Raw genomic sequence first — 72,089 nt, 5'->3', positions numbered from 1 at the left:
TCGACCTGACGGCAGGTTATTGGCAGATCGGCCTCACCCCCCGAGCACAAGAACGTTCTGCCTTCTCCACCCCCGATGGCCACTACCATTTTACGGTCATGCCCTTCGGCATGAAGAATGCCCCAGCGACTTTCCAACGGCTCGTCAATCAGGTCCTGGCGGGGCTCGAAGGGTTCAGCGCCGCCTACCTCGACGACATCGCTGTGTACAGCCACCATTGGACCGAGCACCTTCACCACCTCCGAGCAGTGCTGCGAGCCCTTCAGCGAGCTGGCCTCACGATCAAGGCCAGCAAGTGTCAAATTGGACAAGGGTCTGTGACCTACCTCGGACACCAGGTGGGAAGCGGCCTAGTGGCCCCTCTACAGCTGAAAATTGCCGCCATCCAGAACTGGCAGCCCCCTATCACCCAAACCGAGGTACGAGCCTTCCTGGGCCTCACGGGCTATTACCGAAGGTTCGTGAAAGACTATGGTACCATAGTGGGGCCTCTCACAGAACTCACGTCAAAGAATCAGCCTAAGAAAGTGAACTGGACCTCAGAGTGTCAAACGGCATTCGAACAGTTGAAGGCCGCCATGTGTTCCGCCCCTGTGCTCCAGGCCCCCGACTACAGCCGGGAGTTCATCGTCCAGACGGACGCCTCCGACCAGGGCATTGGGGCGGTCCTGTCTCAAGTGAACACCGAAGGCCTCGATCAACCGGTGGCCTTCATCAGCCGGAGACTCCTACCACGGGAGCAACGCTGGAGCACCATAGAGAGGGAAGCCTTCGCGGTGGTATGGGCCCTCAAGAAGCTCCGGCCCTACCTTTTTGGCACCCACTTTCGGGTGCAGACCGACCACCGACCCCTGCAGTGGCTGATGACACTCCGACGAGGAGGGCCATGGGCAGTGTGGAGGCAGACACTCCAGTGAGGAGGGCCATGGGCAGTGTGGAGGCAGACACTCCGGCGAGGAGGGCCATAGGCAGTGTGGAGGTAGACACTCCAGTGAGGAGGGCCATGGGCAGTGTGGAGGTAGACACTCTGACGAAGAGGGCCATGGGCAGTGTGGAGGTAGACACTCTGGTGAGGAGGGCTGTGGGCAGTGTGGAGGTAGACACTCCAGTGAGGAGGGCCATGGGCAGTGTGGAGGTAGACACTCCGGTGAGGAGGGCCATGGGCAGTGTGGAGGTAGACACTCCAGTGAGGAGGGCCATGGGCAGTGTGGAGGTAGACACTCTGACGAGGAGGGCCATGGGCAGTGTGGAGGTAGACACTCTGGCGAGGAGGGCCGTGGGCAGTGTAGAGCTAGACACTCTTACGAGGAGGGCCATGGGCAGTGTGGAGGTAGACACTCCAGTGAGGAGGGCTATGGGCAGTGTGGAGGTAGACACTCTGACGAAGAGGGCCGTGGGCAGTGTGGAGGTCGACACTCTGACGAGGAGGGCTATAGGAAGTGTGGAGGCAGACACTCTGGCGAGGAGGGCCATGGGCAGTGTGGAGGTCGACACTCCGGTGAGGAGGGCCATGGGCAGTGTGGAGGCAGACACTCCGGTGAGGAGGGCCATGGGCAGTGTGGAGGCAGACACTCCGGTGAGGAGGGCCATGGGCAGTGTGGAGGTAGACACTCTGGCGAGGAGGGCCGTGGGCAGTGTGGAGGTAGACACTCTTACGAGGAGGGCCATGGGCAGTGTGGAGGTAGACACTCCAGTGAGGAGGGCTATGGGCAGTGTGGAGGTAGACACTCTGACGAAGAGGGCTGTGGGCAGTGTGGAAGTCGACACTCTGACGAGGAGGGCTATAGGAAGTGTGGAGGCAGACACTCTGGTGAGGAGGGCCATGGGCAGTGTGGAGGTCGACACTCCGGTGAGGAGGGCCATGGGCAGTGTGGAGGCAGACACTCCGGTGAGGAGGGCCATGGGCAGTGTGGAGGCAGACACTCCGGTGAGGAGGGCCATGGGCAGTGTGGAGGTAGACACTCTGGTGAGGAGGGCCGTGGGCAGTGTGGAGGTAGACACTCCGACGAGGAGGGCCATGGGCAGTGTGGAGGCAGACACTCCAGTGAGGAGGGCCATGGGCAGTGTGGAGGCAGACACTCCGGCGAGGAGGGCCATGGGCAGTGTGGAGGTAGACACTCCGACGAGGAGGGCCGTGGGCAGTGTGGAGGTCGACACTCTGGTGAGGAGGGCCGTGGGAGGTGTGGAGGTAGACACTCTGGTGAGGAGTGCCATGAGCAGTGTGGAGGTAGACACTCCGACGAGGAGGGACGTGGGCAGTGTGGAGGTAGACACTCCGATGAGGAGGGCTATGGGCAGTGTGGAGGTAGACACTCCGGTGAGGAGGGCCATGGGCAGTGTGGAGGGAGACACTCTGACGAGGAGGGCCATGGCAGTGTGGAGGTAGACACTCTGGTGATTAGGGCCATGGGCAGTGTGGAGGCAGACACTCTGGTGAGGAAGGCCATGGGCAGTGTGGAGGTAGACACTCTGGCGAGGAGGGCCATGGGCAGTGTGGAGGTAGACACTCCGATGAGGAGGGCTATGGGCAGTGTGGAGGTAGACACTCCTGTGAGGAGGGCCATGGGCAGTGTGGAGGTAGACACTCCGGCAAGGAGGGCCATGGGCAGTGTGGAGGTAGACACTCCTGTGAGGAGGGCCATGGGCAGTGTGGAGGTAGACACTCCTGTGAGGAGGGCCATGGGCAGTGTGGAGGTAGACACTCCTGTGAGGAGGGCCATGGGCAGTGTGGAGGCAGACACTCTGACGAGGAGGGCCATGGGCAGTGTGGCGGTAGACACTCCGACAAGGAGGGCCATGGCAGTGTGGAGGTAGACACTCTGACGAGGAGGGCCATGGGCAGTGTGGAGGTAGACACTCCGACGAGGAGGGCCATGGGCAGTGTGGAGGTAGACACTCTGACGAGGAGGGCCATGGGCAGTGTGGAGGTAGACACTCTGACGAGGAGGGCCATGGCAGTGTGGAGGTAGACACTCCTGTGCCTGTCTCTAGTTTCGTTTTCGCTGCCATTTTGTTGTTGTTGTGCCTGGGAGCCCGTCCTCTACATCCCGCCCCGCCTCCCAGCTGATCCTCCCTCCCACTGACTGCATAGCCTGCTCCCGTACTCGTAAGCGCTGTGACCGTCCTGACGCTATCAGAAGCGGTCGCTCCCCACGCTCCCAGCTCTAATTTGGTATCGTTGTGCTGCGCTCCTTGCTAAGATCTGCTGCTTAGCAAATCTGCTGGCTCCTGTCTATCATAGCGCTATAGCGCGATTAGCATTGGCGAAGATTAGAAATATTTTTAGCGCTTTAAGCCAATTTTAGCACTGTGCTTTCATTCGCGCTGTCCCAGTTGTAGCGCTATTTGTGTTGCTTTTATGAATATTGCATTGCTTGATTTGTGAATCGTTCATTGTTGCGCTTTCAGCACACATTGTCTCAGTCTTTCATTAGTCTTTGTGCCTGTCTCTAGTTTCGTTTTCGCTACCATTTTGTTGTTGTTGTGCCTGGGAGCCCGTCCTCTACAGCCCGCCCCGCCTCCCAGCTGATCCTCCCTCACCCCTCCCCCCTCCACCATTCACATATGACAGATGCCTTTGCGCGCAGCGGTTGCGCCCAATGCGCGCCGAAGGTGCGCCAAAGGTAAGCCCGTCTACGCCTGTCTGCGCCTGGACCGCGCCCAGAGCCAGACCCCCTGTCCCCCGCAAAATCCATTCCACCCGCATAACGTATACTGCCGCTACTCTCCTTGCCCTCAACCCCGGACGCAACCCACAATGCTGCGTAGCTACCCCAGGACACACCCACGGTCCTTTCTCCTCCCACTCCTGCAAGTTTGCTTGCATCAAGACACACACCAAATTCTCCTCCTCCAAACACAGCTCCGATTCTAACCACCTGAAATGCATCCTGCTGAACACCCGCTCAGTCCACAAACACGCCACTGAACTCTGGGACCTACTCGACACTACATCACCGGACGTCGCTTTCCTTACAGAAACCTGGATGAACACCTCATCAGCGCCCGACATCTCCATAGCCATCCCGGATGCCTACAAGATCATCCGAAAAGATCGCACAAACCAAACAGGAGGAGGCATCGCCATCGCCCATAAGAACACCATCCGAATCACGACCAGCTCTGACGATAACCTCGCGACCGCCGAACACCTTCACTTCCAGATCCACACCGACCCCAGAACAACACTTAGAGGCACCCTCATCTACAGACCACCAGGATCCCGCACACAATTCAACGAAGACATCACTGACTTCATCAGCCCACATGCCCTCACCTCCGAGAATTACATTCTACTGGGAGACCTCAACTTCCACCTGGAAAACAAAAATGACAGCAATACCACCACCCTTCTGGACAACCTGGCCAATCTCTGACTCAATCAACTTGTTGACACCCCCACCCACTTAGCTGGACACACTCTCGACCACATTTTCACCTCCAGCAAACACATCTCCTTCGATCACACCACAGCCCTCCACTGGACGGACAACAGCTGCGTCCACTTCAGCTACAAAAAGACCACGACCCACATCCCACCAGAACCTATCCCTCGAAGAAACTGGAACAAAATCACCACCGACCAACTCTTCACATTGCTTAACCAAAACCCCCCCGCCATATCATTGGACCCAAACCAAGCTGCCACTAATCTCACACAATGGATCACCCACAGCGCTGACGAATTAGCACCCTTTAAAAACCACCAGATCAAACAAGGAAACAAAAAGGCCCCTTGGTTCAACGATGACCTTAAGAAATCCAAGAAGTTATGTCGTACCCTCGTGAAAACATGGAGAAAAAACCCAACCACTGACAACCTGATCGCCTTCAAGGACGCCACCCGCAAACACCACCAATTGATCCGATCCACCAAGAAATCATCTTTCAAGGATCAACTCGACAACAATGCCCACAACAGCAAGGAACTATTCAACATCGTCAAAGAATTTACCAACCCCACCACCGGCACCAACGACATCACTCCCTCCCAGGACCTCTGCGACTCTCTATCCTCTTTCTTCCACAACAAAATAGCCGACATTCATAACAGCTTTGTAAACCTGTCCGAAGAACAACCCACCCCACCCAACTCCGAACCAAAACAGCACTCTCACAACCTTTGCGCCTGGAACTCAATCACGACTGAAGACACCATCCGCCTGATGAACTCCATCCACTCTGGATCGCCAACTGACCCTTGTCCCCACCACATTTTCAACAAAGCAGACTCCATCATCGCACCCCATCTCTGCGATGTCATCAACTGCTCCTTCACCTCTGCTACCTTTCCAGAAAGCTGGAAACATGCCGAACTTAGCGCCCTTCTGAAGAAACCCACAGCGGACCCCTCTGAACTTAAGAACTACCGCCCCATCTCACTCCTCCCCTTCCCGGCCAAAGTCATCGAGAAAGCCGTCAATAGTCAGCTCGCCGCCTTCCTTGAATCCAACAACTCACTTGACCCCTCACAGTCCGGCTTCCGAACCAAACACAGCACCGAAACCGCCCTCATCGCTGCTACAGACGACATCCGAACGCTACTGGACAACGGAGAAACAGTTGCCCTCATCCTACTTGACCTCTCCGCCGCATTCGACACAGTCTGCCATAACACACTCATACAACGCCTCAACAACGTCGGAGTACAAGGAAAAGCGTTGGACTGGATCATCTCGTTCCTCGCCGGAAGAACCCAGAGAGTCCGCCTCCCCCCATTCAAATCAGAGGCCACCGAAGTCATCTGCGGCGTACCACAAGGATCATCACTCAGTCCCACCCTCTTCAACGTCTACATGAGTCCCCTCGCATCCATCGCGCGACAACACAACCTCAACATCATCTCCTACGCTGATGACACCCAGCTGATCCTCTCCCTCACCAAAGACCCTAACACCGCCAAAACCAATCTACACGAAGGAATGAAAGAAGTAGCGGAATGGATGAAAAACAGCTGTTTAAAACTAAACTCGGACAAAACGGAAGTCCTCATCTTAGGTTCATCCCCCGCTGCCTGGGACGACTCATGGTGGCCACCGGCCCTGGGAACCGCACCCATACCTACGGACCACGCACGTAACCTTGGTTTCATCCTTGACTCCTCCCTATCGATGACCAGACAAGCCAACGCCGTCTCATCATCGTGCTTCAACAATCTGCGCATGCTCAAAAAACTCCAACGTATCCAAAACGCCTCAGCCAGACTCATACTGGACATCCCCCGTCAAGATCACATTTCCGATCACCTGAAAGATCTCCACTGGCTTCCTGTCAACAAGAGAATAAAGTTTCGTCTCCACACCCACGTACAAAAGTCCCTCTACGAACTAGGACCCGAATGCCTCAACAAACGACTATCCTTCTACACACCCACCCGCCAACTACGTTCATCCAATCAAGCCCTCGCCGCAATTCCACGCATTAATAGATCCACCATGGGAGGAAGATCCTTTTCCTACTTAGCGGCCAAGACCTGGAACTCTCTCCCCACTCACCTCCGCCTCAGACAGAACCACCTCTCTTTCAGAAAGCAGCTAAAAACCTGGCTATTCGATAAGTAACGCATCCACCCTCCCTCAAGCGCCTTGAGACCCTCTGGGTGAGTAGTGCGCTATACAAATTACTGAACTTGAACTTGAACTTGAGGATGGCCATGGGCAGTGTGGCGGTAGACACTCCCACGAGGAGGGCCATGGGCTGTGTGCACTCCCCTGGAAGTCTGTGTGCACTCCCCTGGGAGGCTGTGTGCACTGTCCTAGGAGGCTGTGTGCACTGCCCTGGGAGGCTGTGTGCACTGCCCTGGGAGGCTGTGTGCACTGCCCTGGGAGGCTGTGTGCACTGCCCGGAAGGCTGTGTGCACTGCCCTGGGAGCCTGTGTGCACTGCCCTGGGAGCCTGTGTGCACTGCCCTGGGAGCCTGTGTGCACTGCCCCTGGGAGGCTGTGTGCACTGCCCTGGGAGGCTGTGTGCACTGCTCCGTGAGGCTGGGTGCACTGCCCTGGGAGGCTGTGTGCACTGCCCAGGGAGGCTGGGTGCACTGCCCCGGGAGTCTGGGTGCACTGCCCCGGGAGGCTGTGTGCACTGCCCTGGAAGGCAGTGTGCACTGCCCTGGGAGGCTGCGTGCACTGCCCTGGGAGGCTGTGTGCACTGCCCCGTGAGGCTGGGTGCACTGCCCTGGGAGGCTGTGTGCACTGCCCTGGGAGGCTGTGTGCACTGCCCTGGGAGGCTGTGTGCACTGCCCCGGGAGGCTGGGTGCACTGCCCTGGTAGGCTGTGTGCACTGCCCTGGGAGGCTGTGTGCACTGCCCTCGGAGGTTGTGTGCACTGCCCCGGGAGGCTGTGTGCACTGCCCCGGGAGGCTGTGTGCACTGCCCTAGGAGGCTGTGGGCACTGCCCCGGGAGGCTGTGTGCACTGCCCCGTGAGGCTGTGTGCACTGCCCTGGGAGGCTGTGTGCAATGCCCCAGGAGGACCCTCCAGATGAGGGTCACCCAAGGGTGTGTGCACTGCCCTGGGAGGCTGTGTGCACTGCCCTGGAAGGCTGTGTACACTGTCCTAGGAGGCTGTGTGCACTGCCCTAGGAAGGCTGTGTGCACTGCCCCGGGAGGCTGTGTGCACTGCCCTGGGAGGCTGTGTGCACTGCCCCGGGAGGCTGTGTGAACTGCCCCAGGAGGCTGTGTGCACTGCCCTGGGAGGCTGTGTGCCCTGCCCTAGGAGACTGTGTGCACTGCCCTAGGAGACTGTGTGCACTGCCCCGGGAGGCTGTGTGCACCGCCCCGGGAGGCTGTGTGCACTGCCTCGGGAGGCTGTGTGCCCTGCCCTAGGAGGCTGTGTGCACTGCCCCGGGAGGCTGTGTGCACTACCCCAGGAGGCTGTGTGCACTGCCCTGGGAGGCTGTGTGCCCTGCCCTAGGAGGCTGGGTGCACTGCCCCGGGAGGCTGTGTGCACTGCCCCGGTAGGCTGTGTGCACTGCCCTGGGAGGCTGTGTGCACTGCCCTGGGAGGCTGTGTGCCCTGCCCTAGGAGACTGTGTGCACTGCCCTAGGAGACTGTGTGCACTGCCCTAGGAGACTGTGTGCACTGCCCCGGGAGGCTGTGTGCACTACCCCAGGAGGCTGTGTGCACTGCCCTGGGAGGCTGTGTGCCCTGCCCTAGGAGGCTGGGTGCACTGCCCCGGGAGGCTGTGTGCACTGCCCCGGTAGGCTGTGTGCACTGCCCTGGGAGGCTGTGTGCACTGCCTCGGGAGGCTCTGTGCACTGCCCTGGGAGGCTGGGTGCACTGCCCCGGAGGCTCTGTGCACTGCCCTGGGAGGCTAGGTGCACTGCCCTAGGAGGACCCTCCAGATGAGGGTCACCCAAGGCTGTGTGCACTGCCCTGGGAGGCTGTGTGCACTGTCCTAGGAGGCTGTGTGCACTGCCCTGGGAGGCTGTGTGCACTGCCCTAGGAAGGCTGTGTGCACTGCCCCGGGAGGCTGTGTGCACTGCCCTGGGAGGCTAGGTGCACTGCCCTAGGAGGACCCTCCAGATGAGGGTCACCCAAGGCTGTGTGCACTGCCCTGGGAGGCTGTGTGCACTGCCCTGGAAGGCTGTGTGCACTGCCCTGGGAGGCTGTGTGCACTGCCCTAGGAGGACCCTCCAGATGAGGGTCACCCAAGGCTGTGTGCACTGCCCTGGGAGGCTGTGTGCACTGCCCTGGGAGGCTGTGTGCACTGCCCTGGGAGGCTGTGTGCACTGCCCTAGGAGGCTGTATGCACTGCCCCGGGAGGCTGTGTGCACTGCCCCAGGAGGCTGTGTGCACTGCCCTAGGAGGCTGTGTGCACTGCCCTGGGAGGCTGTGTGCACTGCCCCGGAGGCTGTGTGCACTGCCCCGGGAGGCTGTGTGCACTGCCCCAGGAGGCTGTGTGCACTGCCCTAGGAGGCTGTGTGCACTGCCCTGGGAGGCTGTGTGCACTGCCCCGGGAGGCTGTGTGCACTGCCCCAGTAGGCTGTGTGCACTGCCCCGGGAGGCTGGGTGCACTGCCCTTGGAGGCTGTGTGCAATTTCCTAGGAGGCTGTGTGCACTGCCCCGGGAGGCTGTGTGCACTGCCCTAGGAGGCTGTGGGCACTGCCCCGGGAGGCTGTGTGCACTGCCCCGTGAGGCTGTGTGCACTGCCCTGGGAGGCTGTGTGCAATGCCCCAGGAGGACCCTCCAGATGAGGGTCACCCAAGGGTGTGTGCACTGCCCTGGGAGGCTGTGTGCACTGCCCTGGAAGGCTGTGTACACTGTCCTAGGAGGCTGTGTGCACTGCCCTAGGAAGGCTGTGTGCACTGCCCCGGGAGGCTGTGTGCACTGCCCTGGGAGGCTGTGTGCACTGCCCCGGGAGGCTGTGTGAACTGCCCCAGGAGGCTGTGTGCACTGCCCTGGGAGGCTGTGTGCCCTGCCCTAGGAGACTGTGTGCACTGCCCTAGGAGACTGTGTGCACTGCCCCGGGAGGCTGTGTGCACCGCCCCGGGAGGCTGTGTGCACTGCCTCGGGAGGCTGTGTGCCCTGCCCTAGGAGGCTGTGTGCACTGCCCCGGGAGGCTGTGTGCACTACCCCAGGAGGCTGTGTGCACTGCCCTGGGAGGCTGTGTGCCCTGCCCTAGGAGGCTGGGTGCACTGCCCCGGGAGGCTGTGTGCACTGCCCCGGTAGGCTGTGTGCACTGCCCTGGGAGGCTGTGTGCACTGCCCTGGGAGGCTGTGTGCCCTGCCCTAGGAGACTGTGTGCACTGCCCTAGGAGACTGTGTGCACTGCCCTAGGAGACTGTGTGCACTGCCCCGGGAGGCTGTGTGCACTACCCCAGGAGGCTGTGTGCACTGCCCTGGGAGGCTGTGTGCCCTGCCCTAGGAGGCTGGGTGCACTGCCCCGGGAGGCTGTGTGCACTGCCCCGGTAGGCTGTGTGCACTGCCCTGGGAGGCTGTGTGCACTGCCTCGGGAGGCTCTGTGCACTGCCCTGGGAGGCTGGGTGCACTGCCCCGGAGGCTCTGTGCACTGCCCTGGGAGGCTAGGTGCACTGCCCTAGGAGGACCCTCCAGATGAGGGTCACCCAAGGCTGTGTGCACTGCCCTGGGAGGCTGTGTGCACTGTCCTAGGAGGCTGTGTGCACTGCCCTGGGAGGCTGTGTGCACTGCCCTAGGAAGGCTGTGTGCACTGCCCCGGGAGGCTGTGTGCACTGCCCTGGGAGGCTAGGTGCACTGCCCTAGGAGGGCCCTCCAGATGAGGGTCACCCAAGGCTGTGTGCACTGCCCTGGGAGGCTGTGTGCACTGCCCTGGAAGGCTGTGTGCACTGCCCTGGGAGGCTGTGTGCACTGCCCTAGGAGGACCCTCCAGATGAGGGTCACCCAAGGCTGTGTGCACTGCCCTGGGAGGCTGTGTGCACTGCCCTGGGAGGCTGTGTGCACTGCCCTAGGAGGCTGTGTGCACTGCCCTAGGAGGCTGTATGCACTGCCCCGGGAGGCTGTGTGCACTGCCCCAGGAGGCTGTGTGCACTGCCCTAGGAGGCTGTGTGCACTGCCCTGGGAGGCTGTGTGCACTGCCCCGGGAGGCTGTGTGCACTGCCCCAGGAGGCTGTGTGCACTGCCCCAGGAGGCTGTGTGCACTGCCCTAGGAGGCTGTGTGCACTGCCCTGGGAGGCTGTGTGCACTGCCCCGGGAGGCTGTGTGCACTGCCCCAGTAGGCTGTGTGCACTGCCCCGGGAGGCTGGGTGCACTGCCCTTGGAGGCTGTGTGCAATTTCCTAGGAGGCTGTGTGCACTGCCCTGGGAGGCTGTGTGCACTGCCCCGGGAGGCTGCGTGCACTGCCCTAGGAGGACCCTCCAGATGAGGTCACCGGGGGCTGTGTGCACTGCCCTGGGAGGCTGGGTGCACTGCCCCGGGAGGCTGTGTGCACTGCCCTTGGAGGCTGTGTGCACTGTCCTAGGAGGCTGTGTGTACTGCCCTTGGAGGCTGTGTGCACTGCCCTAGGAGGCTGTGTGCACTGCCCGGCTGGTGCTGAGGCCTGTCCAGTTGTGCCACTATCGAATGCGCACCTGCCCTGGGGCCTGTCCTGGCCCCCCTCCCCGCACCCACATGAACACACAGAGTTATCTAACCGGCGTCATGTAACACTCATTATAACAGGAACAGGAGTGAGGCAGATGCCGCTGACGTCACCAGAGGGCACCGAGCCCAGGAGCCTGGGAGTGGGAGGGGAGGGGAGGTGAGGGGGGTCGGGGGAAGGCACAACGGGTGCCAGGAAGGAGGCAGGTGCGCGAGTGACGTAAGTGGAGATCTCAGCGCCCCCTCTGGAGCGAGGGGGTGTCGGGCGGGCACGACCAGGGGACCTGACTGACAACCTGCAAAGCATTCCAGGCCACCAGGCCAGAGCAACCTCGCCCTTGAAAGTGCAAACAAAGCCCCTCCCCAACCTCATCCAGCTCCCCCCCCCCCCCCCCCCCCCCCCCCATCCGATGAAGCAACAGCGTAGATCACTCCTCCCATCTGGTGGCAAAGCCCCCCCCCTCCCCCCCCCCCACACACACATACACACTCTCCCACCCCACTTGCACCTCAGGACCGCCCATCGCTCCAGCTATTCAGGAAAGGACTCGAGACCTGTCTGTTCAATGAACAGAGCGCCTCGAGGCAGCCCCAGCGCCCTGAGACCCCCACGCTCTACAAATCCTTGATTGATGGGTTGATTGAGGTCTGCTGTGTGTCCTCAGGCCATGAAGCCTGACCTTCAACACCAGCTGAAGACCTCCGGAGCCCCCACCTGTCGTTTACCCTGCACTGAGGGCCCTAGCAAAGCCCATCAAATCCACCTAAGCTGCCCAGACCTGCAGAGAGGGCTTTGGGCGCTTCCAGCCTTTCCCATGAAGGAAAGACTCCGGCCCAACCCGCCGGCCCTGTGCCCAGCCTCACCCTCTGAAGGTAAAGGGACTCCATGGCCCTCTAGCAGGCCCCTGGCCCCTCAGATGAAGAGACAACCCCAGTGCTGCAGGTGGGACCCCCAGTCAGTCTGCACGACTGGTGCACTCAGGGAACCCGCACATAAGACCCCCAGACACGTCCACTGTAAGATGAGATAAGATCGTGTTTATTTTGCTTGATTAATTAAAAGCTTTTCAAATACATAACAATAAAAATTCCCACTGTACACAGATTACTGCATTTAAAAGCAACATTAAAGAAGGATCATCAATAAAATATTCTCAATTTTATACAATTAGCTGTTTTAAAAGCAGTTCTTATAGGTTCTTATATCTCAGAGAGTACTGAACTGACAATGACTACCATTTCCTGCGCCTACGTCTCAGTATTCCCATAGAGCCCACCTCTTTACTACCTCTGAGGTCCACAGGCGAAGGCAATCACCCAACGCCTCTTCCTTCCGTAGCCACATAATATTCAACGTGGGTGACCCAGGGAATCGGAACGCTGTAATCCGAGGGTCTACTTGCAACCCCACGGTCCTCCCCACCTTGTTATTCTTATTGTTAATTGAGATTTGTGTAGCGCTAAATCACCGACATGTCTCTTGGCGCTCGGGACAGGGTGGGGGAGACGACTTACTGCATGGGTGGTAGAAGAGAGGCTCTGGAGGGAAAATGAATCTGTATTTAATGCTTCTCTAAAGAGGACAGTTTTGAATAATTTCCGAAAGTGAAGCAAATTGGGTCCTTTGCGGAGCTGGTCCGGTAGCTTGTTCCAAAGCTGAGGAACCCGTACTGAAAAGGATCTCCCTCCTTTTGAGGAGAGTTTGTACCGAGTGTGCCTCTGAGGATCGCAATGAGCGTCCCGGCGTGTAAGCCTCCAGGCGTTCTTTTATGTAGACCGGGGCCAGGCCATATATAGCTTCATGAGCTGTGCAGCGGCTCTTGAATTTCACTCTTTGTTTTATAGGGAGCCAGTGCAACTTGCGTAGCAGCGAGGCGGCATGTGCTTTTCTGGGCAATCTAAAGATGAATCTAGCTGCATCATTTAGAACTACTTGTAATCTATGAGCCAGATACTGGGGAAGACCGAGGTAAAGGGCATTGCCGTAGTCTAGCCTCGAGTTTATGATGGCTGAAACAATTGTATGAAGCGTGGAGGTGGAGAGAAGGGGGACCAGTTGACGAAGTTGTCTTATTAGTCCCGTACAGGTGCCAACCACCGATGAAATTTGGTTGGCCATTGAAAGTTCATCATCAATTTTTATGCCAAGGCTTTTTACGGTTGAGCTAGGTCTAGGAGTAGGACCTAGGTCTTGGGGCCAGAACCGGTCACTCCAAGGTGATTCAATTGTGGGGATGACCAAGACCTCTGTTTTGTCAGGATTCATTTTTAGTGAGTTGGCTGTCATCTAACTCACGGTAAAACTGAGGATATTTTGTCCTTGAGTCTGGGCAGATACGGTGTTGTCAATGCTGAGCAGCAGCTGGGTATCATCCGCATAATTGAAAATTTTACAGCCCATATTTGCTAAGGCTGTTACCAGTGGTTGTAGGTAGACATTGAAAAGGAGTGGGGACAGAGTTGAGCCCTGGGGGACTCCGCAGTCAAGTGACCCTAAATCAGATACTGCATCGCCCAATTGAATCCTTTGGGACCTTCCCAATAGGAAGGATTCACGCCATTGGTGCGCCTGGTCTTGAATACCAAGAGTGGCAAGTCTGTCCAGTAATAGGGTATGGCTGACAGCATCAAATGCCGCTGATAGGTCTAATAGTATCAGGGCGCAGGGTCTGTTACTGTCAGCCATAGCTCTAAGCTCATCAAGCATTGAGAGCATCACCAACTCCGTGCTATGATGTGCTCGAAACCCAGCTTGGCGTCCCTGGAGGAGATGGTAGTCTTCCGGGAAGGATGAGAGTGTTTTCAGAACGTGCTGTTCTAAGACTTTAGCCAAGAAGGGTAACTGGGAGATTGGCCTAAAGTTTTTTAAGTTGGTTGCATCGGCCCCTGGATCTTTAATAGCAGTTTGACTCTCGCCTCTTTGGGGCTAGATGGTAAGTATCCGGTCTCTAGGGAGTTGTTTGGTATGGGTATGATTTGTCCATCTAGACCTGGTAGCGCCATTCGAAAAATTATAGGAGGGCACGGATCTGATGGGGAACCTGTTTTTATCCGGTTCGTAATCAGCCTGAGGGAAGCTGTATCCAGTTTTGGGAAACTTGAGAGTATATGATCATGAGGGGGAGTTTGGGGACAGGGTGGTGCAATATAACTGGCAGGGGTGTTGCTAATATCTGAAAGAAGGCTCCTAACTTTTTCAAGAAAGAAAGATTGGAAAGTATTACAGTCAATTATGGCCTCTGCTGGTGTCCTATCTGTTTTTTTGCTGAGTTCTGTCAGAATTCTAAAGTTTCTTTCTGTTTGTTTTCGGCGGTATTGATTCTGGTTTCATAGTATTCAGCTTTGGTTGTTGTGATACATTTTTTATAGGAATTAAGCAATGACTTATATTTCTCTCGCTCTGCTGGATCGTTAGTTTTGCGCCAACGTCTTTCTGAATGGCGAAGCTTTCTTTTAGATTCTCTTAACAAGGAGTTAACCCAGGGGGCACCTTTCACTACATGCTTGATCTTATGCTTTCGCTCAGGTGCTAACTGATCGATGGCCAAGCATAGATTTTTAGTGAGGGCATCACACTCCTGATCTAAATGACCTTGTTTACAGGCAGGGAGGGTGTAAGTGAGAAGAGATCTACCAAGGTTGCGGGATCAATGTTTTTCCATTGACGTACTGTTAGACGGGGACCCCGAGTACAGGGGGAGAGGTCTCCGGTGAGGACCCCTCCGGCGATCGTACAGACAAGTAACTCCCCCCCCACAAATGGACACCACACAAGGATGCGATCTGCACACTTTATATAGGATTCTTGAGGCAAGGTTATCAACGATACAGTGGGGGCAGGACACGAGGATCCTCCCAATTCTAGTCTCTGTAGGGTAAGGGGTAGCGGGCCAGTCTTGGTACCGGTGCGGTACAGGGGCGGCCAGAAGGAGCTCACAATCCTCGAGCTCAGGTGTCTGCAAGGTCGGGCCGCGGCAGCGCCAGCAGGCTAGGATGATAGTTCTCAGCAAGGAGGGCCGCGGCAGCGCCAGCAGGCTGGGATGATAGTTCTCGACAAGGAGGGCCGCGGCAGCGCCAGCAGTCTAGGATGATAGTTCTCAGCAAGGAGGGCCGCGGCAGCGCCAGCAGGCTAGGATGAAAGTTCTCGACAAGGAGGGCCGCGGCAGCGCCAGCAGGCTGGGATGATAGTTCTCGACAAGGAGGGCCGCGGCAGCGCCAGCAGGCTAGGATGACTTCACGTTGCAGAAGGCCGCGGCAGCGCCAGCAGGCAAGAGCGATGGTTCACAAGGATGGGCCGCGGCAGCGCCAGCAGGTCCCGATGAAGATGCACGTTGCAGAGGGCCGCGGCAGCGCCAGCAGGCTTCAGAGATGGTTCACAAGGCAAGGCTGCGGCAGCACCAGCAGTCCGTCAAGGATGAGTTCTTCAAGGTGTCTCTCGACTCCAGGATACAACTGCCTTCCTGCTCTGGAGCTGCCCCAGTTATAGGTCTGGCCTCCTTTGATGTCCGGACCCTCGCGCTTGGAGGTCGGGAGGTCCGGGATGAGGGAGTCCAGACACCCAGCAGGGGGGTGGAGCCAGCGCCCGGGGAGGCCGGGGGCGATCGGCACCTGGCGGGGGAGAGCCATCGACACTCCTTTCTCCCATTGACCTGCCAAGTGGTCTCTTCACCTCCTGGGTGGATGGTGGTGCCTCGATGTCGGGGCCTGGCCAGGCCCAGGGTTGGGGTCGCGCCGAGGCCACGCGGCCTCGTGATGCAGTGTCCAAAGATGGCGGCCGGGCCGGGCAATGGTGCTGGCGGGTACCCGGGTCAGCCGATGCCGGGATGTTTGGGAGCAGGCGTCCCGTTGGGGACGGGTTGCGGGTTGCCTCGGTGGGTTGCCGGGATGGTTCCTTCTGGGGATACAGGGAGAGCCGGCGTTCGGGCCTTATCATGCGGGGAGGGAGCGGGCCGTTCATGAGGCCTGTCCAACATGCGTCCCCCCCACCTGAAGGCAGGGAGAGTCACCCATCCTCTTGGGTACTCTCCTCGTCGAGGCGGAAAAAGCGTGACAGGCCGTCCGCGTTGGCGTGGTCCTGGCCAGGACGATGCTCCACAGTGAAGTCCTTCCCCTGCAAGGAGATGGACCATCGCAACAGTTTTGGGTTCTCCCCCCGCATTTGCATCAGCCATTGCAGGGGTCTGTGGTCTGTCTGTACCCTGAAATGGGTACCGAAGAGGTAGGGCCGGAGTTTCTTGAGGGCCCATACCACTGCGAAGGCCTCCCGCTCGATGGTGCTCCAACGCTGTTCTCGAGCCAGCAGGCGTCGGCTGATGAAGGCCACTGGCTGATCGACTCCCTCGGCGTTGAGTTGAGAGAGGACTGCCCCAACGCCATGATCTGAGGCGTCCGTCTGGACTATGAATTACCGGCTGTAGTTGGGGCCCTGGAGCACGGGGGCGGTGCACATAGCGGTCTTCAACTTCTCGAAGGCCGCTTGACAGTCCGGAGTCCAGTTGACTGTTTTGGGGTTTTTCTTGGATGTGAGTTCTGTGAGGGGCCCCACCATGCTGCCATAGTCCTTCACAAACCGCCGGTAGTATCCGGTGAGCCCCAGGAAGGCTCGGACCTCGGTTTGGGTGACAGGTGGCTGCCAGGACTGGATGGCAGCGATCTTGAGCTGAAGGGGGGCCACCAGACCGCTCCCCACTTGGTGTCCGAGGTAGGTCACGGACCCCTGGCCAATCTGGCATTTGCTGGCTTTGATGGTGAGGCCGGCCTGCTGGAGGGCGTGCAGGACTTCTTGGAGGTGGTGAAGGTGGTCTGCCCAGTGGCGACTGTACACAGCGATATCGTCCAGGTAGGCGGCGCTGAATTCTTCGAGGCCCGCCAGTACCTGGTTCACGAGTCGCTGGAAGGTAGCTGGAGCGTTTTTCATGCTGAATGGCATCACTTTGAAGTGGTAGTGGCCATCCGGGGTCGAGAAGGCAGATCGTTCTTGGGCCCTGGGGGTGAGGCCGATTTGCCAGTAGCCCGCTGTTAGATCGAAGATGCTCAGGTAGCGGGCAGCCCCCATGCGGTCAACCAGCTCATCCGCCCGGGGGATGGGGTGAGCGTCTGTTCTGGTAACGGCGTTCAGGCCCCGATAGTCCACACAGAACCGGAGCTCGGGGGCAACGCCCGGGGCGGCAGCCTTGGGGACTAGTACGACTGGGCTGGCCCAGGGGCTGTCGGAGGGCTCGATTACTCCTAGAGCCAGCATTTTGGTGACTTCGTTCTGGATGCAGGCGCGCACCCGATCTGGCACTCGGTACCCCCTGTGTCGAATGGGTGGACTATCCCCGGTGTCCACGTCGTGAAGGCACCACGGGGTGACCCCGGGGGTGAGGGAGAACAGGTTTGCAAATTTTAGCAGGAGAGCTCGACAGTCTTGGCGTTGCTCCGGGGACAAGGCATCGGAGAGTCTGACCCCTTCCACTGAGCCATCTTTTTCACGGGTCCTCAGTAGGTCAGGGAGGGGCTCGGAGTCTTCTTCCATCCCACTATCTGTCGCCATCAGTAGGCTGAGTTCCGAGCGTACGAGATGGGGTTTGAGTCTATTGGCGTGGAGGACTCGTAGGGGATTCCGGGAGGACTCCATGTCTATTAGGTAGGTGACAGGGCCCTTGCGCTCGATCACCTTGAAAGGTCCTGTCCATTTGTCCTGCAGGGCACAGGGCTCGACTGGAGACATCACCCAGACTTGTTGGCCTGGTTCGAACTCGATGGAGGAGGTATGCTGATCGTACCATTTCTTCATGTCCTCCTGACTGGCCTCCAGGTTGGCTTTGGCGAGTTCCCTGAATCGCCGGGTCTGGTTGCGGAGGGTCAGGAGATACTTATATACATCTGGAGGAGCCTTCTGGGGGGCCATCTCCCAGCCTTCCTTGACTAGGCTGAGGGGGCCCCGGACGGGGTGTCCGTACAGGAGCTCAAAGGGACTGAAGCCGAGGGATTTCTGGGGAACTTCTCGATAGGCGAAGAGGAGGCACAGGAGCAGCACGTCCCATTGGCGACGTAGGGGTTCTTCTAGACCCATGATCATTCCCTTGAGAGTGCGGTTAAACCGCTCGACCAGTCCATTTCCTTGCGGGTGATACGGGGTCGTGAATCTGTAGGTGACCCCGCACTGTTGCCAGAGAGACCTCATGTACTTCGAGATAAAGTTTGTGCCCCTGTCGCTGACGACTTCCCGGGGGAAGCCCACTCGAGAGAAGATCCCCATCAAGGCTCGACCTACCACGGGTGCTGTCACGGTCCGAAGAGGAATGGCCTCGGGATAGCGGGTGGCGTGGTCCACCAGGACTAGAATGAACCGGTGCCCCTGTGCCGTTCGGGGGTCCAGGGGCCCCACAATGTCTATTCCCACCCGTTCGAACGGGGTGGTGACGACGGGAAAGGGTTGCAAGGGTGCTTTGATCTTTCGGCCGCTCTTCCCGCTGGCCTGGCAGGTGGGGCAGGCCCGGCAGTGGTTGGAGACATCATTTCGCATTTTGGGCCAGTAGAAGTGAGTTACTAGGCGGTTGTACGTTTTGTCTTGCCCCAGGTGCCCAGCAAGGGGGACATCGTGTGCCAAGTTCAAAAGGAAGTCTCTGAAGCAGAGGGGCACCACCAGCACCCGACTGGCCCCCAGTTCAGCAATTCTTTGCTCACTGTAGAGCAGGTCATTGTCCCAATAAATCCAGTGGGTCCCGGAGGTGTCACCTGCGCTCTGGGCGAGGGCTTGCTGCCGGAGTCCCTCGAGGGAGGGACAGGTCTTCTGCTCTTGTCGGAACTGTTCCTGGGTGGGACCACCCTCTTGCCGCCACTGGGCCAGTTCGGGAAGGTCCTGGAGTTGAACGGGCCCTTCTTCGTTTTGCTCTGGGGGATTGGCTCTTAGGGCGGCTCCCTCCGTGACGATCGGGGGAGGAGGTTCTGGCCATTCGGGTTCTTCGGGACTGGGGATGGCACGGGCGGCCATGGACCGGGTCGTTATGCAGGCCCATTCAGGGAGGCCCAACATCCCCAGGTGCTCTCTTCTTTCGATGGCTGCCCAGGGGGAACTTTCGAGGTCGTTCCCCAGTAGGCAGTCCACTGGTGCATCATCGTGGACAGTCACCTTCAGCATTCCGGACACTCCTCCCCACTCGAAGGGGACGCAGGCCATCCGACACAGGCTCTCTGAGTTGTCGGCTGATCGGACGGGGCAAAGGATGTTCGGCAAGATCTGATCTGGGGTCACCAGATGACAGCGGACTGCCGTCACACTGGTCCCGGTGTCGCGTAGGGCTTCAGCCCGGCGTCCATTAATGTTGACCCACTGGCTGTATTTTCGCGTATTGGCGGTTAGGGGGGCCCGCGGAATCATGTCTCTTTCTCCTAGGCAGACCAGGGACATGGCGGCCGGTTCCCACTCGGGCTGGTCGGCCTCGTACTCTTCAGGATCTTCTGGGGTTTGCTCTTCCCCCAGGGCGGCGGCAGCGACCTGGCGGGGCATAGGGTTCTGGTTCTTCGGGCAATTAGGGTCGTTGGCGTAGTGGCCGGGTCGCTGGCATCGGTGGCAAATTACGTTGGCTCGGAACCCTGGACGCATTGGGGGGTTTCCCCTGCCGGCCGGGGGCGGGGTGTTGCTGGCGGGAGCCACCGGGATGGCGTCTCTGCCCCGACCCTGGCCTCCTCCTCCCCCTCGGGGGCGATGGGGTCCTTGGTTGGTTCTGTTCTGTTCGCTGGGCCCGTTTCGGGCAACTCGGGTGCTTTCCCATCGGTCAGCTTTGGCGGCGAGTTGCCGGGGTTCAGTCAGTTTACTGTCGAGGAGGTGCTGCCTGAGCTCGACGAAGCAGTTGTTAGAAAGGTGCTCCCACACAATAAGATCAAAGAGTTGCTCGTAAGTGGTCACCTTGCTGCCCTTGATCCACCCCTCGAATGCCCGGCTGAAAAAGTTCACGTACTCTACCCAAGTTGTACCCGGGATCCGTTTGCAGTCGCGGAACCACTGGCGGTACATCTCGGGAGTGAGTCCGTATCGAGTGAGGAGGGCGGCTTTCATGTGGTCATAAGAGGTCATCTGATGGTCCGGGAGTTGCAGCAGGGCGTCTCGTCCTTCGTTGACGAACCTCCCCCATAACCCGGCTCCCCAATCGCTTCGGGGAATTCGGTGGGAGGTCATGGCTACCTCATAGGCCTTGAACCATTGCTGGATATCGTCGTTCCGGTAATATTCTCTGACGACATCCTTGGGGATGTGGACTTTAGGGTCTGTAGTGGCAGGAGTGTTCGGGCGCTCGGGAACCCCGAGATCCTTGTTCTGTTTCCGAAGCTCTATTTCTTTTAGGTTGCGCTCATGTTCGTAGGCTAGCTTTTTCTCTTCTAACTCTCTCTGTCTCTGTTTCTCTTCCCGCTCCTCTCGGAGCCGCAAGTGTTCCAAGGTTATTTTTTGTTCCGCCAATTTCAGTTCTCCATCCAAACGAAGTCGAGCCAGCTCCAATTCATGGAGCCTGCTTTTTTCCCGTTCTCGGATCTCCTCTGGGGAGAGACCCGATCTTCTTTCTTCCATCGGAGTGGTGTTCGTTTCCGGAGCTTCGAGGTTTTGGTTTTGGGGTACGGCCGTACCCGTCTCCGCCCAAGATTCCAGGGCCTTTTTGAAGTCTTCTTTCGTGCTCAGTCCTGTGGTAGCAATGCCTAGTTCTATGCAGAATTGCTTTAGTTCTCTGTGGTTGTACTCTTCTAGTTTCTCCATCTGGAATTTTTCTGTGGTTCCGCTCTCTTTTGTTGTCATTGTGGTTGTGTCGTGGGGTGAGTTGCTCTCTGTACGATTACGCGTTGGTTCGGATCGCGCCGCTGGCCACCAATGTTAGACGGGGACCCGGAGGGTCGGCCGAGTACAGGGGGAGAGGTCTCCGGTGAGGACCCCTCCGGCGATCGTACAGACAAGTAACTCCCCCCCCCCACAAATGGACACCACACAAGGATGCGATCTGCACACTTTATATAGGATTCTTGAGGCAAGGTTATCAACGATACAGTGGGGGCAGGACACGAGTATCCTCCCAATTCTAGTCTCTGTAGGGTAAGGGGTAGTGGGACAGTCTTGGTACCGGTGCGGTACAGGGGCGGCCAGAAGGAGCTCACAATCCTCGAGCTCAGGTGTCTGCAAGGTCGGGCCGCGGCAGCGCCAGCAGGCTTGGATGATAGTTCTCAGCAAGGAGGGCCGCGGCAGCGCCAGCAGGCTAGGATGAAAGTTCTCGGCAAGGAGGGCCGCGGCAGCGCCAGCAGGCTGGGATGATAGTTCTCGACAAGGAGGGCCGCGGCAGCGCCAGCAGGCTAGGATGACTTCACGTTGCAGAAGGCCGCGGCAGCGCCAGCAGGCAAGAGCGATGGTTCACAAGGATGGGCCGCGGCAGCGCCAGCAGGTCCCGATGAAGATGCACGTTGCAGAGGGCCGCGGCAGCGCCAGCAGGCTTCGGGGATGGTTCGCAAGGCAAGGCTGCGGCAGCGCCAGCAGTCCGTCAGGGATGAGTTCTTCAAGGTGTCTCTCGACTCCAGGATACAACTGCCTTCCTGCTCTGGAGCTGCCCCAGTTATAGGTCTGGCCTCCTTTGATGTCCGGACCCTCGCGCTTGGAGGTCGGGAGGTCCGGGATGAGGGAGTCCAGACACCCAGCAGGGGGGTGGAGCCAGCGCCCGGGGAGGCCGGGGGCGATCGGCACCTGGCGGGAGAGAGCCAACGACACTCCTTTCTCCCATTGACCTGCCAAGTGGTCTCTTCACCTCCTGGGTGGATGGTGGTGCCTCGATGTCGGGGCCTGGCCAGGCCCAGGGTTGGGGTCGCGCCGAGGCCACGCGGCCTCGTGATGCAGTGTCCAAAGATGGCGGCCGGGCCGGGCAATGGTGCTGGCGGGGACTCGGGTCAGCCGATGCCAGGATGTTTGGGAGCAGGCGTCCCGTTGGGGACGGGTTGCGGGTTGCCTCGGTGGGTTGCCGGGATGGTTCCTTCTGGGGATACAGGGAGAGCCGGCGTTCGGGCCTTATCATGCGGGGAGGGAGCGGGCCGTTCATGAGGCCTGTCCAACACGTACTATTTTCCATATTTGGGGTGGGTTAATTAGGAGGCCATCTATTGGGATACAGCACCTAATTAGGAAGTGGTCTGAACACATACACGGTACAATGTCTGTAAGGTTGGCCCTTGTTTGGGTGGTCCAGACAAGGTCCAAGTTATGACCTTTAATATGTGTGGGGGCATCCACTAGTTGTTGGAAGCCTAGTGTGGTCATAAGAGTCTCCAGATGTAACACTGCTGAATCTTTGGTTTTTTTATCCCAATGAAGATTGAAATCTCCCACCACTAGTACTCTCTGGTATCGTGTACGAATATCAGAAATTATAGTGGTGAAAAGTTTATTAAATTGCGGTGTTGATTTTGGGGGACGATATACCGTCAGGAGGGCGAGGCAGGACTTCGAGGATTAGCGCCTCCACCAGCTGACCCAGTTGTGCATCCGTCACAGGACTCCTGGGTCATCGTTGGGATTGCGCCACCATGCTATTCGTATTTCCCATGTCCGCCATGCATCACAAGAAAAACACAGAGTGGCCCCCACATACAGAGACCACTTATTTATTGTTTAAAGAAAGCAAATTCCAGCTTGAGGGGATTGTTTTCTCTAAACAAAGCAATTAGCAGTTTGGGCACTTCAACGATGGCTTCTGATCACCAAACCTTTAGTAGAGAGAATGTAGTTTTAGCGGTGGCGGATCCCTTCACAGCCTAGAGATCCCTTTTCGGTAGGCAGCAATCTCCAACTAAGGTGGACGGTCCTACGCCAGGATGGTGACTGCCTTGGCCTCCACCCCTCTGGCTGGCCTGCAGATTCTACAGACTTGGGTTGCTTCAATTACAAGGAATAAACTGAAGAAGGCCCCTCAAGAGTTACTGAAGGGACCGAAACATCGCAGGCGCGTATTTCATGAAGCTCAAATTCATGTGTGCTGCCCTAAGGATGTTTTTACAGATCATTCAATTAGAAGACAGATACTTGGTTTTCAAAACATATCTTTTGGAATGAGTGAACATGTATGAGTGTAAAAACGTTTTGATGATTGTTGTGCATTCCACTAAGATTGGCTCAAAAATGTCAAAAGTCTAATTCCAGAATATGAAATAATAATTTGTGATTACAGATGTGACACCCAAAAACCCATTATGAAAACGTGAAAAAAATTCTGTTTTAAGGATAACAATTTTCAATTACAGCAATAGAAATTGAAAAATATTAATACATAGTTTGTTTTTTGTACAATTGAGGGTGTCACAAGAACTATTTGTTGAAGAATCAGGTGCCAGGTAAATATAAAGATAGGAAAGCCCACCTTGCCTGATGCTCCAGCAGGTCTGTGTAATAAAATAGGAGAGGGAGTCTATTTGTGTGTTAATACCTGCATCCGAGAACCATTTCACCCAGGAGCTCCTTGGAGGAGGGGGGAGAGGGGGCACCCTTGTTTTTAATATATGCAGAGGAGGATGGAAGCTGTAGGAGATGGGGAAAAGTTAGCAAGATTTCTTTGTATCTCACTCCCCCATAAATCGTCTCCTCGTGCACAGTTTATGGGGAAGTTGTGAAATGGGGCAGCAGGGTGACACACATACCCTACAGCAGAAGATGAGTTGGATGCCAAGAACAGGGAGTTTTCTTCCAGTGGGTTCCAAGTGACATCAAGGGCCACTTGACCTTCACTCTTGTTATCTCTGGTGGCACTGGGAAACCCTAAGTGAAAAATACCCCCCTAATTGATAGCTACAGGTGTATACGTGTGTAAATTGTGCAAGGTTACTATTGGAAGTCACCAATATGGACAAGGTGATCGAACCCTGGTGATGCGACACCGGTGAGATGTGACCGGCCAATGAAAAACACGATTTACATTGGTTTGAGGTCAGGACCAGGAAGTAGCCCCTTCCCCTGTCTCTAGAAGCATTGTAATGATGGGCAGTAACGTGCCCCTGTTTTAGGTCTGCGAAGATCTAAAGAAGGTAGTGAACCACACCGCGACGAGAAGGAAGGAAATGGCGTGCACCGGTGGGGGGCCATCATCACTCAATCAATCAGTACTTGTAAAGTGCAGCTCATCACCCCGCAGGGGATCCAGGTGTGGGGTTGCCGGGCGTAGTTGAAGCGTCAGTGCTTCAGTCTCTTCCTGAAGTCCGTCAGCGAGGGTGCGGTTCGGAGGTGCAGGGCGTTCCAGGACTTGACGGCGAGGTTGGAGAAGGAACGGCCTCCACTGTGGCTACAGCGGATGCACGGTGTCTGCGAGGGAGGCAGGCAAAGGTTTCTGGGTGGCTGGTGGATGTTCTGAAGGTGGTTCATGTATGCTGGTCCTTGGTCATGGGGGGCTTTGTAGGCGGGTTTCAGTAGTTTGTGGGTGCATCAGGGCAGGTTGGGGATCAGTCTGGCTGCTGAGTTCTGTATCATCTGGAGCCTTCTCATGAGTTCAGTGGTGGTTCATGTGTGCAGTGCGTTGCCGTAGTCCAGCCGACTGGCGATTAAGGCTTGCCCGACTGTTTTTCTCGTGCTGATGGGGAGTCATTTGAAGATTCTTCCGAGCATGTGCAAAGTGTGCAAGCAAACAGAGGAGACTGCGTTGCTTTGCAGTTTCATGGTGAGCTCGTTGTCCCGGATGATGCCAAGGTTGCAGGAGTGGTCTGTTGGTGTGGGTGAGGCTCCTAGTTCTTGGGGGCCACCAGGTGTCACTCCATGGAGAGGCGTTGTTGCCAAAGATCATCCCTTCGGTCTTGTCAGAGTTGAGCTTCAGACAGTTGGCCTTCATCGAGTCTGCAACATTCTTCATGCAGTGGTGAAAGTTGGTCGTAGTGATGGTGGGGTCTGCAGAGATCCTGTCCTCTGCCTCCCTGGGGTCAGTCAAGACTTATGGGAGACAGTAGATCTCTGTGTGACGTGGCCACCACCGATGGGCATGGCGCTTGTGTTTGCTCCCATTCCCTGTGGCCCAGCATGCTCAGGGCGGGAGGGAGAGGAACACAACAGGAGGAGAGGCTATCGGACACACAAACAAGAAAATTAAACTCTTTGGGGAAGAGGGACGGCTGTTGAGGCCGTTTGCGGGGTGTAGGATGCAGGCTTTCAAGTGTGAGAGAGAAGAAAGGTACAGGAGAGGCATGAGAGGGCAGCAGGTATTTCTTTTACCTTTTGGGTGGGTGTGTGTTCCCTTTCATTGTCGGTGATGCCACCAAGAACCCTCGGTAGAAGCTTCCCCACAGTTGATAGTTGTCACCTATAAGTCTGCATGTTGTTATTCAGAAACTAGCGGGTGGAGCAAACTTATCAACATCATGGAAAAGAACCTCAGGTCCCAGTGCTGTCTTTCATCAATTCAAAGTCAACAGCTGAGCAGATAAACAGCATGGAGAGTTAAAACAGGATGAGACTTCCTTACACACAGGCATATATTGACATATATTTGTAGTATATGCTAACGTTTGCCGGTGGGTGTGGTGTTTTGTTATATTTGGCTGCTTAAGTTTGTTAAAACATGACGGGCAGCAAAGTATCAGTGCATGTTTATTAGTTAAATAAATGTGGATATATGCCGATTTACTACTTCATATATTCTCAACATACAAAATAAATATTCATCAATGCCAATAGGATGGCCAAAAAAGAAACATGGGTAAATGCAGACGGAAATGTTAAAAAAATAAATACCATAAAGCCGGGAGCCCTAATCATAATAGAAAAGAACCTCAGGTCTGAGTGTAAGGATCTTTATTCATCGAGGGTCTCCTGTCCCTCCTCAAGGCTTCCCTTCTGGTCGCTTCAGATGCCTTGACTGAGTGACTCACTTGGTTTCCTTCTGCTTCTGCCCATAACCTGCCCTCGCAGTGACCAGTGAGGGTGGCATATCCTCTTCAAGCAGTGAAGTCCCTGACACAGATGTAGTATAAACGGCATTAGATGGATAATTCTAGATCCGCGGTTCTTAACCTGAGGTCCGCGGACCCCCGAGGGTTCGCAATGCCTGCTCAGGGTGTCCACGACTGTTTAGAAACTTCAATAATGTTAGCAGCTTAATAAAGTATTCATAAAAAGTAAAATGTAAAAGCTTAGAATATGTAAACATGAAGGAATTTGAAATTGGAGGATAAAATTAAGTGGGTATCCTTATGTTCAGGGCCGGACTGGCCGTAGCGGGCACCGGGCGTTTCCCCAGTGGGCCCGATAGGGTGGGGGGCGGATTTAGGTAAAACAAGCCCGAAGCAGTTCTTCTTACAAGCAGCTAAAGCTGGTCGAGCAGCAATCTGCCAGTGCCGGTTGCTGTTCCCAGTCCGGCCCTGCTTATTTTGATTCATGAGAGCTGTACTAATGCAACAAGCAGAAGCTGGTATGGACGATTGTAGGCCTCACCTGCAGCAGTGGTGTGCGCTGACAAAAAGAGCACACGTATGAGGAGCAAAAAGAACAAAGTGATAAGTTAGAGTCGACCGTATTGCTCCATCTTTTAGAACTAAAAGTACTGTTTGAAAAGCTCCAACCTTCTCATAACATTTTTAAGTATAGTTTTTATCGACATTTTCAGGAAACAATACTAACATAGGTTGAGCATGCTATATCACAGCTTCAATTGCATGCAAAGGATTTATTCTTTGTGAATTAACTTAAAAATGTCATGATTTTTCTAGTTGTTTGATGTGTCCTTTTTTCTGCATTTTTTGGGGATGGTTTTGAGGTTCAAATCGGTCTACAGACATAATATCGACAACAAAAATATCGAGGTAGTTAAATATCGAGTTTAAAATATCGAGTAGACAGAATATAGATAAGACAGAATATAGACTTCAAAAATATCGAATAGAAGGACAATAATATTGAATCAAAAATATAGAATGGACATAATATCGAATGGACAGAATATAGACAACAGAAATATCGAGGGACAGAATATAGACAACAAAAATATCGAGGGACAGAATATAGACAACAAAAATATAGATGGATAGAATATAGACAACAAAAATATCGAATTTTAGGTAAGTAACTAAGCCAATTTATGGTATCTAATTTTTTCGTAATATAATTCTGGAGCGGGTTGTGGGTTTATAGGGGAATAGGGTGGGAAGTAATTTAATTATAATTATTTAAATATTTTAATTTATTGGTATTTATGTACAATTAATTGTTAATTATTTATTAATTGGCAATTAATTAACATATAATTGGTAATTCATTTTTATTAATTGATAATTATGTGAATTTTATTTATTTATTTTCTGGAGCGGGTTGTGGGTTTATAGGGGAATAAGGTGGGAAGTAATTTAATTATAATTAATTAAATATTTAAAATTATTGGTATTTATGTACAATTAATTGTTAATTAATTATTGATTGGAAATTAATTAAAATCTAATTAGTAATTAATTTTTATTAATTGATTAATTGATAATTATGTGAAATTTATTTATTTATTTTCTGGAACGGGTTGTGGGTTTATAGGGGAATAGGGTGGGAAAGAATAAAAAATTTTGTATTTATTTACAATTAATTGTTTATTATTTTTTAATTGGCAATAATTAAAATATAATTGGTAATTAATTTTTATTAATTGATAATTATGTTAAATTTATTCATTTATTTTCTGGAGTGGGTTGTAGGTTTATAGGGTAATAGGGTGGGAAGTAATTTAATTATAAATAATTAAATACCTTTTTTTTCATAGTATTTATTTAGATTTAATTGTAATTTAATTTCTAATTAGTAATTATTTAATTTTAATTGGTAATTAATTTTTATTAATTGATTAATTGATAATTATGTTAATTTTACGTTTTTAATTTTTGTAGTGGGTTGTGGGTTTATATGGGAATTGGGTGGGAAGTCATTTAATTGTAATTAATTAAATTTAATAATATATAAATTGGTATTTATTTTGAAATACTTGTTAATTATTTTTAAATGTTTTAATAATGTATTGTTATTTGTAAATATTTTGTATTAATAGGTAATTATTTTTTAGTAATTAAATTAATTTTATTATTTTAAATTCAATAATTATTATAATATCTTAAATTGGGAATTAATTTTAATTAATTTGTAATTTGTATTAATATTTAATTTATTTTCAAATATATATGAAGTATTTAGTTTCCTTGCTGTTGCACTCACTGGAGTGGGAAAAGTAATTTTTCCCCTACACTATCCAACGCTTACCCTACTGTTGCACTAACTGGAGTGGGAATAGTAATTTTTACCCCTACGCTATCCAACGCTTTCCCTACTGTTCCACTCACTGGAGTGGGAATAGTAATTTTTATCCCTACGCTATCCAACGGTTTCCCTACTGTTGCGCTCTCTGGAGTGGGAATAATAATTTTTACCCTCCCACTATCTAACGCTTTTCCTACTGTTGCGCTCTCTGGAGTGGGAATAATAATTTTTACCCTCCCACTATCTAACGCTTTTCCTACTGTTGCACTCTCTGGAGTTGGAATAGTAATTTTTACCCTGTGGTAAATAAAATTACCGGGACTATTTTTCTATACATTAAATGACAATAAGGATAGCTCAATAAAATGAGAGGCAGAGTCCGTGGTATCTGAGTCATACGGGCTTTATTTAAGTGGCTCGAGACACTGGACATCGGGTTCCATCACCACTAAGGTTCAGGAAGGGATATTCAACATTTTATTAACATCACACATTATATATAGTAAAACTGTACAATTGAAATGAATACAGTAGGCGTAACAAGTGAGAAGGAAGAGATAAGAACACATGGGCGTAAAAGAATGCGTGTACAAGGGTGTACATGGAGGTGTGTGCTGGAAACGTCACAGAGGTGTCATAGGTGGGTGGATGCATAGAGAAATTCTGCAGGTTCAGCAGAAACCTTTACCCTGGATGCGTGCGCAACTGAGCATGACGTGTAACTGGGGAGAGCTGGGGGCTTGACTTTAGCACTAGTAAAGGAGTCTGGTGTCTGGGGTGTCAGAGCGACCTGCACCTATAGCATATCTGGTATCTTATGTTTGGAGGACGTGTTGTCTGAAGTAAAAGGTCTCTCGGGCAGAGGCCGTTCAATACTGAATGCTAGTGCGTGCATATGGTTCTTCATGCATGTACGGGAGCCATGGGTCTACCATGGTAACGGGTGCAGTAATTCACTTGCAAGGAGACAGAATAACAGGGCCCTTTGCTCCGCAGCCGGGAATATGCTTACCTATATCACTAGACTGGAATGTGTTTCTGCGTAGGCTGAGCAGATAACTGTAGGCAAAATACTGTCTTGGCAGGCAGGCCAGGCCGAGCCGGGCACCGCTACGCTGGGCAGGAAGTAAGGCAGAGGTCAGGGATGCATACCTAAACTGCAGCTTTCAGAGACAGAAGAGACTCGGAGCCTCAATTAAGGGCCTGGCTCGGCTGAGCCAGGAAAACGTGTAAAACGTGTGCTTTGCGATATTTAATATGCACCATGTAAATGCATTGGAAACGTAGGCCTGAAAGCCAAATTAACGTTGCTATCATGGAGGACTGAATAACTGACATGTTAACGTTAGACGGAAATGCAAATGCGTCTGCATGGCAGGCACGGAAAGGAAATTACATGACATACATGGGGCATGGGTGCATGGATAGGGTGCATGCGGGGGTCACACTGACTACCTAAAAATCTCTATTTCCTCAACCCCTACGCTATCCAACGTTTTCCCTACTGTTGCTCTCACTGGAGTGGTTATATTAAATGTAACCCTCTCGCTATCCTACGGTAAACATGTTGTATATGTTTTGTTAATAATATGTATATAAATATATATATATATGTATTACATTTTGTTTTGTATTTTAAAGTTACATTCATTATTTAATAATTTTACATTTATTTAATTAATTTAAGTATGTTTAAATTAATTATATTTATTATTATATTACTTTTAAATTAATTTTAAGACATTTAAAAAATTAGATATTTTGACAGTCTATATTTTTTACAATTGATATTTTGGAGTCGATATTTTTGTACTTACCTGTTTGTAGATAGGCAGTCGATATTCTGGCTTTCTATATTTTTACCGCGATATTTTGGTAGGGTGAAATTTTGTCTGTCGTTATTATATCAGTGATCCGTTACAAACTGCTGTTCCAGACCATTGTTGAAGCAAGACTGGTGAGTCTCCTTGGCTACCCGCTCTGAAGGGTGTTTGCTGTGTTGTGGTGAGTCACACCGGTTTTCCACGTGGGAAGGGTGTTGGGTGTATTGTGGAGAGTTCCTTTGCTGCCCAGCCGGGAGAGGAGGTTGTTGGGTTGGAGGCAGTCTTCTTGACTACCTGTTTGCTGTGTTGGGGTGAGTCCCCTTGGCTGCACACACAGTAAGGGTGTTTGCTCTGTGGTAGTAAGTCCCATAGGCTCTACATATGGCATAGGTATTTGCGGGGTTTGGAGAGTTTTCGCGGCAGTCCAAGCAGTAAAATGTGTGCTTGGTTTGGAGGAGTCCCCTTGGCTGCTCACTTGGTAATGGGGATTGCTGGCTAGGGTCAGACTCTTTTGTTGACCACTTGGTAAGGTTAGTTATACAGTCGTGGTCAGCAATAGGCAAAGATGGTGTTCTAAGCTTTATCACAAGTACAAATCTGTTAAGGCAGGTAATCTGGCATGGTGCATAAGGTAGGGAAAAACCACCAGATCCCCACGTTTGTGGCTAGCAGACCACTTATGCTATGTATACAAATTCTCTGCACACGTTCAAAAGTAAATACATAAAGTTACATAAAATATCACACGGCCTGGAGATCCGAGGGGTTCTACCTAATACTGCCGGATGGGGCTGCTCTTCTAAAAGAAACTCCCCTACATATGGAAGCATATCTAGCTTTCCGGACACAAGACTAATTGGTTTACCTCTCCAGGAGCAGAACTTATAGGAACCCCTTCCGGGTTGGAATTATCACTGGAATTAAGAGACTACTTGAAACTGACTTGAGCCCTGAAGAAGTCACGGGGTAATCCCCTGTAACAGCGCCGAAACATGTGTTGGCTAAGAAGGCTTAAAGATCTTGAATTAAAGACATCTGAAAATATGAAGACAAGCGTCATTATTTTTTGGCTTTAATAACACTTTATCGTTGGTTATCAGTCGTGATGTATGGTCACTTGTACAAACTGCGATTGAGGTTTTGTTAAATGCTCCAGTTTGTGATCACCAATGAATATTTCTACCGTTGTCCCGTCCCCAGAGGGCAGGGTTTCTCCAGGGTCGGTCGGTCCTTCGTGTACCAGAAGCCGCTGCGGGTGGTGTCACTGGACCTCTCAGGGACACTTGAAACGATCTGTTGGGTGCATTAAATAACATTAAAACGAGCCCACGGGGCCAAGGGTTGGGGGGGAGGGGGAGGACGTTTTACAGTGAGGGGCGGGTGGGGCTGGGCTGCAGTCACAGCCGTCAGGGGGAGGAGCGGTTGTCTCACTTAAGAGCGCATGTTGGTTTGGTCGGCCATCTTGGGCCAAGCACACTTAGCGTGCTCTCCACCCGGCTGAATTGCACAGCCCAGTGGAGAACATGCACAACCTCCCAGTCCCTGTCTGAGCGCTGAACCAAGGTGCGCAGACCAATCACGACACTGCTTTCATGCTGGTGACAAAGCAGAAGACACAAGGAGGATGGACGGAATGAAGAGAAAATCAGACATTCACCCTGCGTTAAATCCATCGTTCTTTTGCACACCATGTCACCCCAGTTTAGACCCAGCCATATTTCTTGACCCTGTGCCTCATAGGAACAGCCCAGCCCGTACTGCCAAGCCAGGGCCTCCCTGGACTGGAAACAAGCATCATGGGTCATGCTGGTGACAGCAGCGTCGTGATTGGCTTTGGGGAGTTTTGGATCTTGCGTCAACAGATGAACAGATGAGGATGAAGGAGAGGTGGCGGCCAGCAGTCAAGTAAATGCCAATTTATGTTTTTTTCTACCCTCACCCCACCAGTACTATTCCGTCTCAGCGGCCACTGAGTCTTATCCATCAAAAATGTCATTTATCATGTATGAAGAATCTTCTTTGTTTTAGAGGAGGGATTGGGGGAAAAGTCATTAAGAGAATGTTCTGGTTGACATGAAAATAAAAAAGGACCTTAGACAAGAACGACGGATACGTACAAATGACGAGTATGTGCTTAGGAAGACCAGTGGGGGACTCAGAGCATGAAAGAGCTGATGGTTGACTCCACAAGCAGAAGGGATTAGAACATAAAACACAACATCACGGGTCAACAGCTGAAGGTCACCGGTGGCCGGTGACCCAAAGCATCTGTGCCAACCCTGGAAGGGCCAAATGAGGGCCCTGCTGAGAGTGTGTCCAAGCTGAAGGAAACTAATTCAACAGACATGAGAAGGATGCTTAACAAAGAGTTCTGAGAGGGCATTCACAGAGACCCAGACATCCTGTGGGCGGCGATAGCTGTCTGGTAGGGCCAGTAGGACTCTACCTGAACCCTGTGCTAACCAGGTGGAAAACAAACAAAGGCACATCCTTCGAAGCTCTGGAAAGTAGACATTATTCTATCTGCTGCAGAACAAGCATGCTATGACACAGACCCTGATGGCCATAAATTAGACTCTCAGGGACCAGGCATGTAAGCAGAACAATCGAGGAATGGCTGCAGTACACAGGTCCACTCTGTGCAGAAGACATAGAGGGCCCGATTCACAGAAATAACTTAAGACAAAATCATAAACGTACTACTTTTGGTATTCACAGAAGGCATTTAGGAGTAGTAAAGTTAAGATTTTGTCTTAAGTTTGACTTAAGACAGACTTAAGACAGACTTAAAATAGACTTAAGACAGACTTAAGTTAGGATTGTGTCTTAAGTATGTCTTAAGTCTGTCTTAAGTTTGTGTTAAGTCAAACTTAAGACAAAATCCTAACTTTACTACTACTAAATGCCTTCTGTGAATACCAAAAGTAGTACGTTTAGGATTTTGTCTTAAGTTAGTTCCAGCCCCAGAAGGTCCTTTTCCACCATATGAATCCGGTCTGGGAACTAGAGTTGGTTGAGCTCCAGGTGGGGCACCAGAATCATGGTGCACCTGGTGACTGTCTCAATCTTAGAGGGATCTCTGGAAACACAGAAGGGCTTAGATTGCCAACCTTGGCCAGTTAAGGGGCAGTGTCTGACCCATAGAGAGAGGATCTGAACCCACCCAAGAAGTAAAAGAGCTCACTTCCAGCCGGGCCTGGATACTGGCGACGTCAACTCTTGAAAAAGAGCGAGAAGTGAGTCACTCAGATCACTAATATGGAGAGTACACGGTGTGCTACTGTAGTCTGCTCATGGACTGCACCCTCCGGCTTGATGGGCCACTGAAAGCCGCATGCCCGAGGTAGTGCACAGCTCTAACCTGAGAGTGCAAGATGGCAGAGCGTATCGGAGTGGGCCCCTCTGCTTCTTCTCAGGACCCTCGGGGCCTTCAGCATGTTCTTGTGGAAGGAGGAGTCTTTGGATATGGTTTTGAAACCTGCAGGGACGTCATGCACCACCTCAAGTAAATTCAGATAAATCAGTTCTGACCAGCATCTAAAGACCAAGCGAGGTGAAGGGATGGCCAACAAAAGGAGGACCTCCTGAGTCTACAAGGACAGCTGCTCTGAGGCTGCATGGAAGGCAGGGGTCCAACTTCCAATCCTATCAAAGATCAATTATGTATTATTGTAAATAACCTATTTTAAGCCTGTTTAGCAGCATCTTAGTAGTAGAAAGGACTGAAAGTATATCATCGGAAAGAAAAAATTCAGCCTGCTAGTCCGTCTTTGAAAACAAACTGAGAAAAAGGTATCCTATCCCTTTAAGATTCTAGGAGGCGCCCTTACTCATGATGCATTGCACTGGCTGTTGCCTCCGAGGCAGTTCTTCCTTTATGGAAAAATGTGTGTCATAAGTGGTTTCCAATGCCCAACCTTACCCAGCCGGGGAGACAGGAGGCTCGTTTATGACTTTAACCCATTGCATGCTCATGACGAGCCATGAGGCACGGTTGAGCTGTACTTATGATGAGCTGAGCTTGTCATGGCTGTTGGAACGTTCGCACGCGGGGATAATTACCCCGCTGTGCTGAACGTTCCAAAACGGGTGTGGTTGTGACGAGCTCAGCTCGTCATGAGGGCAGCTCCACTGTGCCTCATGACGAGCTGGGCTCGTCACCAGCACGGCGGCGCAGCGCTCGGCCCCCCTCCCCCTGCACAGCAGGCGAAAACGCCCCACAGCCAAGGGGTTAATGTAATGTAAAAGGACTTGTAAAGCGCAAACTAATCATCCATGAAGGTATCCAGGCGCTGAGTAGGTCTCTGAGTGGTCAGGAGCATCATTCGAACAGCTAGGTCCTCAGTATCTTGTGGAATGTTGTGTGCGTGGTGGCTGCTCTGAAATCCTGAGGGAGGGGGTTCCAGGTCTTTGCTGCTAGGTAGGAGAACGAGCAGCGTCCTGTCCTGCTTCTGTGAATGTGAGGAGGACGCTGGGGGTGCGACTGATAGCAAAGTTGATCGGAGGTTCTGGGTTGGTTGGTGAAAGTGCAGTTGGCGGTTGAGGTAGGTTGGTCTCTTTAGAAGCAGTGCTTTGTAGGCAAGGGTGAGTGTCTTGAACTGGCAGCGTTTCTGGATGGGGAGCCAGAGGAGTTTCCGGAAGTGAGGCGTGATATGGGTGCGGCGGGAAAGTTTGAGAACCCGTCAGTCAGTCAGTCAAAATTTAACTTTATTTGGTTTTTTACAACCTTAAAGTATACATAAAAGTAACAAATAGTTTAAAAGCAAGATAAAATTACTGGATTGGCTAAGAATGTACAGTTTTTAAAACACAATCGCTTTCCAGATTCAAAATCTGATCTGTCCCGGGTTTTGGTATCAAAGTCTCTACAAGAGTCATAAGTTTTACTCCACGGCATATTAGGACGATCGAAGATGCACCCAACCAACCTGTGACCGCCTGCCTACAGGTGCGAAATCCTAAAGCATTTAGAGTGGATTTCAACAAAATTCTTCTTTCGACTTTTATGGTCTCACAGGTGCACAGTAGATGACATAAACTTTCTGTTCGGTGCCCACAGAGGCGGCATGTCATTTCTTGCTGTTTTACTTTCCAGGTTGGAATTAGTTCCATGGAGCAGAGATCACCCAGTCTATATGCCATGAATTTCTTTTTTAACTGTAGCCTGAAGTGAGCTTCGAAATAAAGTTGTGGTTTTAGTCTTTTATAAGAATTATTTACTGTCCAGGCGTGACGGCAAACCAGTCTTGTTGTGGCGTTTTGGATGGTTTGGAGCCTGCGTGTGAGGTGGGAGGAGACTTTGCAGTAGAGGGCATTGCCGAAGTCTACCCTGCTCATGATCAATGCCTTGGTGGCGGTCTTCTTGGTGACGGTCTTCTTGGTGACGGTCTTCTTGGTGACAGTCTTCTTGGTGACAGTCTTCTTTGTGATGCTGTTCCTTGAGCATGCAGAGGTCGCTGAAGCAGACGGATGTGACGGCGTTGATTTGGGGTCTCATGGAAGGTTCAATGTCCGGGATCATGCCCAGGTTTTGTGCCCCTTCGTTGAATGGTGGGGTGAATTCCAGTTCAGTGGGCCAACATGTGGCATCCTAGGGAGAGTTGTTGGGTCCAAAGATCAGGACGTTCATTTTATCGGCGCTGAGTTTCAGGCCGTTGGTGCGCATCCACGTGGCCACTTCCGTCATGCAACTTTTGAAGTTGTTTTTGGTGTTATTGGGTTCTTCCATGAGGGACAGGATGAGTTGAGTGTTATCCATGTACCAGATGATGCTGAGTCCGTGGGAGTTGGTGATCTTCACTAGGGGAACTAGGTAAATGTGGAAGAGAGTGGGGCTGAGGGATGACCCCTGCAGGAATCGGTGAAAGGTGGCAGCCTGACCCATTGCATTCTTCCGGTCATGAAGATTCCTAAAATGCAGAACTACGGTTACAAATGCGTAAAAAAAAATTCCTGCATTGCAGGATCTTTATCAACACTTGAATAGTGCACGAAGCTTCCTGAAGTTATAGAAAACAGCTGTTGGGCAGCATGAAAGGTAAATTAACATGTGTATTCAAGGGCTACCCTTAGGGATATATCACTTGAATAGGTTTCCTGACCAAACCTCACATAAGCTTAAGTGTCTGAATCTAAGTTATAATATCTATTAAATCTATGCACTGATTTCCAAGTGGCTACCTTACAGATACCAGCATTTGAATGTTCAGGAGCCATGCTGCTGTTGTAGCTGCTTGAGCTCTAGTAGAATGAACTTTAGATTTGCAGGAAGAGTTTTGCCTGAGATTTGATAGCATGTGCAAGCCACAATACATTGACCAACAGGCTGTTTTGAGGCTGCTAAGCCTGCTCCAAGATGGCCGTAATTCACAAAGGCCTGAATAGACTTTCTGAGAGCTTCAGCCTTGTCAAGGTAGAATTGGGCACTCTTCTTACAGCCAGTGAGGGAAGGGACTGCTCTGCTGGCATAGACGGATTAAGGAAGAAAGTGGGTAGTGTAGTAGTTTGATTCACAACCCACTTCTACCATCTGAGAAGAGAAAGCAGGAAATACAAAAATCACACCATAAAAGAAAAAGCTACCTTCTTCTGCAATGGGTTAAATAGAGAAAGAAACTGCCCCAAAGAGTATTTTAACATCATCAAGCAACAAACCTCCAAACAACCAAAGATACTCCCCCAGTCTCAAAGAAACGCTGCGACAACTTCGCCCAATTCTTCAATGACAAAATCATAAAAATCAAACACCCCCACGACTGCCACACGTGGACATCTAATAGCAACTCTTCACCCACTATGGAGTTTAACATAACCGCAGCAGACTCCTCGACCCCCAAAACAAAGTCCTCTCCCCCAGGGACGACCGGACCCAACCAGTGCCCAAGGCCCTGCACAGCGCCCAAGGGTTGGAGGGCTTTCAACCCACTCACAGATGAGGACATCTCCATGATGATTGCAAGATCCAAACCCGCTTAACACTACGCAGACCCAGTACCAGCCTCTCAGGCAAAAAGCCTCAACCACACCTTAATCCCTCTATGGGCCAAGATAACAAACAGCTGCCTCAAACAAGGCCAAATCACCCCCTGCTAAAAACAATATAGACGCAGACCCGGAAGACCTCAACAACTTCAGGCCCATTTCAAACCTTCCCTTCCTGGAACAAATCCTAGTGGAATGTGTTGTCTCCCAACTCAACCAACACATTGAAACCAATAACCTACTCGATACACACCAATCAGGTTTCAAGATGAGGTACAGCACAGAAACAGGTATTCTAGATATAGAAGATGACATACATAAATCCCGAGACACAAACAGACGTTGCCCACTCCTCCTCGTAGACCTATCAGCGGCAGTCAACATAGTCGACCGTAAGCTACTTTTGGACTCCATGTAACAACGAATCAAAACAGACGGCACAGTTCTGAAGTGCTTCATCTCATTTCTGCACAACCGCTCGCAACTAATACAAATACACAACTCGAGGTCCGATATATCGCCCAGCAGCCGAGGTGCACCGTCAGAGGCTCAGTTCTGTCCCAGACACTCTTAAAAATCTACATGGAGCCTCTCACCATGATATTCAAACAAGCAAAGGGTGCCTATCACCTTTATGTGGACGACATCCAGCTTTACCTGGAAATATCCTCTTTGAATGACATTCGCCGGCCTAATGCCCGCTCATAAAAGTTCAAAATAGGCTATCACACAACCACCTCAAACTCAACCAGGAAAAGATAGAAATTCTTGTTTAGTTTAACCACGGCCAATCACTACCGACCCAAGAGTGGATAAATAACCAGGACGCTCTGAACTGCAAGCTGACTCTGGCTGACTCCGTCAATTCTCATGGGAATCACCCTGGACTCAAGTTTGAACATGAGTGCACACATAAGCGCCACAGTGAAGGGTGCTTTCGATAACCTAAAACTCTACAACAAAACCAAACCCTTCCTCCCTCTCCATGACCCAGAATCCAACACGCCAGCACTGGTTTTATCCAGACTAGACTACGGGAGTGCCCCCTACAGGTGTACCGAAAGTATAACTAGCCGCCCTGAGAGCCACTCTACATGCAGCAGCAAGGATGGTTACTGGAGCAAAGAAATACAATCTGATCTCTCCTTCCCTGATGAATCTAAAGTGGCTACCAATCAAAGCAGGCTGCTGCTTCAAAACTGCTTGTCTCACACACAAAGTTCTACACACCGGCAAACCAGACTGCCTAGCATCCAAACGCACAAAAGCAGGGCAAACGAGATATCTAGGGAACTCCAACACACTCCCTCTCATCCTCCCGAAGAAGCAGAAACAAAAAGCTCCTGCTGGTTCTTTTCCGGCAACGCCCCCAAAATCTGGAACTTCCTCCAAGTACATATCAGAACTACTCCCTCCTTTGTGAGCTGCAATAGACAGCAAACATAATTCCTCCTAAACCAGCACCTCAATCCTCCAGGAAATAACTCTTAACACACCCTGGAAACACCACCTTGTGATATACATATCCCTCCCAAGGTCTGTACTATGACTCAACACCCGACACTACAATTCCACGCTATTGTTATGAACTGATAATGACTCGACTCTCAACACTACAACTATACTGTATCCCGATTGACTGTTAATGCCTTAACAATGTTGTAAAGTGCTCTGATACCCCCAGTCTTGCTGGTGCTATATAAAACTCTTTAAATATTTAATTAAAATGAAAGTCAGAAACAATACAAGATTGTGCACTCATTACTGCCCTGTTAGAAATGAAAAGAGTTTGCAAAGCTCCATGAACGACAAAGACTGTACCTTGATCACTCTTCCAGCATATGTAATGGTGATTAAAAAGGACGGCTTCCCAGGAAAGATGCTGCGCCGCGGCCTTGTGAACTGGCGCAAAAGAGAGGGCATTCGTTTTGATGGAACTAGATTCAGTCCACATGGAAGACACAGTCTTCTGATTGGTGGGAAAACATTTCCTAAGTCCTTTTATTGAGGGATCTTTGAAAAAGAGAATCTGATTTGATGATGCACTTTTATGGATGAGAATTGTAGATTAGATTGAGCTAGATATGGGAGGGATGGTATTGTGCCTCCTCTTACAAGCAACATGATAACGTCCATTGTAATGGCACAACAAACAGAAACCTATCCACTTTATTGAATAACAGGTCCATGTGCGAGGATGTTTGCCCTTTTTAAATCTCCATGCATGCCAGAGGAAAGATTTAAACGCCTGTACTCTCTGATCTCAGGAGCCGTGCTGCCAAACTCACTGAAGTAGAGTTCGAGGTTTGAACCTGCCCGGAAGTCTTTTCAATAAATTGGATTTGAATGGCAAACTCTAGCATGATTTTATGGACATTTTTAGAAGGTTTAGATACCAAATTGTCTTGGCCAATCTGGGGCTATTAACATCTTCTGTCCTGGAGACTTTCTCATTTGCAGATGCTATTACTGAGGAAAATCAACAGAATAGGAGCAAAAGGCTTTCAGAATCTGTTAAAGTCATCAAAATGACACTGCCCTTTGAACCCTATTCTAGTGGCCTGGATGCGAATTTTCAGCGTTTTTTGGTTTTGTACCGTTTGCTCTTCAAAGATGTTGTCTTAAACTTCGTCATCCAGGATAGACTTATGGTTCTCCTTGTAATAGAGACTGAGAATGTCCGCTTGTTGATTCATCTCCTCTGGAGTGTAGATCGCTGTTAGTGATACGTTTCGGTCAGAGCCCACTGTCAAATTAACTGAGCTTCTGCGGGTAGTGGTTTTTATCTGGTGCCACCTTGTTTGTTGATGTAATGCATGGTGGTGGTGGTTTCATGTCTTTTTCTGAAGGGATTGAAGGAACGCTTTAATAACCACATAAACTGCTTTCAGGTGGAGGTGGTTCTGTGATTTTCCCTTGAACCAATGGATGATTCAAGTAAGCACGCCGCACTGCAATGGATGAATCTGTGCCTATTGTTTGCAACGGAGCTTCTCTGGAAGGGAGCTCCTTGCAGAAGATTCTGACTGATGTCCTCCCCTTAATGTTAAAGACCTTTTTGATGCAATGGTCATTTTCAACTGTTTTTTTTAATAGTTCATTTGTTCATACCGCTGGTCTTCTAGACACCATTGCAGGGGTTTCATTTGCAGCCATGCATTCAGGGTGCTGTAATTACAAGATGCCAAATGTGGAATTTGACTAAAAAAGCTCCCTTTTCCTCTGGTGTCCCATCATGCACCCTATCCATCCTAACGTCGACCAGGCAAGCAGATTCTCCTATTTTCAAGCACAAACCCCGTTGCACCCCCTCTTGCCTGCTCTCTTTCTCGTAAAGCTGACACATGCCAAGAATAATGTCCAGCTACCATGTACCCTACGGGTTTCCGTCCCGTTCGATATTTTCCCTTAGACAAGAACGGAGTCAGTCGGATGGATGACTCGAAAACCCCCCTTCCCTAAACTCTGTCACCGAACGAGCGGCTCTCGCTCGTCAATGATTTCCTAGTTTGCGAGGACAGCCACTGGTTGGGTTAACAACCAAGGGAAAACCTAATCACACACATGAGACAGCCACGAAGAAGAATAGTTTACTACAGCCCATTCTCCTTCTTCCCCGCTGCACACACATACCATTGTGAAACATCACCACCCTTGTGTACGAAGTAAAGAACGCACAATGCCTTGTCCTCTTTACCTTTCCGACAGAAATGACCCTGTGACAATGCCTCGATTCTCTGTCCTAAGATACCAGCAACTCTGTAACTTGCCACCACAATCGCCCCGATGCAATATGTTTTGTTTATATGCTATTCAGGTTATTCTTCAAACGAGAACAAGTATGCTATGTTTACTGTATGGTTACTTCATGAAATGATTGAATCGAGTCTAAGGGAAACTCCTTCTTTTGATTGTACTCACACTGTATATAATTGCTGTCTTGTTTCAAGCAAAGTAGACTACCTGAACCCGCTTGGTGAAGGAGCTCTCCCTTAACTCGAGTTCTGGAATAAAACCCTTTCAACTCGAAGAGTGTTCCCGCTAACTCCCTCGAGATGAGGAGGAGGCAGACTGCGACTGATCATCCACACGAGGCGGTGAAGAAGATTGCGGAGCGTCCCAACCCAGAGCCTGACCAGTGAGAGTGCCGAGTCCGAGGTCTTTGGAGGCCCGAATTCCTGTGTAAGCGTCAAGAGTCCGATGACCAGGTCTTCAAGTTTTGCTTCTTGGTGAGTACCACTGAGATAGTATAAAGGCGGGTTCCATTTTTGGAAAACGGTAAAGACGTGTTTCATTCGTGAAACCGGTATGGTTGCACTATATTCTAGTGTATAAAGTGTTTGTTTTTGTTGTATATTCCAAGTATTTTTTTTTTAATCGTAATTTGTTGAGTTTAAGAATGCCTCTGTTTTCCAAATTACGTACAATTGGCACCAAAAAGAATCTGTTAGAAAAACCAGTTAAAGTTCCGCCTAGAGATACTCCTGGATATTTTATGTACAACAAACATGGGTTGAGTGCCATATTGTTTTTAGACCTTTGGGTAGATTATACCGAGAAATTAGAGATGGCGTATAGATGGCCTGCCACAGGTACATGGGATGTAGAATGCATTATGAGAGTGGAGGAAGAGTTATGGAAAAGGAAGGCGAGGCCCTCACAGACAGAAGCCATTGAGTTATGGCGTAAGGAAGCGCATAGGAGGGCCCAGAAAGAACTAGGGCAAGTCGAGAAAAGTAAGAGAATGTCAGAACAGGCTAAAGAAAAGCAATTACAGGTAGAAGGTGAAAAAGTCTTAGCTGAACAGGTAGAGAGAGAGAGAAACGCCCTTGTTACTGGTATTTATCCCGTTTTGTCTGAAGAAATTGTAGAAGAACATCCCAAGCCCCCGGTGAAAGTGATTCCCACTGCTCCCGAAAATTTCCTCCCTGCCTATCTGTCCGAACCACCCCCCGCTTATGTAAACATGCCTAGAACACGCCCGCCTGCACGTGCTCCTGAACTAGTAGCCGGTGGTTCTATCTCTGATTTAGGAGTGTCCGGGAATGGGGCTGAGGATAAAGACGATGTCCCGCCTCTTGAGTGTCCTTACGACCCCGAACCCGGTAGTGGCCCAATGGCCACGATATCAGAGAGATTAAGACTAGCCGTGGATCAACTCCAAAAGGTCCCTGATATAACGAAGCATTTGGATAGAGTTTACGAATTCATCCGGACAGGTGAAGGTCCGGATGCCCTGGTCCAGGTCATGAAGAATAGAAAAGTTCCCATCAGAGGACTGCTCCTGCGGTTCATCATAAATTGTCTGATCCGGGAGCTAGACCCGGGTAATGGAAGCGTAGACTCCGAGTTAATAGATCTTAGCGATCAGATACACCGAGAAGCACACGATCTGGGACATCAGATCGACAAAATAACTAAAAGATTGGTTAAGCAAATTGTCACTATTCACTCTGAGAAAGTCACACAGGAGGACGACTCAGAGGAAGATGATAGCCCGACACTAGATAAAATGAATTTCCTGGGTGTAGCGCGACATTGTCCTGGCTCCAAGTGGCGAACCCCACGAATGTTGCACAAAATTAAAAGATTAGATCCTTCTTCAGAAGATCTTTTTCAGTCCACAGAAAGAGCCCTAGATGAATGGATGGACAATGAGCCTCCCCTTACCCAGCAAGAGAAAGAATTGGCCCGATCTGCCACCTGTTGGATATCACAGCACCGAGTATATGGCCCAGATATAGTAGCACAAATGTTTTTGGCTCTTCCCCGAGCAGAACAACGACTAGCGGGTATTTATATGGTCCAACACCTGGCTACCTTGTATGAGAATAACTCCCACCGACCAGACAAGCTATACAAATTGTTACAGGAAGTAGTGACAGATAAATGGAGGTCCCGGGGACCAGAATTGATCAACGCCATTCTGGACCTGCGCCTCAGTTTCCTGCAACTTACCTTAGCCTCATCAGATCATGAACCTTACGGTATAGGCCAATATCCTTTATGTGAAGTCCACCCCATACCCCAGCCAGATGGTACACTGCAACGAGTACATGTTTATACTCCCCTAACCAAGTTAGAAATAATGGAAATGAAAAAGATGGTGCCCTCTCACGAAAAAGACCCCGGAGGATTTCATAGGGAACTGAAAGACATCCTCCAAATGGGTAGTTTTACATATCCAGATATAATATTACTCCTTAAAGTAATTCTACCGACAGGCATATTTGACAAATTGAAGGAAAAGGATTGGGAGGTGGGTGGTAAAAAGATCAGGTGGGCTGCCCTAGAACAAGAAGAGACAGACAGAAAACCAGGTGAAGGTTTAGGTGCACGCGTATGAGAACTGCCCAGTCTCCTCATACAGGTCTTGCCTCTGTTACTGACAACTAAAAAGGAAGATTGGGATGCCATTTCTGCCTGTAAACAAAAGCCAGACGAGGATACGGGTGATTATTACACCAGATTAGAGAAATGTTTTTCTATAAATAGTGGACTCGCACATAGCAGTGAGGCATATCCTCATCTTTTTGTGTCCAAATTGGTGGACAACGCCTTACCTTCCATCAGGAATAGAGTGTTGAAAGTTGAGAGTACCTGGCAAGCAAATAGTCCTTCACAAATGTTGCAGATGTTACAGTAACACCACAACAGAACAAGGGAAGAACAGGAACAGGAAAAGAAAAGAGTAAAAGACACAAAACTGAAGGTACTGGTTGCACAGACGGCACCAGTAAATATGGGCCCCAAAGGTAATGTAGGGACCAATAAAGGTACTTGCAACTACTGCAAGCAGCAGGGCCATTTTGTGAAAGAATGTCCCGTTCTGAAACATAACATAGCGACAGGAAGGACAAAAGAACGCCCACACACTCCTAGACCAGGTAACACTCAGCAGCCTCAGACCACTACGCCGCCACAGGTTCAGAAACCCGCTACTGCTACCGCACAGATGTACCAGTACGCCCAATTAGATTACCCCGAGTTTGAACCGTGTGCATGAGACAGCCTTGAGAGAGAAAGTGACTTGCCCCTCATTCCAGTTCCAGTAGATCAGAAAGGCCCATATGTACAAGCTCACCTACTGGGACAAGACAGAAAATTCCTCATAGACACGGGGGCGAGTAGGACTACCATAAGTCATAAGGAAGTCCCAGAGATTCCTCTCTCTGGCTCACATAATATATCTCTGGGCTTTTCAGGAAAACCGATCATAAACAAAGTATCTGAACAAGTCTCTTTAGGAGTGGGTCCTCTGACACGTACTACTGATTTGGTCCTTACAGAAACGTGCCCAGAGAATTTACTAGGTATCAAGACACTCAAAGAACTAGGGGCAGTGATATGCTGTTCACCAGAAGGAGTAAAATTGTTCCTACGAGACTTCAAAGGACATTACACAGTCAAAGAATTCAACCCCAGACTAAAAGACATTCCACCACATTTATGGGCGAAAAGCTCGACTGATGTCGGTTACATGGACATCACCCCACATCAAGTCACGCTCAAGGAAGGTGTAGTCTTACCCCGTATACGACAATATAAGATTCCACCCGAGGCTGAACAAGCCTTACTGAAAATAATCCAAGAACTCATAGAGCATGGTGTGGTGATCGAGACTGATTCAAATATTTGCAATTCTCCAGTTCTTCCGGTCCTCAAAAGGACTGATCCTCAGGCACCCCCGGTCTACCGACTGGTGGTTGATCTCCGAGAACTGAACAAATGTGTGATCCCACAATATCCGGTGGTCCCAGATATTTGTTCTCTATTGACTGCCATAGATCCCGAAGCTGCATTTTTCACAGTCATCGACTTGAAGAATGCGTTTTTCAGTATTCCAATACATCCCAACAGTCAGTATCTGTTCGGATTCAGTTTAAAAGGACGAAGCTTCAGGTTCACTAGAGCTCCCCAAGGCTTTACAGAAAGTCCAAGCATCTACAGCCAAGCACTAAAAAGACAACTTGACAGTATCAATATGCCTGCCAACACAGCGTTGATACAGTACGTAGACGACATCCTCGTCACTGCAAGAACAGAACCAGAATGTGAAAAAGCATCTCTCACAGTCCTACATTTCCTGACAGACAAAGGTCACAAAGTGTCTCCCTCAAAATTACAGTTCTGCGCACAGCAAGTAGCTTACTTAAGACATTTGCTGTCGAAAGAGGGTAGGCAACTAACACAAGAACGAATCCAACTGATTTCGACAATTTCACAGCCAAAGTCACAGAAAGAAGTTCGCGCATTCATTGGTCTCACTTCATATTGCAGACAATGGATCCCTCAGTATGCCCACATAGTCAAGCCACTTATACAGTTAACCACAGTGGGCAGCCACTCATACAACTCTCCGTTGGACATCAGAACACTCCCAGGCATTTGAAGCTCTGAAACTAACTCTGTGTCAAGCACCAGTTCTGGCCACCCCGAACTATAGCAAGCCTTTTACCCTGTTCGTGACAGAACGTGACGGAACAGCACTATCCGTCCTCACACAAGACCAAGCAGGAAGAAACAGACCCTGTGCTTATTTTTCTAGCACATTGGACCCCGTAGCACAAGCTTTGCCTGCATGCCTGAAATCTGTTGCGGCTACAGCCCTGGCCATAAGACAAAGTGACTCAATAGTGTTAGGACATCCCCTGATAGTACAAGTACCACATGCTGTGGAAGTCCTTCTGAACAGAACACAGACCCAACACCTGACTGTAGCAAGACTGACAGGATACGAACTAACGCTCTTTCAGCCACACATAGAGATCAGACGATGCAACGTATTGAATCCTGCTACCCTTTTGCCCTCAAGCTCAAATGACACGACACAACATGACTGTGTGGAAATGATCGACGTAGTGACAAAACCAAGACAAGACCTAACAGATGTTGCACTCCCAGATCCTGATGTAACCCTCTATGTGGATGGATCGTGCATGAGAACAAGTTCTGGAGAGTTAGTAGCAGCCTATGCAGTAACAACGGACTGTAAAGTTATAGAGACCCAAAGAATTGACATTCTGTCAGCTCAAGCAGCGGAGCTCATCGCTCTGACACAGGCCTGCATATGGGCAAAACAATTGAAAGTGAACATCTATACCGATTCCCAATATGCATTCGGTGTAGTTCACAATTTTGGAGTGTTGTGGCAGGAACGAGGTTTCCTTACCTCACATGGGGCCAAAATCCAACATGGTCCCCTTGTCTCAAGCCCTACTAGATGCCATACACCTACCTGCAGCCATAGCTATTCTGAAATGCAAAGCACATACCAAAGCTACAGACACCATATCCAAAGGAAATGACTTAGGGGGCCGAACTGCTAAACAGACAGCCCAGAGTCCAGTGAACACATCAGACCCTCAGTTACCCACACAGACTGTCACTATGGTAGTGAGGGATCCCTTGAAAGATGTGCTAGACATTCAGACACATGCCACCGCAGATGAGATAAAGAAATGGGCTGAACAAGGAGGGGTCCAGACAGATCAAGGTTGGATGACCAAAGACCGAACAGTGTGGTTTCTCCCTGATTCTATGGTACAAGTCATAATTGATACGGCCCATAGCCCCGCCCACCTAGGCGAGAAAGGTATGCTGGATAGTTTACGGAATATCTGGTTTAAGAAACATCTAAGAGCTGCAGCCAAACAAAAAGTAAAAACTTGCATGATATGTTGCCAATTTAATCCTGGTAAAGGTGTGTCAGTACAACAAGGTGGATTCCAGCCTCCTGATCATCCCTTCGAAGTCCTCCAAATGGATTATATCCAGATGGACAGATGTAGAGGGTACAAATATGTGCTAGTGGTAGTGTGTACACTGACACGATGGACTGAAGCATATCCCGTCCCAGACTATGGTGCCCAGACAACAGCTAAACAATTAGTGAGAGAACTTTTCCCCAGATACGGGTTACCAAGGGTCATTTATTCGGACAATGGACAGCCTTTCTCCTCCAAACTGATGGAGGCTGTTTCTCTTTTATTGGGATATTCCTGGAAATTCCATTGTGTCCGACACCCTCAAGCAGCAGGCCTAGTTGAACGGCACAACCAGACCTTGAAGACAAAACTAGCCAAAGTATGTGCAGAAAAAGGGATAGACTGGGTCTCTGCCCTCCCGGTCGCTCTCTTTTATATGCGAATGGTGGCACATTCCCGGACGGGACTGTCCCCTTTCGAAATAACATTCGGGAGACCTCCTAACATCTGGGGTGTCCCTTCTCCTAGAAAACTGACTGACGTTGATTCTAATATGTTGACAGATTACCTGGCTTCCTTGATGTCTGCACTCCAATCTTGTCGTTCACAGGTCACAGCAGCATTTCCAGACCTCACCACGCCTGGAGAACACGCGATCCGGCCCGGGGACTGGATTTTGACCCGTAATTTCGACCGTACCAGCCCCCTGGAGAAGAGATGGATAGCTCCTAAACTGGTCCTCTTGACAACGAGGACCGCCGTCAAAGTGGAAGGACGCAAAAGGATGGCTCCACGCTAGCCACTGTCGGAAATTTTTTGGACCTACACCCACAGACACTGTGCCTTGTTCAACAGCTTCCAACGCCCCGGATAAAATTTCACCAATTCCAGAACTCACTCCTCAACAGGAATACTGATCGCGGCTGCGATCTCACCAAAAACAGACTAAAGACATTGCACCTGATCATAACGCACCGGTGGCTAATTAAGACCAGGAACAAGCTCTTGGTGAAGCGGCTGCTGGGAGACGTTTTGATCTTGTGTCCAGAGACATCTTGATACTAATTCCATAGACATGATGAGGAGAAATTACGCGGTGCGTCAATGGAAAAAGACTAATTATGTAAAATTACTGCATAGCAGGTTCTCGATTTTTCTGTTCGCAATGTTGCTTGTTTGCTGTGTAGCAGCCTGTCTAGGATGGATCTTATATACAGTATTCCCTCCACATTCTTCCACACTTGTAAAGAATACCACTATACATTCCTATGTTGATCTTCCCCCACACCTCGAGGACAGAAGAATGGAATTTATAAATAATACATTCATTTCCACCCTCCACACACACCAGCTCATAGTCAACAAGACAAACTGTTGGGTTTGTGGCTTGATGCCACATTCCGTGCATAAGGGAATGCCCTTTTTCTCCCTCCCGTTTGGTTATTCAGGATCCGCCTATGTCTTAGCCATGATATTCTCTGCCTCCGTCAGAAACATTCCCCCGACCAAATTGAAAAATGAAAGTAATTGGAACGAGGTAAAGACTAAAATAGTAAAAGCTGTTTCTAAAATGGTGGATCTCACTGTCACCTGGGGGAGGGCCGAAGATCACGAAAATATCAGTTACTCTCAGTTCCATGACATTGCTTCCTTCAGGGAAATGTTTTCCGTCGATCAAAGACGGACAGATCAAGGAGGTTGGGTAGTACCGCAAAACGGACGGTTTTACATAAGGGCGAAGGGAAAAGGAGAAGTAATGGGGAACAGCGAGTGTGACAGGACATACACACTGCCCGCTCCCGATTTTCCGACCATAGTAACTGCCCCAAACACCTATTTCATTTGTGGACCCCATGCACGCACCTGGTTGCCCCAAGGCTGGTCTGGAAAGTGTTACGTCGCATTCCTATTACCACAGACTTACACAGCCCCTGCCAATTACCACCTGATTGACCCTCTGACCCAAGTTAGAAGACAACGAAGGGGGGTCATAGATGCAGAAGATACTACGGGACAAGAAGTAGGAGACTTCTTTAAAGGTTTTCTCCCTTTCTGGGGACCTATGGCAAATAGTCGCCACATCCGGCAACTAACCCGTGTAGTTCAGGCCGCCATAGACGAAACAACTGTCGCCTTAAATAACATTACAGCTGAGGTCGCTGCAGACAGACTCATGACACTGCAGCTCCGTATAGTTTTAGATGTCCTGTTAGCCGACCGTGGTGGTGTGTGTAAGGTAATAGGGTCCAGTTGTTGTGTATTTATTCCCGACAACGCCCCATCAGGTTATTCTGCTATCTCCTGCCTCCATGTTCTATCCGACAAATTGGATATGGACACCGGCACATGGTCCCTGACCGGCTGGTTTTGGGACCTCCTGTCCACCTGGGGGTGGAAGGCACTAACAGTCCTGGGCCTCGTTTTGGCCACTATCTTCACCTGTTGCCTCTGTGTCCAGTGTGGCCCCGCCCTTTGTGGACTGTGTGCCACTTCCTGTACTCCTCGTCCACGAAACAGAGGAAAGAAAAATGAAATAATTATGTTGCAGGAGCAAGTATACGACCTGATGAACATAGAAATTGATTAAGAATTTCTGTAATAGGGTTTCTATGGGACAGGGAGGGAATGTGGAATTTGACTAAAAAAGCTCCCTTTTCCTCTGGTGTCCCATCATGCACCCTATCCATCCTAACGTCGACCAGGCAAGCAGATTCTCCTATTTTCAAGCACAAACCCCGTTGCACCCCCTCTTGCCTGCTCTCTTTCTCGTACAGCTGACATGCCAAGAATAATGTCCAGCTACCATGTAACCTACGGGTTTCGGTCCCGTTCGATATTTTCCCTTAGACAAGAACGGAGTCAGTCGGATGGAGGACTCGAAAACCCCCCTTCCCTAAACTCTGTCACCGAACGAGCGGCTCTCGCTCGTCAATGATTTCCTAGTTTGCGAGGACAGCCACGGGTTGGGTTAACAACCAAGGGAAAACCTAATCACACACACGAGACAGCCACGAAGAAGAATAGTTTACTACAGCCCATTCTCCTTCTTCCCCGCTGCACACACATACCATTGTGAAACATCACCACCTTTGTGTACGAAGTAAAGAACGCACAATGCCTTGTCCTCTTTACCTTTCCGACAGAAATGACCCTGTGACAATGCCTCGATTCTCTGTCCTAAGATACCAGAAACTCTGTAACTTGCCACCACAATCGCCCAGATGCAATATGTTTTGTTTATATGCTATTCAGGTTATTCTTCAAACGAGAACAAGTATGCTATGTTTACTGTATGGTTACTTCATGAAATGATTGAATCGAGTCTAAGGGAAACTCCTTCTTTTGATTGTACTCACACTGTATATAATTGCTGTCTTGTTTCAAGCAAAGTAGACTACCTGAACCCGCTTGGTGAAGGAGCTCTCCCTTAACTTGAGTTCTGGAATAAAACCCTTTCAACTCGAAGACCACAGACTCTGCTCCTCTTTTTATGCATTACCATTTTCTTGGGTAATTATAGAAATTCCGACACGGCGTAAATAACTAGCTTTTTATTTACCACACATAGAACCTAGGAGTGATTTGCTCAGTCTGCCTGCTGGATGTGATTCTCAGCAGAAGGTGGCACTTGTCTCATTTAGATGACACTCTCTTCCCTCAAAGGAAACACTCCCTTTTACTGTGTTTATAGTTCCTCCCGGGTAGGTCAGCTTTTGTACTGGAGAGAGTGTTGATTTCTGGAGATTTATGTGAAGTCCTATTTTGTACAACAGGTTAGATGTTACAAGGAGCTCTTGTTTCACTTTTGTTGAGTGTTGGCCATCAACAGCCACTCATCCATGTAGGGATAGCTGTAGATCCCCTTTCTTCTTAGGTGGGCTTATAAATATGTAGAAAAGGAGCGAGGAGCAGATTTCATACTAAGTGGCAGGACTGGCTGTAAATAGTGATTTTCTCTTAGCATGAATGTTAGGCGCTTCCTGTTGAACCCGGGGTCACCGGTCCACCTAGGGTAGCTTGGCTCGAGTGGGAAGGCCTAACTCCAAGGCAATTGTGTTATGCTTGCGTCACACTCACCCAGTAACCCTGCGCCCCTCAACTTGAAAAATGACACCACACTCTGTTAATATAGAATGAAATGCTTTATCAAATTCCTTCAATTAGCTCACTCCTTTAGCAAGGTAACTTTCAACACATTTAGCATTTCTCCATATGATTACTTGCATCAATTATAGCACAACAAAGTATTCATCTAACGTACCTTTTCTCCAATTTTTCAGTTAGCTACTTTGCAGTTCAGATAATACAAGCAGCACCAAAAATGCAACTATACAGTGAATCAAGTTGGTGCATTCCTTTAGTAAGGAAACAGTATCACATAACTCTCCATGGTTAAACTGGGATATGTGTTAATGAAGCAGGAACCAGCATTATACTCTCCCAGGGACCAGGATGTTCATTAACTTTCAGTGAGTAAACATTCAATTGTTCTGGTAACCTGAGAACCTCGGGCGTCTATTTAGCTGTAGCAATGGACTAGCAGCAGTACTATGGATGGCAGGACTCTGAATCCAGAAGAGTGGTCTTTTTCTTTCCCTGGACTAATTCCCCCCCCTTCTTGGCTCACAGTAACACTACCACCAAAGATCAGGAAAGAAGGCCCATGACTTGTCCCCATGGGGAGTTCTCTGAGTCTGTGTCCCGCACCGGCCCCAAATCCCTGCTTACTTGTGATCTTGAGGAGGGTAGGGGCAGTCCTAGCGGTCACAGGCAGCTTAGGAAGCCTACCCACACACCAACAGTCTCCTGGTGAAGCGTCCGCTCCCTCTCAAGCAAGGCCGGCCTACACACTGGGCCTGCGCTGGAGGGAGGACGCTTCCGTTTTCATGCCCGGTCAAGTCTGCTGTTAGCCTGCCATCTACGCCGGCAGCCGCTCTTCTCCTCTGAGCAGCCGCGCTTCCTCAATGAAGTCAAGCCCTCTGCTGGCCTGCGTGGGAGAGAGGTGTCTCGTTGCAGTGCCGCTCCCTTAATGAAGCTGACAAGCCCTCCACTGGACCTGCGTGAAGGAAGGGATGCCTCAATGCCGCGTCGCCCCTTTGTGAAGCTGACGAACCCTCCACTGGGCCTGCGCGAGGGACAAGACCCTCAATGCCACGCCGCCCCTTCAGCAACAATCACCTCAGCGAGGGGCAGCTGTACAGGCGTCGCATCTACCACCGGCTTTTCACCCTTGGAGGAAGTCGCGACACCCACATGGAGCACTCCTAGACCCAATGTCGCAGGTCAGGCGACCTCCACTCCACAGCGGTCCCCCCAGCAAAATCATCCCAAGGGGGGGGGGGGTCAACGGAGTTGACTCTTGCCCAGCGCTCCTCAGCACAGATGAGATGGGGTAGGCAACCGCAGGAGCGGAGTCGCTAGAGAAAAGAGGGGAGGGGGGCAAGTTCTCACAGTCCCTTCTTTACACCCGTTGCCATCCAGTGTCCTCCGGGCAGCTCTCACCCCCACAGGTCAAAGGGGCAGTACTTTTTACTCAGCACGAGCCTCAACAGTTGCTCTGAAACAAACCAGTGAGAGGGACAGTCCCTTCTTTTGTGTGGAGACACCGGGACAGGGTTCATCGGGTAAATACCTAGACAGGCCAGTTTTATGGGTAGAGGGGCGATGACAGCGGCAAGGAAGCAACCCTCAAGAGAAGTCAATCCTCTCAGTGCCCTATCCCCCTGACGCCACAGCCTGTACTCCAGCCAGCCCTGTTATGTGTTTATCTAGGTTCCTGATCGATACTGTGACCTTATGCCCCTATTCGGCTATAAATCCATTTATTCCCTATATTGGCATAACCGTTCAAGTGCGATTTTCTGAAAAGTCATCTCTGGCCTCACACGAACAGAGCCACATTCCAGCATAACTCTCTGCCACTTCCTTTGCGACCAATTAGTGCAATGACAGAGCAGAAGTGACTATCTGATATTCCTAGATTAACACTCCGAGTTCTTCAACAAGATAAAAACTCAGCAAACCTGGAAATCCCCGCTTGCTGTGTTTTGATTAGTAATGGAACTCTAATGAGCAACTGATAACTATCACTTCCTAGTGACATCTTTAATTGACGTCTTATGTCCAGCAAACTTGCGTCAAACCCGGCACCTGTCAGGTATAAATATTACCAACGTTGCCTTAAGCAATGAGCTACTGTTGCTGATACTAGCTGTCTGCAAGACCCCGTGTTGGTGAAGCTAGCACCCTGTCGCTGCAGACTGCTGTCCTCTTGGTGGTGAAGCTACTGATACCATTATCGCTGCTAAAGCGCGAACGATGGTGCAGTACGCTTAGGAGCTGAACAGCCGTCCCTCTGCGAAGACATCCAGCAGATTCCAGCTGCCCGCGGACGCTGTCCCCCCTCCTTCCTCGACGCGCTGAAGAAGAGCCGCTGCCTTTCTCGTGCAGAGAAATCCAGCTCCGGCGTTTCCGGTCTACCCTTGCGGGTGACTGGGATATCGAGAGTGACCCCTGAAGGAGATACCAATCCTCCATCATTCTATTCAGAGGTATGGTGTTGACTAAACCCTTAGACGGGAATTCTTGAAACAAACCTTGGCAAAACCAACTTAACTTAAAGCTACTTACTTACTCCCCTTCCACGTGTTAGGCTTAGGTCAGGCACACTGGGGTAGGCTTAGTTAGAAGCACCAGTTGAGTATGTTAGCCTAATGTATATATGACTGTATATATGTTTTATTACTTTTAAACCATTGTATGGCTAAGAAACCATATCAATGCTTTTACAGTTCTATTTCGCAATCCTTATCTTACTGTACGTACTTTTTATCATAACAAATCTTGCAATTGTGGCAGTACATTTCTCTTGTACGAGAAGAAAGACTGCTCAATAAATATTAACCCTTTATTGACAAACGCCCGTCTCTCTATTCTCTACATCTCGTGAAAGTAAACTGCACTAGACTGACTGAGTAAAATACATGTCTATTGTTTCACACGACCCTAGAGATTGACTCTTGATCGGAGGAGCAAAGTTGTCATGTTGCACGGTTGTTGGAAAGCTGAATCCCTTCTTGTCTATGCCAAGGAAGCTGATCACTTCCTATGCAGAGAAGAAAGTTTCCAGTGACCTCTGAGCTAGTTGGTAACACAACCCAATTAAGTTTAGCATAGTCAGTGGAGGCCTGGAATATCCGCAGTTCCACGTCGATACTACTGTTTATGTTATTCCAATGCGCAGGGCCTAGTGGGAAACTAGGAACTACACTACATGGCGCCCAACGTTTGGTAAGGCGATAAACTAATGCAAGACAGTAGAGTAACTCAGTCGTGCATATTTCACACAGACCCCTTTCTCCCGTAAATACTCCAATAGACGTCTGGAGTGGGTGAAAGGTTAAAATCCGCCCGACCTTAGTAGGAAGAGATTCCTATGTAAAGCTCTGGTTTATTCAACGTTGAAGGATACAGTGTTCCAAAATATTGTGCACCTAATCTTTGTCTCCTTGGAGACCTACTCTGCAAACCTTGCATTTTTACAATGCCAGAAAATAACGGAACCACTGGGGCCGCAGTAAATGCAACTCAGCAGGATTCCGACAATATGGTGCCGGGTGCAATAATCATCCGGGCACATTTAAGAAGATCTATAACTTTAAAACTTATAGAGAACGGACTGACACCTCAAGGTGGTACAGTAATTTTCGTGATAGAGGCTCACGAGTATCGGCAGACAGAGGTATTCTATTCATGGATAAACTTTCCAGCGGTAAACGCTAGAACAAAAGAGTTTCACTATTACAAAATAGAGAAACTCCGGAAGAGTACGCTCCTTTCGAGGAGATTGAAATTCCACTTAAATTTCAAGAGCACCTGCTCTGGTTTAATGGCGCCCTAAAACACAATGATCACATTACCAGGCTCGGTCCTCTAGGTAGACCAGGAGCCACGTGGCCGGTTCTAGCCAGCTACACACCACATCCTGACATTGTAAAAATGTCTAAGGAGGAGCTGTTAGTACAGCTCAAAACACTAATTAAAATACATAGACAATTAGTCCAATATGTAATGCGGACTGCAACAGTCCAACCAGCTGTTAATACACCACAGCTGACCCCTCATCAGGGGAACACTAATAAAATCACACCACAGAACATACAGTCATGTCTTGGTAAAACACCCGTTAAACGGGAACAAATTCCTTTCTGGTTAGCACAGAAAATCACTCAAATAGAGGCAGTATTTCCTGATACTACCCCTATTGAGAAACACAGAATCTTGACCATCTGCCTTCCTATGGGAATCGCACCACACGTGGAGGACTGTGACACTTGGGGTACAGTCTTTGCTTCCATTTACACAAAAACACACGGTGTTCCGTCTATGGCGGTAATACCAGAAGTGCTAAAACAGATTCAAAATGAATTCGGTCCAGAGCCCGCTTTAAATCTAGGTATGAAATTACTGAAAGACTTCAAGCAGGTCTCGGCTATATTATTAGCCAACATTAAAGGAGAAGCAGCATCTGTGGCAATTCGCCAGAAGTTGAAGGAAACAGATATAAAAGATCCTGTTGAGCTTGCAAAAATCATAGAAAAGTGCTATGAAGAATTAGGTAGAGACAGCTTGGGTGGGAAACCGGTAAAGCCCCAACTGCTCGAAAATCCTGAAAAATTATTTATTAAAAATAATTTAAACACTCCTAAAAAGAGCTGGGATGGAAATAAACAATCCACTCCCAAGGAAAAAGTTTTCCAGTCCAGAGGAAGGTCTCCTTGACGGAGGGAAAGAACTCCGACTCGAGAACGCCAGTCTCCCCAGAGGGAGCCCTCTGAAAAAAGATATAACCTTAGAAATAGGGATAATCTGAAAAAACCTGATAGATATCAAAGTATTGATACACGTCCCTCTCGATCTCTTCCACAGAATTCGGAAAGAAGAGGACGGTCAGACCCAGGAGAGCACACCAAGTCCAAAGACAAGGAACCTGCTCAGAGTAAAAAATCTCAATTTCAGAAAAAGAAGGTAGCCAGTATTAGAGTAATCAACCATGCCGAGAATACTGAGGACACAGTTGAAAAACGGGGAGTGGGCATTGACAATGTTGGACAGTGCAGCAGAAATCAGTATAGCGCGCAAGATCTTGATGAGTCATCTGGAGACAGTGGACACGAATGAATACATTCAGGTTGAAACTGCCGACGCCAGACTTAGCGAGCCCCATAAAATATACAAAATAACATTGCGTATAGAGGGTGATAAGACTAGGAAAATTAAGGGTCTATTTTGGGATAAGCTCTCAAAAGGCTACGATATTCTGTTAGCTGAAAAAGATTGGCCCCCAGAGTTTGTCAGGGAGTGCCCTCGTGGCGAAGAAGTGATTATGCCTGCCTTCTCGAATCACATTCCGATTCACAAAAAATATGCATATGCAAGGAAATGGGCAGTAGCCCAGGCTCCGGCATTGTATAAAAATCATGTAGGATGGGATGAGGACTCTCCTCCTCACAAAATCCAGTTAAAAAGTGAACCAACTGCCCAATGGCAGTATCCCATAAAGCACGAAGCTAAAAAACAAGTCAGGGAGATCTTAGATCAACTTGAGTACCAGGGGGTGATTGAAACATGCACCTCTCAAATGAACAATCCGTTGTTTCCTGTCTCCAAGCCAGACAATTCATATTGTCTAGTTTTGGACTACAGACATCTTAATACATGTTGCAAAACATTTGCAGTACAAAATTCGCATAGTGCAGCCCTAATGAATAACATAGTTAGGAAAAAATACAAAACGACATTAGACATATCTAATGGTTTCTTTTGTCAAAACATTGCACCGGAAAGCAGATATTTGACCGCTTTCTCCGCATTTGGGTCACAGAAAAAATTCTGTCGACTCCCACAGGGGTTCAAGAACAGCCCAGGACTATTCTCAGCTAGGGTAACAGAGTTACTACAAATCTATGATGATGAAGCATTATCTTACGTAGATGATATCTATCTCACATTCGACGACTTGGATACTCATTTGAAAAGAGTGAACACCATTATACTTGGGTTCGCAGCAGAGGGTTACAAATTCAACTTTAAAAAGTCTCGAATTGCCCATCTGACAGTACTGTTTTTAGGGTACGAATTATCAAGTGAAGGAAAAAGCCTAGCGGACAACTTCTTAGAGAAGTGCGCTGTACTCCAAGCTCCAAAAACGCTGAAGAATTTACAATCCATTCTAGGTTTTCTGAATTTCGGAAGAACTTACATTCTAAATTACGCAGAGAGGGTTGAACCACTCTACGAACTAATTAAACCTGATTTTAAACAAATCAATTGGACTCAAAAACACACAGAAATTTTGAGATCACTGCAAACAGACATGTTAGCAAAAACAAAATTAGATACACGTGACAACACGATCGATCTTGTAATCCGAGTCATCCCAGGAAGATGCGGATTCACATACCTAACCTCTAATGAGGGAGAAAAGGTACCAATTTCAATTAAATCTCACTTGTACACACAAGCAGAAAAAACATTCAGTCACACAGAAAGAACTGTGAAAGCAGTGCAAATCGCATTAGCAAATGAACGAGAACTAGCACACGGCAAACGGATTAATATCCTTACAGCGGAATCCGCCTTCGAAGCGCTATTCAGCCCAGTAAACCTGCCTACAGTGTCACTGGATCCGAAATGGATACAGTGTATAGATTCTCTAGGAGCGGAAGATGTGAAATACTATTTCGCCCCGCAATTTGAAGAACTGAATGATTTAGAATATGAAGAAGAATATCCTCTGCCAATCGAAATTCTGCCTCTCCCACAGTACGCCTGTATAATCTATACAGATAGTTTTATACAGCATTTTAATGTAGAGAGCAAATCCTACAATGCAGCGTGTGCGATCATTAAAGGTCGTTGGCTGTGCGGTAAATTCAGACCGAAAGTAACAAAAACTGAATCTGTAAGGAACTGTTCGGTTCAGAGAACTGAAATCAGATCTTTAAAGATGGCGCTCGAAAATGCAGAACGTGAATTCCCGACACTTATCGTGTGCGATTCTCATTTTTGCGTCAACTCTTACAACTATAAACTGCAGAGTTGGATCGAAAACGACTACAAAGATGACACAGGTGCCACAATAAAGCATAAAATGCTCTGGAAACAAGTAGCTCTTTTACACAAAGAACTACAAAAGACTCACGTGATTCACGCACAGAGTCTTCGACGTGATGGCGTTCACGTTACAGGGAATTCATTGGCTAATACAGCCACAGCGGAAGCAACTAAACCGGCTTCCGTAGCCACAAAAAAGCGTACAGATAAATATATAGACGGGGAAACCATGCTGGCAGTAAAAACGACCGTAAAAGGCGACTGTGCAGCACTACCCGTAAACTATCCACTCAATTATGCATACGTAATCGATGCAAACTCCGTTCCTTTTGCTCGAATCCCTGGAGTGGGGGACAGAGTAATTCCAAACAGGAGCAGGAGGGGCTTCCTCTTACTGGAAGCACACATGGGGTTGGGTCTGAGACACCAAACAATCAAGGCTTCTCTGAAAGAATTACAATCAGAGTACTGGTGGCCAGGAATGAGTATAGACATTCAATGTTTTGCTCAAAATTGTAAAGACTGCAACAGAGATCGCAGTAATGAAAAGGCCAGTGTAGTTTCAGGATCCCTTCTAGACAGCATAAGGCGGTCTATCTGCGCAATCAAAGAAGAGAAGCGCGTCCCAGTGTACACCATTAAGACGAAAAGCACTTAAAAAATTAGGCCTCCAGCGCTCGGCTGACGCCAGAACGGTTATAAAAGATTTGCGAGTCCATATCGGCATATACGCAATTACCACGTTCCATTCTGACCAGGGTCCTGCTTTCAGCTCTCGAGCTTATAAGGAGGCCATGGCTAGCATGGGAATTGGGTTGCGGTATTGTTGTCCGTCGCACCCCGAAGGGAACAGTGTGGTAGAAAGAAAAAAACGGGACATAAAGCAATCTATAACGGCGAAGGTATTAGGTTCAGGCGCTGGGTGGGTCAAACATTTAATAAGTGTCCAGACTAGTCTTAACAACATGCCAAGAAATTCTCTAAAAGGTTTCAGCCCATACGAACTATTGTTCGGAATTAGAATGCGTATTCAGGACCTCGATAGTCAGATGTCAGTGGTACAAGAAGAAACAACGCACTTTGATGTAAAGGATCGTTTGGCTGTTTTACAGGAACTGAATGAAACAAGAAAATCATTAAGCAACATAAAGTTAAAGCCACAGCCAAGTACCACTGACGAGGCACCACCAGCAACAGCCCCAGCAAGGCCTGTCTGGATTCCAAAGATTGGGGATCTAGTCAGAGAAAAGATCGCGGTTAAGAAGGAATTTGGGCCTTCTTACAGAAAAGCAGTACCTGTCTTGGCAGTCACCGGAACAAGATCAGTTGTGCTACCGGCCCTTGCTGGTAAAAAGGAGAACAGAGTTGTGTCTATCGATCTGGTAAAACCACAAGCATGTGGCCTATAATCAACAGTAGGCCCAGTGGACTCCCAAGAAACAACAGAATACCCAAACTTGCAACAATCCAAGAGGTTCAAACTGAAAGACTCATCACATTCGATCAGCCTGCAGTGCACAATGAAGGACTATGCAATAATGCCATGGAACTCGTGCCTCTTGAAACACAGATTGAAACAGTTCGTCAAGAAACATCACCGGTCTACAATGATGTGGCATCAGAAAGTGCTACCGAGAGACAGATTGAAAGAACAATCCCATCAATTGACAGAACTGCCTCTGGTTATTTCATCAACTTCGACAACTTCTCTGAAGATCAAAACGACCCCGAAGTGATGCCAGAAACAAAAAAGTATTCTAAAGAAAATACAACAGGACTCCTTCAACAAATCAAATAATTATATCTGGATTCACCGTTGATTGAGCATTGGATTATTTCAGGGGTATTCATACTCCTACTATGCCTAATTTTAGTTTTAATTTTAGGAAAGTTCATTACAATTGAATGGACACAGCAAGTCAGAACATCAACCTAGTCCTGAAACCACACAGATCATCCCACATGAAGAAAAGAGAACTGTCAACAGTAAATGTCACAGCAATTCCAATACCTGGTGGGGTAGTATGGGAGAAAACAGACTATGAGATATATGGTCCGGTCGAAATCCTGAAGTATCCTCATCAACTAAAGGTTTCCTTAAGTGACTTTGTGACACCTAGTACATTCTCTGATAATTGGGACTTTAACCGTATTAATGACATGATGTCTGATTTAGTAATGTCAGCTAGATTCACAGATCATGATTATTTACAAGGTTCATCTAGTTATGAGCAGTTATTCTGTTACACCCACTATGGGGATCATTATTTGCATAAATCTGCACAGCCTAGAAATGTTTTTATGTATAATCAATGGGAACATTGTGCTACACCACCTAAAAGCAGTTCTAAAGCATTTTTTGAGAAATTCAAATACTTCTCAGGGTTTAACACCAGTGATGCAGAAACGTTTTATTACAAACTGTTAGATAAAACAGGAATGAAAACAATGCTGACAAATTCTAAATTGATATATTCAGAAGCATTTTATGACAAAATGATGACATTTGGTTTTTATTATTGGAAAAATAATATTGAAACGAAAACAATTTGGGGTACAAAAGATTGGCAGGTGCAAGGCATTGAAGCACTATTTAGAACCTGCATGATACCAGAACAAATGTTATTTTTAAATGACACAATACACCAAACATCTTGTCTTGGCCTAGCTAAGATCAATGACCTTAAAACACCGTCTATACCAAAGCCAATACCTGAGAATGCAACCACAGATATTGAGTTAGACGTGTCACAAATTTTACATTTTAACAGAACACATCCTGATTGGAAAAAGTGGTTAATCTGGCCTACTGACACAAACAACTGTCAAGATAGATTCCTGAATAAAACACAGGGGTTAAAAATGACCAGATTAGACTCAAGATACTCCCAGAGACAACATCCAGGGATTATAACAACATACAGTGTAGGGAAGCTCTGCCTTGAATGGCTAACATCATCCACACTGGCTGAAATTAAGCAACACTTGTCTTTAATAAAAGATGGTGCTGATTTGCGCGATTTCATTCTTGGACCACGCAAACAGCGTCAAAAGCGTTTCATAGCGACCAGTATCTATGCTGCTTACAACGAGGCTTGGAAAGTCAAACAAATTGAAACTGCTGAGAAAATACGAGAAATTGATCGTATTAATTTGGAGAAAACACTTTCTGTAGTAGACAATGGGTTAATGACTCTGTCTTCCAGAATATATTCGTTGGACAATATTGTATCATCTGCCTTTGATGTGATAGACAGAGACTTGCTAATGTTACAACATGGCCAGTCGCAATTACGTTCTATTATAGAATTAGGCTGGACGCTGCAAAATCTTCGTTCAGGCTATGTGCCTTGGCGTTTAATCAACACAACGTCATTATTTTCCAGTTTTAACCTTACTGATAAACAGATCAGTTTGGCACAGAAAGGAGCAGACTATACAATCCTGAGCATCGAAAAACTCGAGAGATTACCATTGACAATGTCAGAGAGTCCTGTCATTGAATGGATAATACACGGAATAATCACAATTCCGATAACAACTTTCCGATTTAAAAAGTGCCTTGAGTACATACCTGCTGGCCAATATGAACAATTGGATAAAGGATATGTAAAATCTGAATGGAAATTACCATACACTCATTCTTGCTATAGTGACAGCAACAAAAATGTATTTCTTAGTGGTGACAACTGTAAACATTCACTAAGCTGTATACTTTTGTGTCAGGGTATTAATTTACACGGAGCATGTGATGGAAATTCTAACAACCTTTCATGCCACCAGCTAGTCACACCTGCAACTCAGATAGAGCCCTTCTTTATGCAACTTTCGAACGGGAGTTACATTCTTAGAACGGATCACAGATGTTGTGGCCTCGTGCCAGGGAAAAGTTATCTAGTGAAAGTAACATCCATGGTCAAATGCTGTATGCAAGCATTGTTTCCGAGTGGGCCTGCAGACACAGTGACTCCCATCTGGCCTCGTCTGAATCTCTATTCTATACGAATTGATACATTAAGCAAAATGAAATCTGTACTTTTACAGACAACAGTGCCTATAACGTCATCAAAAGAGACGTATGATCTTCTAGTTGCAAGGACAGCTACTGAAGTTCATGACCTTTTATCAACAAATTGCCCCGTGCATTTCGGAGAAATGTTGAGCCAACTCCTTAACATGTCTAGTGCCACAAGCATCCCAGGCATATTTAAGACAGTCTTTACGGGACTTCTAACACCCTTCCAGGCAATTTTGGGAATCGTTCCTAATTTTGTGCACTCTGTTTTTGGCGGCATACCATTATTTTTGGGACTCGTCGCAGGGATTTTATTTTTGACCCTCCTGCTTCGTTATGGCAAGCCTCGGCTCAGACATAGCTCCCATGGGAATGGAAGAGACAATCCTAGCAATGCGCTACCGGGACAGGATAACTAACGTCCTTGGATTGGCCAGGCTGAGAGATCTAAACATGACCTGGTTCCTTTCATTCAGACCTATATGGCAGAACTGTATCTTACCGGTACTAAGATGTATGCTATGCCGCGATGAATGCGTGTTGGACATCTGTCTTTCACTTCCATCAGCAGTACCAACGGACGTCGATACTTTGCTCAGTCCGATAACGGCTCACGCATTGTGTTGTCCCCAGCGGCTACCAATCCTGATGACAGCATTCGTTGAGACTCCTGTACTACGACTAGGTGGTAACAGTGGAGCAAGTGACAAAAGCAACATCACCCAGGTACGGCCTTCTGTGAGCATTGCTGCTCCTGACTACGGTGACAGCAATCATTCTCACACCTGCCAAGTTACAGCGCTATCTAATTTGGTTGAACTGTCACCTGATTTTGTAGACCAATTCTTTGAGAGCCTGTCTGATACGATGTTCTCACCCGTACAGAAACAATAACTTTTAAGAAGCTTTCCGACACACATGGTTCCTGTGAACTCTGAATTCGGCCTTCAGTTTTGATCAACAAAGACTGCTAAAAGCTTTGGAACTCTATTTTTCCCCGTTCAAGCATTAATTCTTTTGAATTGGACATTTTTAATATTCAAATTTTTTTTTTGGCACGAACAATTCCTTGCTTAACGTAAAAACTATTCTTAGAGAACAGAAGCTTCACACTTCTATTTCTAATCACATCTAGAGACATAACAAAGTTACACCAGCCTCTAGCACACATGTTATTACAATGCATTTATATGTGATGATTTATCTCGCCTTTCTTCTGTCAGAGATACTTCATGTGTAATTCCTTTTGCATAATCGTTCATTGATTTCATATGCAATAATTTTTGAATGATTTCTATGCTTCAAAAAACGTACAGTACCTAAATTTCATGTATTTCAAGTACGCCTATTTCGAATGCATTTATGTATTTTGGGGTGGGCAATGTTACACATGCATCTAATTGCTTTAGTTTTAGTAATTTGATGGACATGAATACGTGGAGTGGGTGTTATGTGTTTATCTAGGTTCCTGATCGATACTGTGACCTTATGCCCCTATTCGGCTATAAATCCATTTATTCCCTATATTGGCATAACCGTTCAAGTGCGATTTTCTGAAAAGTCATCTCTGGCCTCACACGAACAGAGCCACATTCCAGCATAACTCTCTGCCACTTCCTTTGCGACCAATTAGTGCAATGACAGAGCAGAAGTCACTATCTGATATTCCTAGATTAACACTCCGAGTTCTTCAACAAGATAAAAACTCTGCAAACCTGGAAATCCCCGCTTGCTGTGTTTTGATTAGTAATGGAACTCTAATGAGCAACTGATAACTATCACTTCCTAGTGACATCTTTAATTGACGTCTTATGTCCAGCAAACTTGCGTCAAACCCGGCACCTGTCAGGTATAAATATTACCAACGTTGCCTTAAGCAATGAGCTACTGTTGCTGATACTAGCTGTCTGCAAGACCCCGTGTTGGTGAAGCTAGCACCCTGTCGCTGCAGACTGCTGTCCTCTTGGTGGTGAAGCTACTGATACCATTATCGCTGCTAAAGCGCGAACGATGGTGCAGTACGCTTAGGAGCTGAACAGCCGTCCCTCTGCGAAGACATCCAGCAGATTCCAGCTGCCCGCGGACGCTGTCCCCCCTCCTTCCTCGACGCGCTGAAGAAGAGCCGCTGCCTTTCTCGTGCAGAGAAATCCAGCTCCGGCGTTTCCGGTCTAGCCTTGCGGGTAACTGGGATATCGAGAGTGACCCCTGAAGGAGATACCAATCCTCCATCATTCTATTCAGAGGTATGGTGTTGACTAAACCCTTAGACGAGAATTCTTGAAACAAACCTTGGCAAAACCAACTTAACTTAAAGCTACTTACTTACTCCCCTTCCACGTGTTAGGCTTAGGTCAGGCACACTGGGGTAGGCTTAGTTAGAAGCACCAGTTGAGTATGTTAGCCTAATGTATATATGACTGTATATATGTTTTATTACTTTTAAACCATTGTATGGCTAAGAAACCATATCAATGCTTTTACAGTTCTATTTCGCAATCCTTATCTTACTGTACGTACTTTTTATCATAACAAATCTTGCAATTGTGGCAATACATTTCTCTTGTACGAGAAGAAAGACTGTTCAATAAATATTAACCCTTTATTGACAAACGCCCGTCTCTCTATTCTCTACATCTCGTGAAAGTAAACTGCACTAGACTGACTGAGTAAAATACATGTCTATTGTTTCACACGACCCTAGAGATTGACTCTTGATCTGAGGAGCAAAGTTGTCATGTTGCACGGTTGTTGGAAAGCTGAATCCCTTCTTGTCTATGCCAAGGAAGCTGATCACTTCCTATGCAGAGAAGAAAGTTTCCAGTGACCTCTGAGCTAGTTGGTAACACAACCCAATTAAGTTTAGCATAGTCAGTGGAGGCCTGGAATATCCGCAGTTCCACGTCGATACTACTGTTTATGTTATTCCAATGCGCAGGGCCTAGTGGGAAACTAGGAACTACACTACAGCCCTACGATGCTCAAAATGGCCGCCCAGGACCCTACCTTATATAGCCTAGGCCCAGGTCACTAGAGTGGGCCGGAAGGTTCTAGATCCCTCTAATGCTATCCTATGGGCCAAGCTCTGAGGTAACTCCTGTCAGGGCAACCATCTCAGGGACTTAACTAAGCCACCATTTTGTAGATGTCCTATTCCACTCTCCATTTTAGAGGGGCATCTACGCTTCATTGTTAATTAGTAACAATGGAGCGCCCAGAGACCTAGGGTCAACACCAAAAAAAAAATGTAGTGGACAAAAATTCAGAAGGCCAAAAAGGGAACCAAAATAAGGAGGGGCCACCCAAAGGGCTGACAGGTCTAACACTTCCAATGTCGGGGGCCACTGGCATGTGTAAACATAAATATTCGAAGTTCTATCATTCACATTCAATTGACTCGTGTTCGATGCTGAATGGTTTGATGTTGGACGAGCAGTTGAAATCTCTCTTTATCAATTACATTTATGAGTTTGTTTGTGAATTGTAGATCTATATCAATCTGAACTCTCCAATCCGACGTTTCTTTAGAGCTAAAAAATATCTGGGGTATTCTTTGACCTTTTTGCAAGTAGGACAGACATTTGTTTCCTCAGGATTGAAAGTTGGTACTTTGATGATGGTTTTGGAGGAATTGGCAGAGGAATGGCCTTGAAATGTCAAAATATCCAAGAGATACAATATTTAGCACCCATTTGTGCTAAATATTGCAGTCCACTCTTCTGGATGCAAAGAATCAGCTTCCCCCAGTGAATTAGGAAACAGGGTTGGGGGGTTACAAGGTTGCCGTTGTCTCCGCCGTCAAGAATGGCATCTTCTAGAGGGTTGTTGGTTTTGACGTTGCCTTGGGGTTAGGTGGTGTTCTTTGGTATGGGAATCTCTGTCGCTGTTGCTGTAGGTGGTAGAGCCAGGGAGGGGATTGAACTCCATTTGTAGTGTCCTTAGCCTTGTGCTGCTGTCTAAAGAATATCTTCTGCTTCTGCATTGAGAGTTTTCAGCTTTGTTTTTTCATCATCACTATTTCATCATCAGTGTGATGGCCGGAAACCAGCCTGAGAGAGGAAGGTCCATAGCTGTATGTTGGGCTTCAGGGTGGTGACAGAGCCAAGAAGATTTTCTAATTGAAATCATGTGCCAATTGCCAGAGGAAGCTTTCTCCGCTGAGTTGACAGCTGCTCTGATTACCTAGTTGGTAACCAGAAAACTCTCATTCAGCTTCTCTAAAAAGTCTTGTTGACGATGTTTTGGCAAATTGTCCATGAAAGATCTCAAACTGTCCATGATTTCTCAGTGGCATCTCCCCAGTAGAGCCGCTGCACTCGCGTTTTTAAGATGCGTTGCAGCTGTTCCACAAACGTTTCAGCCTGCAGCATATCATCTTTAATTCTCCTTCTCTGGGGTGCAGTGGTCCCTGGGGTTGAGATGTGTCTATGTCTCACAGACGCAACTCTTACAGAGTCTGGTTTCAGGTCAGACTTCTGAAACTCAGGATCTGCCGAGGAGCTCTATATTGGACATGGAGCGGCAGCCTTAACGGGAGAGCCTGTAAGGAATTTTTCTTTTGCTATGTGTAACAGAGTGGCAACAAATAGTAGAGGAGGCTTTAGAGCTGTCTTCTATTGTAATATCTCCAAAATAATGGCCACCTTAGGATGAGAAATCTCCAGAGAAACACTGAGCTTCAAAGATCTTCTGGCCAGTACCACAGGAAAGGTAGTCATACCGTCTTACGGGCGAGTCACGATAGGAAGATCCCACTGGCGATGTAGGCAGATAGGATGAATGGAAATCCTCTGTGCCAGAGTGAGGTGATGTTGATCTCTGCTTTCTTCTTTTACTGGGGTCTGAGTTGTATCCCTTCATTAAACCATGAATCGGGAAGGAGGAGATCGGTGTCTCTTAGCTCTTCCCACTGGAGATGGTGATGTAGCCCTGAACACCACTCTTGGTGGAAAAACCTGCAAAGGCAGCAGAGGGTCCTCAAACGGGGTACCAGATTATCACAATCTTAATAGTAGAGAGTGAGGATCTACAGTGATGGGTGCTTGTAAAGTCTGAAGAGGGTTGGAAATGCTGACTGTTGACTTCCTTTTCTTTGGTGAGGGAGAGAGAGAAAAGATATTGAAATCCTTAGAATAGGTGTCTGATGAGGTGATGTGTGCCATGGAGAAGGAAGAATTGTCAAGGAGGCTATTGACGTCGCTAGGGGTAGAGGTGTGACATCTCCATGGATAGCGATGGAGATATCTCCATTGTGGATCTCCTTGCCATCAATGGAGAAGGGGAGTAAGGTGAGTTTGTACGTCGCCGTCTCTTTGATTTCATGGGACACACTTATTTCATGGAAGTCGAGCAGTGTTTTAATTTCATCGGCATTGATAGCTTTGTTGTTGTTGATGGTTGGGTCTTCATCAATGGTCATGGCAATTTTGGGTACGTTGATTGTTATGCTTTTGGTGTTGACGAAGCTCCATCTTTGGGTGATGGATGTCTTTGGTCTCTGTGGTGACGGTGTATTGAAGGAGTCTAACACATCTTAGTTGGTGAACCGGTAGTGCCGTGCCAATGCCCTCGACATTCTTTTTATCCATCAAATACAGTGCCAGCCTCCTCTCTCCGTCCTGTAGAGTCTTTGAAGTAGAGGTTTTACACAGGTCACAGCATGAAGCCGTGAGAGTAGGATAAAGACAATACACTGGGAACGAGGATCATCAGTGGACATTTTCTGCAAAAAAGAGGAACAGGGTTTGAAGAGATTTTTTTTCTGCGGGTCAGCCATTGTGACAGTTGGTAGCAGTTGAGAGGAGGCTGAGTGGTCTCCATGGCACAGAATAGTAAATGGTCCTAAAACCAACTCACAGTATAGCGGCAGCTGATATTGGGCTGAGTCAATCCCAGGGTAGACCAAGAAAGGATTATGTTACTTACCCTGTAGGTATCTGTTTGTGGTATGTTGTGATGTAGATTCACACGCTGTGCCTACTCCTGCCATCTAGTGTTGGGTCCGGATGTGTGCAAGTTCTTTCGAGTCGCTAGGTAAAGTGACTCTTCCGCTTGGTGATTTAGCGCATGGGCATTGACTCCGTTGTAGATTGTTTTCCTGCAGTCGGGTGAGAATGGAGTGTGAGAAAGTGGTAGTAAAGAGATGACCATGCATATAATATTGTAAGTAGAGGCAGGGGCAAGTGAATCTACAGCACTACATGTCACAAGCAGATGCTTGCAGGGTAACATAATCCATTTGTGAGGCATGTGTGGTTGTAGATGCACATGCTCTGCATAGACTACAAATCAGTGCCCTCCAGGAACCGGCGGCTAACCTGTGTGTGTTGCAGTTGTTTTAAAAAGGGTACACAGTACCGCCTGTCCTACATATGCTTGCCGGCATGCTAATACATCCATACAGTAATGTTTAGTGAAAGTGTGTGGGGTTGCCATGTAGCTGCTTTACAAATCTCAGCTATTGTTATATATTTTTTAAACGTGGTAGGACAACAGAGCAGGTTGTAGGAAATTTGCAATAAAAATATTTCTGATCGAGTTTGCTTACAAAAAAAGAAAGAATTAAAATGAATGAGACTGTGTTTTTATTTTAATTTTTTGTTGTTTAAAACCAAAACTGGAAGGGAGAAAACAAAGAGCATTGACAAACAGGAACTGATTCAAATATTGGCTCTACAGAGGGAGTTCTATGGAGCATTGATTAAGGTAACAATTATAAAATTTCCTCTATAACATGATCGGAGCACACACCATCAGTCTGAGGGCGTTATGATTACAAATATATTTTTTTTGTTGAATTGTAGGGCAGCATTTCTGGCCCATTTCCAGCTGTTGAAGTGTCATTCAGATTGTGATAGGATATATGCTCAGAATCTCGAGGTATGTAGCAACGTGGTTGCAATATGAGGATAGAAGCAGTGAGAACATTATCCGCAAGTTCTGTTAATTTGGGCTGTCCTTATCTTTATATTTTTTAATAAATAGGAGCCTCTTTTACTGCAGTCTGGAACTTGTTAGGAGTTTTTTTCCCTGCTACAGAACCACACGTTGATAATACGGTGGGTGTCTGTGATCACTCCTGAGTGTGATTGCGAAAGTTGATACAAAATAGTTTTTTTAATAATGTTTGAATGTTGGGCATTTGATTAGAGTGTGCAAAGAGTAGTAGTGTCCCTCTACTACATATTTAGTCAATAGACATGTACCAGTTAGAGCTATTTTTATAGCCTGCTATGTATGGGAGCCTTTTGTTTGATCAGTTTGGAGGCAGTTCGAAGGATATGGAGACTTTAACAAATTATGTGACAGAGCCGAGGGTCTTAAGTATGTGCTTTTTTCATGGAATGTTAATGCATTAATAAAGAATAAATATATTTGTGTGTATTAAATGAATAGTGATATATATACATAAATATATATGTGTTTTTCTTATATAACAGATTTTAAAATGCCGGGATACGTTTTTTGTGCAAAGCCTGAAGAAGGTGGTTTTGACCTGTGGATACCACCGAAACGCGTTGCTTCTTGGTCTTGTATAAAAATCTGGTGTACATTATTGGTGTTGTGTTATTTTGAAAACAATTATATTTTTAATGGATCATTCATGTTGACCTATAAGCTGTTTTGTACTGTGTAATGATGTTTTTTTGCTATACATTATGCAATAATTATTGATGTAATTGTGTTTCAAGTTTATGAGTTGAGTGACTCCTTTTTAATCCTTTTTTAATCTACTGCATTTATTTGATGAATAAAGCATTGATATATTTGACTTATTGTACTTCACTTCATACTCTGGGTGGGAGTATATTGGCAGTGATATAAATATGCAATAACAGATATCTAATTTGTTCGGACTAAAATTATAGATCCTTTAAATGTTTAAAATAATATTATAATATTATAGGGTTATTTATCCCTGCCATATAGTACCTTTATGTTTAATATAGAAAGAATGTTTATAAAACAACAATGGTAACAGGTACGAAATCCATCTCCCCTTATAGTGCCTTACCACTTATATACGTGGATACTGACGCTATACCTGCTGAATATCAAGCGGTGTCTATTATTAAATTCCCCAAGATACCTTACAGCCGGGACGGAAGTACAACCGGTGGAGAGGTGAGACTCTCGCTATAAATAGTACATAATAGTCTTAGGTAAAGTGCTCAGATGTACTATGTAATGAGATACTTATACAACCTATATATTGTTGATGCCCCTTACAGCATACAAATTTGTTGCAACAGTCAGTGGATTGTCGCTGCCCAATTAGGTAAGAGCACAGATGTGCTGAACTGATTAATGTTTCAATCTAATCTTTCTCTGGAATACTAAACTCTAAAATGTGGATTTTATATCTTGGGTGTCCACGGGGTCACGGACAAGTTTAGGTGTTCAATACACATATAAGATTGCTTAAAATAAACCACCATTGTGCATGACAACTATGTTGAAAAATCATTATTGTAGTTCACTCTGGGTGGTTTGCAATGGAGTTGCTGCAAACCAGGTCTCATGAACCTGTCTAAAACACCTCTCACCAGTTCCTCACCAATGTCTGATTTAAATCAGCACATAATTCACTTAAGTCAATTTAAATTGCGACTTATGCATTGTTGGTACATGTATGTAACATGTAGCCATTGTACATTTTTTAGAGCCCTGACGAAGTCGAGGGTATACCACCCTGACGAAACACGTGTTGGCTGGGCGTTGCAAAAATTAAAAATAGAAGATCACAACAATCAAGACTGAATCAACAAACTTTTTTTGTCTCAGAATTGTGCAACTGAACTGTCGATATTATGCAGTTTTAATAATTGACGTGTGCACAGATCCTATGTTGTGTTGTATTTAGGACCAAGGTCCAACTTGGGGGTTTCAGGCTATTCCTCCTTTCTGGGGCACCGTCGCAGATTGAACTACGGAAATATAAAAACGTGTCACACAGCAGGCGCCACCATTGATCGTACTTCAATTAGCCTTTTCTAGTTTGTCATAACCTGAACTGTGAGATCCTATGGGTGTGCACCCCATCCTGTACAGGATACGTCTACTGTGAAAATGATCTGGGGAACAGGGTCGAGGAGCATTCATCTTTTAATCGGTTCTGTGTATTCCACCACTGCAGAGAGTGAGATGTTCAGCTGTCTGTCAACATTAGATCTTGCAATTGGCCCTGTGATTGAGACCATTGACTCACCAAATATTCCTGCAGGTGACGCATATATAGTCTTGCATGTGGCACTATTGCAATACAATGCAAACACAAACAAGATGATGGACGGAGCGCTGAAACCTTTCAACCACTCACTCAGTCACAGATTGGGGTTTAATCTATTGTTCTTTTGCTTACTACGCCAACCCAGTTCAGACCCAACCATATGCAAATCAGTCTTGACCCTGTTCCTCACAGTGTGTGTTGTGGGTACAACTGAAGCACACTGGCTTTGTTGAGCCAATCGTCCAGATAGGGGAAGACATTAATAATATGTCTGCGTAGGTGGGCTGCAACTACCCCCAGACATTTGCTGAACATCCGGGGTGCGGTAGTGACTCCGCATGAAAGCACTTTAAACTGATAATGTGTTCCTGCTCAGAAAAATCTGATATATTTTTGGCGAGCTGGATGCATTGGGATGTAAAAGTAAGCATCCTTTAAGTCTAGTGCAGATGTAAAGTTATAATAGAGGAATCACATCCTGAAGACTTACCATGTTGAAGTGCTCTGAGAGGATGTATCGATTTAATGATCCGAGGTCTTATATGGGTGTAATAATCCAGGAAACAGGTACTAATTCAAGAAGCTTTATTCAGCAGCACAGCATCATGTAAGCAGCTTCAAGGATCAGGTACAACTGACTCAAGGATGCAGAATGCATCACTAGGAAAGTTCTGAGAACCAGAACACAATGGGCTGAAGTGAATTGTCTTTTTCGGGAATGAGGAAGTATAGAGTATACTCCTGAACTTGTGCTAGTGGAACAGGCTCTATGGCTCCTTTTTGCAAGAGTCTGTACTTTCTCTTGGAGCAAGGTTAGGTGTTGTTTGGAAAGTATGTGTCTGTGAGGTGGGATGTTTGGAGGTGTTTTGATAAGCTCCAGACAATAACCATGTTGGATGACATCCAACACCCACTGGTCTGTTGTAATGGTTTTCCAGTTGAGGAAGAAAAGTTGTAGTTG

This window comes from Lissotriton vulgaris, unplaced genomic scaffold, assembly GCF_964263255.1.
Source record: "Lissotriton vulgaris unplaced genomic scaffold, aLisVul1.2 SCAFFOLD_1864, whole genome shotgun sequence".
In the NCBI taxonomy this organism is placed as follows: domain Eukaryota; kingdom Metazoa; phylum Chordata; class Amphibia; order Caudata; family Salamandridae; genus Lissotriton; species Lissotriton vulgaris.
This window is presented reverse-complemented; position numbering follows the sequence as displayed.